This window comes from Panthera pardus, unplaced genomic scaffold (assembly GCF_024362965.1).
Source record: "Panthera pardus isolate Hobbes unplaced genomic scaffold, ASM2436296v1 HiC_scaffold_17, whole genome shotgun sequence".
NCBI classification, from domain to species: domain Eukaryota; kingdom Metazoa; phylum Chordata; class Mammalia; order Carnivora; family Felidae; genus Panthera; species Panthera pardus.
Window position 1 is genome coordinate 102,704,193 of NW_026526732.1, and position 66,689 is coordinate 102,770,881.

Consider the following 66,689-nt stretch of genomic DNA (forward strand, 5'->3'; position numbering starts at 1 on the left):
CTGAAGCTTGTTCCATTTCCCACCCCTCAAAACCTCTTCCTTGCTATTACAAAGGTTAGATATTTTTGCCCAGGAAGCTATGAAATAACTAAACAAGTACCAAACCAGAAGATAATCACATTTCCAGCATTAACATGAATCCATATAGTAAGAGATAGGAAGTAATTAGCTAAAGTCATGAAAATCAGTACATAAGGAGTTTGCACTTCAAATACTAAAACAAATAGTAATAAAAAACTTTGTCGTGGCAGATTGAGAGACTAAGAATTTTCTATAATTTGTATATCAGCCCTGACACATATATATTGTGTCTATATTGGCAACTATAAAATGGAATACATCACTGATAATCAATGGCACAGCAGGTGATTAAAAAAATAAAACAAAACAAAACACAAAAACAAAAACAAAAACAAAATAATGGCTGGACCTAAACCAGGTCAGAGATGTTTTCCTAGCCATGTCTGCTGCTTCTCATTGATTTGGTGAGAAGAAATTGAGAGATAACACAAAAGTACAATATATTTCCAAATATAACAGAGTTTGTTTTTATCTACAGGTCATATTTATATTCATGACTTAGTAAACACATCTATTTCGTTCTATTATGAGCATTGAATTGCCTTAATTATTATAATACTTATAAACAATCTTTATAAATACTTTGAATAGGGGTGCCAGGATGGCTTAGTCCGTCAAGTGTCCAACCTTGGCTCAGGTCATGATCTCACTGTTCGTGAGTTCAAGCCCCGCATCATGCTCTGTGCTGACAGTTCAGAGCCTGGAGCCTGCTTCAGATTCTGTCTCTGCCTCTCTGCCCTTCCCTGCTCACTCTCTGTCTCTCTGTCTCTCTTTCTCTCTCAAATATAAAAAATAGGGGCGCCTGGGTGGCTCAGTCGGTTAAGCGTCCGACTTCAGCTCAGGTCACGATCTCACAGTCTGTGAGTTCGAGCCCCGCGTCGAGCTCTGGGCTGATGGCTCAGAGCCTGGAGCCTGCTTCCGATTCTGTGTCTCCCTCTCTCTCTGCCCCTCCCCCATTCATGCTCTGTCTCTCTCTGTTCCAAAAATAAATAAACATTAAAAAAATTAAAAAATATATATATATAAAATAAAACAAAATATTTTAAAATACTTTAACTCCATTTGATCATATTTAATTTTTTTTTAAATTTTATTTAAATCCAAGTTAGCTAACATATAGTGTAATAATGGTTTCAGGAGTAGAATCTAGTGATTCATCAGTTACATATGATACTCAGTGCTCATCCCAACCAGTGCCCTCCTTAATGTGCATCACCCATTTAGCCCATCCCCACACCCAACTCCCCTCCAGCAAACCTCAGTTTGTTCTCTGTATTTAAGAGTCTCTTATGGTTTGCCTCCCTCTCTGTGTTTATCTTTTTTTTTCTTCCCTTCTCCTATGTTCATCTGTTTTGTTTCTTAAATGCGACATATGAGTGAAATCATATGATATTTATCTTTATCTGACTTATTTTGCTTAGTATAATACACTCTAGTTCCATCCATGTTGTTGCAAATGGCAAGATTTCATGTTTTTTGATTGCTGAGTAATATTCCATTATATTACCACATCTTCTTTATTCATCTGTCAGTCAATGGACATTTGGGCTTTTTCCATAATTTGGCTATTGTAGATAGTGTTGCTATAAACATTGCATCATTTTAAAGAGAGTAAACTCTACTAAAATATCCCAAATTAGGTTTTCAATCAAGCTCTTTATATCCAGGTAACCATTTTAAACAAAATGATGTCTGATCCAGGTCTAGCTCTGTGTGAATATATCTTATAACTTTATGCAGAGGACATACTATTAGTTAACATATTACAAATGTGTGAGCTATGTTGTCTGACCAACCTGAATCTTCAAAATTGTCTATTTGAATTTAACATGAAGAAATATGACATTATCTGCAGTCAAATGCTGTACCACTGAGCTTTACCCCCAGAAATATGACAATATCTAAGTGTGTTGCTCTTATTCACCAGTGAGAGCTGCTAAGTTGTTAGTTGTAGAAACACAGCCCAAATGCAAAAGTTAATTTCCTCACCAACAGAAGGAGCCTTCTCTGAAAAGAAAATGCCTTCTCTACTTTAAAAATTTTTATGTAGAAATACTATCAAACTTACACTAATATTGCAAAAATAGAACAAAGAACTTCTGTATTCACCTAGATTCAGTTTTACTGCATTTGTCACCTTCCTCCCTCCCTCTCTCCTTCTCTCTTTCTCTCCTGAACTATTTGAGAATGAGTTGCATATACCACAACCCAATCTCATAGTACAATTACAAAGTCACAAAACTTAACATTGATGCAATACTATTTTCTAATACAGTAACCATGTTTATATTTCATCGGTTTCCTCAATAAATCCTTGTAGCAAATTTTTCTTTGATCCACATCCTAATATGGGATCATAATTTGCATTTGGTTGCATGTCTCTTTAGTCTTCTCCAATCTGAAAGAGGTCCTTGGCCATTCCTTATCTTTCATGACACTGATACTTTTGAAGAGCACATACCACTTCTTATATGCATGACCCCTACATTTGGATTTATATGATGTTTCCTTGTTATCAAATTCAGATTATGCACATTTTTTTTGCTGGATGTCAAAAGGCATAGTGACAATGTAAGTGACATTTCTAAGTGTATCACATTAGGAGGCACATAGCACTGGTTTAAAATGGTGCTAACCAGGTTTCTCCACTGATATGTGATGAGTCTCCACTGACTTTATCCATTTATTTTTCAGTTCAATGACAGCTCTATCTCATTGTCCAAGGCACAAAGAATATATTATTAAGAATACTTCTCCTAGGGGCATCTGGGTGGCTCAGTAGTTTAAGTGTCCGACTTCAGTTCGGGTCATGATCTCGTGGTTCCTGAATTAGAGGCCCACATCAGGCTCTTGGCTCTCAGCATAGAGCTGCTTCAAATCCTCTGTCCCTCTCTCTCTCTCTCTCTCTCTCTCTCTCTCTCTCTCCGACCCTCCCTCGCTCACACACTCTCTTTCTCCCCCAAAATAAATAAACATAAACAAAGAGAATACTCCTGTATCCAAACAGTAAAAAAGTTGAAATCATCCTTTATACTTTGATTAAAAACCATTCATGCTATGAACTGTTTTACTGGTGTATTTGTTTTAAAATCTTTAATTTATAATAGAGAATTGAAAAACTTTGTTAAGAAAATTTCTGGCAGGGGCGCCTGGGTGGCTCAGTCGGTTAAGTGGCAGACTTCAGCTCAGGTCATGATCTCGTGGTCCGTGAGTTCGAGCCCCGCGTCGGGCTCTGTGCTGACAGCTCAGAGCCTGGAGCCTGTTTCAGATTCTTTGTCTCTCTCTCTTTGACCCTCCCCCATTCATGCTCTGTCTCTCTCTGTCTCAAAAATAAATAAACGTTAAAAAAACTTAAAAAAAAAGAAAAAAAGAACATTTCTGGCATCAAAAATCAAGTAGAAGACGTAGGAAAAAGGAAGGAAGAAGGAAGGAGGAAGGAAGAAGGAAGACTTCTCTCATGTCAGTCGTAATAAATGTCTGACTAACTCTAATGTACACATAACATTTTAGGGTCTTAAACATCCAGACTTTTGGTAAGAAAGAACAATGGCATTAGTAGCCATTTCACTTGCCCGTTCCTTAATCCATTCTTTATTTCTTCTTTCTTTCTATCTTGCTTTCCTTTCTACCCATCATTCACTCCTTCCCTGGATAATCATTTAATCTACTCTTGTCTTCCTATGCTCCAAACTTGTAATGGTTACATGCCAAAAAGCAAATATTTCTCAAAAATCAGTGCCTCTCTTTCTCCTGTACTTCTACTCTTGACCCGACATACAATGCCCGCCTTAGGAACTAGATAAGTGCAAACACACACACACACACACACACACACACACACACACACACACACTTACAAGTCATCTAATTCATTATTTCACTATTCACCTAAATTATTATAGTCAAATTTGTGTGTGTATTTTCTGTTACAATTTAGAAGACTCTAGTGTAGCAGGATATCTGTTGCCAGTTAGAAGACTTCCAAAGAATCAGCTGAGAATCTCTTCATTGCTTGTTACTGGACAAACCTATTAACTTTCCAACCTCCCTTTATTCAACCAAGTCTATGAGTTCCATAATATTTCAGAGAAATTGGGTGAGATTGAGTAAAACAGAATAGGTGAAGGCCCACTATAAAGTGTAAAAAGCTAAACAAACATAAACTATTGTTTTCATTATTCTTTTCAACAGAAGATTTGTCTTTGAGTTTGTTTAAAGTCCCAATCTAATAGCCATGGTTATGCATTGGTTCTGAAGGTTAGAAGAAAAAGTGTCTCAACTGGAATAATAAAATTTCAAGATACTAGGAGTACATTGGGTTTCCTCTACATATATCTTGGGATCCCTACAACTGAAAATGAAGATTTAGTTAGCTCAGTGATTCTATTTAAAGGAGAAGAGGAAGAATGAAATGGAGAAGAGCATTTTATATACCTGTATCTATGTATCTATTTTCATGTATATTTATATCTATATATAAAGTTGGGGAAGAAGGAAAAGAAAGGGAGAGGGACAGCACATCTTGGCTTTATTTACTAAGTCTCTCTCAAAGAAGAAGGAGGAGCAGGAGAGGGAGAAAAGAGGAGGAAGAGAAGGAAAAGGAGGAAGAGGAAGAGGAAGAACTATAATATAGAATACCCCTTGGTCACACAGTTCTGACTAAAAACTCTGAGGACTTCTTATACAATGGACTCAACTGTCCTGCTACTTCAATAGTATACATGATGACCCAGTGTCTTTTAATGAATGTTAAGTGTTAAGTTGCTTGTTTTTCTTCCCAAAGGAAGAGCCAAATGCATTGCCTGTGCTTTGCTTTCCTTAATGCCACTATTGTGCAGGGATTCGCTCAGCAAGCTAGAGGAATAGCATGTGGATATTGAATACAAAGAGGCAGCAGGTTCCAAATGCAGCCTCTAAAAGATGAGGCTATCCCTGCACCCTGCATGGGACAGAATGAAACTGTGTTTTGTCCAAAATTAAAAAGCCTGACCTGCGGGTCCTTAGAGCAGAAAAAGATTTCCTATGAAGGTGACATCTGGATTCTCTCCCTGCTTCTGCTACTACTGCTGTTTTTACCACCATTTTCTATATTCTCATTTTTTTTTTTTGCTGCAAAATTTAAGTTTGAAGCTATTTTATCCAATCCTCTTGTACTACATAGTTTGGATGAGGGAGAAGCTTATGATTTCCCAAGCAGATATATTTTTAAAGAGTTAAAAGGCACCACCATTTCTTCCAGAAATTTTAATAAGCATATAGAAATAGCCAGCTGGCTAATCCTGGGAATATCCCTCCTCCCTGTTCATTTTATAGAAAGATCCTGTGGTCAGGAAATATAAAGCTTTCAACACATTGACCACAGCTAGGATTATAGCCTCATATGGTAGAGCTTTTTCCCACTGTCTTTTTCTGGGTGTTGGCAACATCCCGCCAACTTCTCACAGGGTGTTGAAGTCACCTTCACCCCTCACTCACCGGGGAGAAGTTCAAGATTGACTGCACTAATGAGGGCGTCTGGAATTGAGACATTACATGTAAATCCATCAGTATGATTAAACTTAGCATGCATACTGTGTGTGCTTGGTACTTTCAAAGAGGCTGGCTATTAAATGGCTTCATATTTTTATACCTTTTGGCACCCTCATAAAAGGACTTAAGGAAACAGAATTTTTCCTCCACTACTACAGATGGACTAAGGCAAATCTATACTAAGAAGCTATAAAATAATTTGAAACATCTCAGGTTCATTGATAAATCAAGGCATTAACTCTGAGAATATTTTTAAATGTATAAAAACATATTAATAAGGTTATACATGTATGTAAAGGCGGATACATGGTAGAAAACTTATTACATTGCAAATAAAGTAAAACTTATTAATTCAGACTCACTTAAATCAGAATTTCTGATCTAACAAAGATCTGGCTGAGCGAAGTTTGTCTTTATCATATCAATAGAGAAAAGACTTGCTGAACAAATTGCTAGTGTAAATAAAGATTACAGAGAGAGTATATAAACTGTTTAAGAGAATACACTGTTTTCAGTATCCTCAAGCACTCAGGGAGCACCCATTTACATACAAATAATTGAGAGTATAATTACAAAGCAATCTTATGTATTAATCAAAGTTAGCACTCTAAGGACTTCTAAAAGGAAGATTTAATTATTGCGGGTCCACTTCTATATACTTGAAAGAGGTAATGCTGCATCCTTTTAAAATATTCTGTAGTTCAAACTTCTTACAAATGTATGCACATTTTTGTCCAGTTGATGTAAATTAGTAACCTATTAAAATATATATCATGCTATTATACATATATGCTAGCTTTATTGTTTTTGCATTTTAAATACTATGAAAAAGTATTTGTGCACTTCTGTTGCATGTATGGATACATGCTTACATTAAGTATGGCAGTATGGAATGATAGAAAGAGCATGGAACTTACACTCTGCCACATTCCTGCAAGGTGAGCTTGGTTTCTCAACCTGAGCTTAAGTTTCCTACCTGTAAAACAAAGAGAGGTGTTTTAGTACCTATCTTACATCTCAGACTTGTTGCAAACCCAAATTAAATGTTGTTACTTAAATTAATGAAAATACCTCATAAATGAATCATTTGCATAAATGCAAATACAAATATTTTATCTACATAATTATACTTATCTTTGATTTAGAAGGAAATGTTGATGAGGCATACCATATTAAGATATCCAGATATAAAGTTCAAATTCATTATTATCTGAAAAATATACAATGTCCTTGCTTGGAGCAAAACTACAGTAAAGGAAATTGATGCAAACACCTACTCATTCTATTTACCACCTACAGTGCAGCATTAGGGATTGAAACCATAGGTATTTTAGCAATTTGTAGAATTCTTTTAGATTTAAAAAATCTGAGGTTCATTATATAGGTAAGTGAAAATCTTACAGGTATACAGAGTTTAGGACACACAAGATGGGCCAATATAAAGAGAATATACAACAGCGTGCCTAAACTAAGAGCCTCTGCAGCTCATCTACTGGCTCATCTACTGGCTCATCTACTGTAATGTAGCCAGGACCTAGCATAATGGCTAGCACATAGGAGGCACCCAACAATAACCTGCTGTACTAAGATGTCTCTTGGCCAGCTATCAGCTAATCCTAGAGAGATTCACAAATGTGGAATCAACATACTTGCCTTCAAGAACAAAAGACTGTAAATTTCACAAAGTAAAAGACCAGATCTATCTTGTTATTGATTTATCCTCAAATCCTACAACTTAATAACTGCCTAATAAAATCTATTGGATGATTTAGCAACTACTGTATACCATGTTTTATGTAAGTTGATTACATGGTCTTTACACTTAAAAACTATAATATAAGGTGGGCAGAGAGAAACTTTTATAATAAGATAATGTGGTAGGTGCCATATTTGGAGGAAAGTTCTCTGAGAACATAAAGCATTGATTTGTTATCCTAGTTGAACATTAGAATCACCTGGAGATCTTCTGAAGCAATGCCAGTATCTCAGATCAAATACATCAGGGGGTGGAGCTTGGACATCAGTATTTTTAAAAACTCTCTCTAGGTGACTTTAATGTGCAGCCAGGGTCAACAACCATGGGAAGAGAAGCTGAAGACTATAACAGGAGGTAAAGGAGTTAGGAAAGAAATTTTTCTTAGATAAGGTGATATTTATACCAGGCCTGTTTATCCCTATGATCCATTGAGCCCAGAAAAACGCTAAGATTTCTTCTGTTTCCAAATTTCAAACAGGGTCTCCTCTTCAGGGACTATGAAGACCAGCTCCTCCCATAGACTGCTTTTCCAGACCCTCTGAAGTTCTAAATGCCAAGGACCTAAAGGGGCATCAGTGAGTCTTAAGTGTCCTAAATACAATTCACTAGAGAGTAAGATTCAATATCTCAAGAAAGAAAAGGTAGAGGGGTGCCTGGGTGGCTTGGTCGGTTAAGTGTCAGACTTCGGCTCAGGTCATAATCTCACGGTCGTGAGTTTGAGCCCCACATCGGGCTCTGTGCTGACAGCTCAGAGCCTGGAGCCTGTTTCAGATTCTGTGTCTCCCTCTCTCTCTGCCCCTCCCCTGTTCATGCTCTGTCTCTCTCTGTCTCAAAAATAAGTAAACGTTAAAAAAAAAAAAAAGAAAACGGAGAACAGGAAACTTGTGATTCTCAAGTGGATGAATTGCCTGATATTGCCTAATTTCTTCACTTGGGGAGGCCTTTATATGTGGTCATACTCAAGGGTGTGTGGTTTTATGATTTAACAAGAGCTGGTATGATCTGAGAAGTCAAGGCATTAACTTTGTCATAAGTTTCAATCATGTTCACACTTACGTCACTTTCATTTAAAAGTGAACAACCGGTCCACCACATTAGGAAGGAAAACAATGTCGTTCTTTATCTTATTATCCTGACCCTCCAATCCCAACTAAGTTGGAAGAACAATTTTCACCCTCTTCTTATAAATAATGGCAAAAATTGCAATACCAAAAGAACATCCATTGTAAGAGATGTGTTCTTCAAAATACCATATCTCAGTTGTATGGGATCAGAATGTTTTTAAGGCCTCTTCTTCAAAAGTACTAGAATACATGTAGAAAAAATTCAACAATCTCATCTAGAAGAAAAAAAAAAAAAAAACCAAAGTCTTAAGACCTCCTATACCAGAAAAATACTTTGGAACTAATTGTGGTTCCACCAGGAGCTACATATATAAGATTGGATGAGTCATTCTCTAAACATCTGTAAAATGAATTGTTCAGGTTGATGATGTTAAAAGAACTTTTTCCATGTTAACATCCTGTCCTGCTTTAAATCCAACATATTAACAACAGTTCCCAAATGCATCCCAGGCAGGCAAGAGAATATCCTGAGGAAAGAAAAAGCCAAGCCTCCCCCTAGTGTTTTCAAACTTTGTTTACTGATTCTAATATTAAAGAAGAAAAAAAATCACTCAAAGTTTGACTCACCATCAACATCTCTGGATAGTCTTTTATGTGTCATCTTAGCACCATGGACTTTAGGTGTCTCAAGAAACTTTTTCCTACACAGCTATTGCTCATCTAAATGGAAGAGCCACACCCCCTGTGCTCTATTTCACTGCATAAGAATGGCTGTGTGTGGGTGAAGTGAAGGGGTTACTAGTCTACTATAACATACAAAAGTTACTATAATCATGACTGTTTTAGATCTCATCATGCTTTTCCAAAGACTATAAATCAATGAGTAAAAAGGATTACATGTATGACAGGACAGGTAGTGAGAAAGGCAGTCATACTTTTAAGCCACAACCAATGGATCCAACAAGTGCATTCAACTGTGCATTTACAGACCTAACAGAGCCTGAAAGAATTCTTGACCACTACTGCCTCTGTAAGCTCAAAAAGTGTGCTTCTGAGGGAGCATAAACTCTTCCTTTCATCCCTATATATTTCATAGGCCCTTCTCCCATATGAACAAGAATTTAGATATCACCTATAGGATCTCTAAAACCCTTGCTATGTGATCTTTGTGGCCAGGTACTCATGGAACCAAAGTCTTGTCAAGGAACCAGTTGGACAGAAAAGGAATTTAATATGTGTTTGATCAGCATCACGAATTATATTATTAAACTAACCAGGGTATGAATCATGGCAGGTCCAAAGGAGAATTAAAATCACCCAAATCTTCCCCATAGCTGGGAAAGGCCACAAAGGACTTAACTGATTATAAGGTTAGAAATTACATTTTCAAGTTCCCATCTGGAGGCATGTTTGTTTCTTGCTGTGTAAGTTTGCTCCTGAGTTCTTCAATGGTCTGTTTTGAAAGGGTGAGGCTGACTGAAACCAATGCCTCTGTCTTAAGGACTTAAAAAAAAAAAAAATCACTGAAAACAATGTAGGGATATAAATGTCTGTGCCCACAGCCAAGATAAAAAATGCAAAGTCTGGGCCACCTTGCCTTTAATTTTCTAACTGCTGTTTTGTAAGGCTGTGTCATGCTTCTCAGTTCAAACACGCTTTGGCTCTTTATTATTCATGGACCTTTTTCTCAGTCAGTGGTGTTGAATAATAAAACAGCCCAGGATCAAATGGGCCAATTCTCCACGCCTGACACCAACTGCTACTGTTCGCTGGGCTCTGCCAAGCGTTGCCTCTGATAATGAGTGGGATTTGGTTAAACAGTAAATTAATGAATAATGAAATATCCAGGTTGATCAGTTAGAGAGCACGCTTGCTTTGCCCTGGGCTAAATGCTTGGGGCAGAAATTACTCTCAAACGGCACTTGCCTGGCTGCTGGTCTGGATAACTATTTTACAGCCTATTGCTTGACAGAATGCTGGGGAGGGGTGAAACCAGTGGGGGAGAGAAAAGGAAGAAGGACGGAGTTATTAACGGCAAAAAAAAGAGAGAGAGGAAGAATAACCTAGTTATCACCTTGTAGGTTTCTAAACTGCATGTGTAAGAACAAAGTCACAAATACGATCTAGAGAAGCCAGAGTTCCAAAATTCCCAACACATGTTTAACATCAAGGAGAAATGGTGAATGAAAACAGTCTTCTGTGTGTGCCTATGCACATATGTGATTAAATGTAGAACAATTCAACCACAAACTCATGTTTCTGCGTACACATCAGAGTGATGATATGCAGAGAAGCCATGCAGGAAAACTCTACCCTCATTTTAAAGTTCCATGTTCCGGTTCTTAAATACACACCCTTTTACAAATTTTAGAACATTAAAAATGTTTCCAAATGATCTCCATTTTAAAAAAGCTTCACTGCAACTGAGCTTCCAGGAGACACGTATATGACATATAATATATAATAGTCTATATATAATATACTCTATAATATAGTCACTTTTGAACTTCAACTTCACCCAAGAGTTTTAAACTGTGATGTAGTTTCACGCATGGATGCTATAAAAGGTTTGCTCCTTCAAGATCAGATATATGTCTTTCATAGGAAGCAACCTTCAGATCATCAAAAACCCACAGCAGAATGCCAAGAGGACAGCTCATACAAAGAAAACCAACACCTGCTTTCACTGCTGACATCTGTTTGGAGATAAATTTCTCTGATTATCTCTAGAATACCTTATTCTTTGTTCTTAGGTAGAAGAGAGAGAAGAGTCTTCACAAAAGGGGTGGGAGAGGGAGCATGTATACATTCAAGAACCTAACTGAACTGTGCTCACAACTGGAAGTAAACTCAGAACAAGGCTAGAGACAGGTGGACATTATTTTCTTTTCATGCTAAGTTGACAAACGATAGGATTATCTTTAAAAATTGCCCACAGGGGGCACCTGGGTGGCTCAGTCAGTTAAGTGTCTAATTCTTGGTTTCGGCTCAGGTCATGGACCTCTTGGCTCGTGGGTTCGAGCCCCACATCGGGCCCTGCGCTGGCATTGTGGAGCCTGCTTGAGATTCTCTCTTTTCTCTCTCTCTGCCCCTCCCTGACTCACACTGTTTCTGTCTCTCTCAACATAAATCAATAAACTTTAAAAATTTTTACAAATAAAAAATAAATTGCCCACAAACTAAGAAACAAAGGAGAAATATGAATTACCTATAACTTCAGTTTCGGGTAATTACTATGCTCACTTCCTCAGGGCCTATCGAGCAGTAAGGCCTAGTGGCTGATATTTCCCCTTGTTTTATCCTGCAAAACAGTGTCATAGACAAGGTTTTTACCTCTTCACACTGACAACCAAACCCCCTCTCCCCCAAGAAAAAATAAAATGTTCTAATTGTCTTTATTACTTTCAGGACATTGGCTGCCAAACACAGATGTTCACTATTGAGGATTAGAAGAAGGGTAAAAGGTCACAGAGACCCAGATCAGCTTGATCCTTCTTTGTATTAATTGGCCCCATTGTCTTGAAGGGGCCTTATTTTTTCTATTTTTTTTTTATTTTTTGAGAGAGAGAGATCCCAAGTAGGGGAGGGGTAGAGAGACGGAGACAGAGGATCAGAAGCAGTCTCTGCTCTGACAGGAGAGAGTCCAATGCAAGGCTCAAACTGTAGGATCATGACCTGAGCTGAAGTCGGAGACTCAACTGACTGAGCCACCCAGGTGCCCCAAAGGCCCTTATTTTTTGAAAAAGAAAAGAATATTTAAATTGAACATAAAAGTGAACGAATCACTCAGTGGGCCCATTTTGTTGATGGGGCTTGGGCCTATGCCCCCTGCTTCTTAAAGACAACAAAAGGGTAAGTGTGTGAAGCAACACATTGAAAATAAATTGGCTTCTGCCTTAACTTTTGGAAGTGTCCTATCTTTAGGAATCTCTGACCAAAAAATTCTATCTTGAAAACAACATCCCTAAAACCTAAGACATGAGATTAAATCTTTCCAACACATGGGACTCTCATGGCAAAGAAAATTCACATTGGTAAATGTTGTTTTGTTTTAGGCTGTTTTCTTTAGTCCAGTTCTTGGGAAATTCCCATATTGTAATAGTGTGTGTGTCTATAAATAGTCTTAACTGTAACCCACCCTACCCCCCCCCCCCAAGAAAGGTCTCTCACCTAGTTTCCTTGCAGAATCATTTATAAAGTTAGCTAACATGTACACAAAATCCATCCTGGTCCAAGATTAATACTTTGATCTCAAAGCGCTGGCTGCTGCTGATTCTTCTTCTGTTTCTCCTTCTCCTTCATTTGGGGGGTGGGGGGTTGTGGTAGTGGTGCTGATAGAACACTGAGGTTTGGATGAGTTTTATGCTTGTTTTCTTTGTCTTGACTGTGATTTTCCCAGCCATTTTGTATAACCCCTCCTGGCCCCTCTCCAAACCTAGAATGGTCGACATTTCAGCAGTAAAAACCACCGCTGTGTAGAAACTCTAAAATCCTATCCTTGGAAACTCAGATTAGGGTCGCACTTGCTTTTCCCACTTAAACAGCCACCAGCCCTTCCGTAATCAGGTGTTCCCAAGCTGCCCAGGCTCTAACTGAGCAGCTGGATGCCAGGTTCTAGCGCTCAGGACTCGATGGTTCACATAGTGAGCACTAGAACTCATTAGGTTGACTAGATCCTCCTGCACTTCAGTCTACATAGTATACAGGTCTGACCTGGGTCAAGTTTCCACCCCAGAAAGATTCTCACGCCCAGTCTCCTTCCCAAAGAAGCTCCCCTTCCCATGTCTATATACCGCACTGTTTTTGTGCCAGCTTTTCTCTGGTCATTTGATAAATTTCCCTACAAGAAGCAACATTTGACTGTTACAGAGGGCATACTGATCTCCCAAAAGTTTTCCACACTTATAAGCCGTGGCCATGCACACACACACCGCCCCCCCCCCTCCAGCTAAGTGCATTGGCTAATGACATCCGACAGCCACATCCTAGAAATGTTGGCTAATATCTCCACTAACAGGCACGTCCAGGACGTTAGCTGGTGGGTGAGTCACAGATGACTGCTGGAGCTGCCCTCCATGCGGTCTGGGCAAGTCACGCTTTGCTAAGTCCATTGGCTATTGTACTGCTTTTTAAAATTTTTAAAGAGCATTTTTATGCAGAGGCCTCTCCCAGCAGCAGGTGTGACCCCTACTCGGGTCTGGACGCCTCTCGCCTGAATCAGTTCCAGAAGGATGCAGCAGAGAAAAAGCGAAAAGAAGCAGGGTGGTGAGAACCAATAAGTTTCGAACAGGTGGGCAAAAATCGCCGCCTGACCTTGATAGCTTGTGACCAACGTGGAACGTATTGAACTTCTGTGACAAAACTGCTCCCTCCATATGAACGTAACCACATACACACACAGACACACACACACCGTTGCCTACACTGCAGCCGATTTTGCAAACTCGCTGCCTCGGTTCCAAAGGCTCACAGCAAAAACCTTTTCAAGCTCGTGCCCTGTCCCGGGCAGAAGCTGGGGCTGGAGTCGCACCCTGGGGCGCCGCGGCGCGTGCGCGTGCAACCGCGCGTGCGCGCTTCTTGACGCGCTGCCCTGCCACCGGGAGAGCCTGCCTAGACTCGGCCAGCCGCTCTGTGTGCGTGGGCTCGGCGGAGGCAGGAGCGGCGCACGCGTGGTACAGGCTTACGCAGACACCTTGCTGGGGTGTCAGTGTCACCGCGCTGGTGGTGCCCAGCCTCCACGTTGCTGTGCGCGGCTGCGTTCTGCAAACGTGCCTGAAAGGCGGTGGGAGTGTGCCAACTAGAGTGAGCTGGGGGAGGGCACGGAGGGATCCAAGCAAGAAAGTGGACCGGAGGAGACGTTTGACTGACCTCATCCTAAAGAAGCGACGGGGTTATTTATGAGCCCTGATTTAAAAGTAGTGGCTGCTAGGGAAGTGAAAAAAGAGCTCACCCCAAGCTATAAAAGAAGCTATAGTCTCAAGAATGCTGTTTATGACGATATAAATCAACGTGGAGCTTGTGATGGGAAATATGGAGAGCGTGAATTTGGGATAGAAACAAGGAAACAAAGTCAAGAAGGAAAAATGAGTTTTCGCCGTCCTTTTTCCACCCCACCCCCTCCGTCTCTATGCATTTCCTTCCTTCCCCGAGAGCCCACAATTCCAGCGAGGAAGCTGGGGCGGGCGGAGAAGCACACCCCATCGCGGGTCAAGTCAGCCTGAATCTTCCCCCAGTTTAAACGAGGCTCGTTAGATGGCGAGGGAATACATGTAAATAAACAACTTGGAAGATTTATGGGAAGGAGTTCAATTTTATAGGACTGTATTTATAGAGCCAGCGCTGGCTCACTTATAAATAGATTAATGGGAAGCTAAAATTAATGGACTTGTGAGCTGCGCGTTTAATTTCTGAGGCTTCTACATGACAGACAACCGCCCTCAAAGTCCAAGCATGGAAGGCAGCTTGAGTCGGGAGTCGTGAACAGCCTCGGGAAGGGACACATCCCTTCGGGCCAGCATCTCTCTAGTGGCTCTAAGCTCTGGCTGCCCCCGGGTCCCAGGGCAGGGACCCCACGGGGCTGTTATTTGCAAACGAAGGAAAAGAATGTGGCCTCATAAAAAAGTAATCGTCTTCCTCCTAGCATTATTTTTAATCAGGGCCCTTAAGCCTCTAATACCGGCGGGCAGGTGGGCTTCTGGGGCACTCTAAGCCGCTCAAATGGGCTGGCTGCCTCCTGTCAGGCAGGGAGGGGTGGGGTGGACAGGGACACTTTCTCCAAGTTACCTAGGGTCCCTGTGCTGGGCTTGTGGTCAGGATCCAGGACCTAGCGGTTCCAGCTGCGGCTTGCCATACTCCCTCCGCAGCTTGGTAAAACAGTAACAAAGGGAGTGGGAAGCTGTGACAAGGCCATTTTGTTAGACAAGGCCGTCTCAGGCTTCCTACTCCTTTCCTTCTCTTTCCAGTTCTTCCTTCCATGCCTTCTAATTCTTTTTTCGCATTTCAGACATTCAAGATCCTGGGTTTTACCTAGCAAAGATGACTGTCTGGGATACATACTCGCCTTGTCAAATGGTGGTAGGAAGGGGGGGGCAGGGTTTTGAATTTACCTATAGGATAATAGATGGCAGGCAGGTCTGTTTCTCCAGAGTTGGAGGTAACACTTCTGTAGGAAAATTTGCTATAGGAAAGGGAAATTACTCACCACCCACTTTGTATAATCCCAGTGGTAACCAAGCTCTCACTCTCCAAAAAGCAAATGAAAAGGAAACTCTGTAATATAGTTGAGCCAGAGAAAAATACATACACCTATGTTTATTATAGATAAATGGATTGCATGCCCTCTTAATCACATTTCCCTTGCAATTCTTTCCATCCTTCTACTTCCCTTCCTTTTTTTTTGGGGGGGGGGGTCTTGATTTAGTCATTTATAGTTCTAGCCATGATACCCTCCCCACCTTTCTTTAGTTAATAAGGAAGGCAAGAAGTGGAAAATCTCACATAAAGCAGATCCATTGTCCCTTCTGTCTTTCCCTATCGGGAAGTCCAACTGGGAATGATTCACCTGAAAAACAGAAAATTGATATGGGAGGCATATTATTAATTAATTAACTGAGCACCAACTATATGCTAAGTACTCTTATAATCTGGAGTTACCAAGATTTGACTTTGCTGATTATCCTTAAATGTATATACACATTACTGTTTCTGCTTTTTGTAATTAAACTAGGCAATATTGATGTTGGAAAGGACCCTAGGAGACCCACATTTTTCAGATAAAGACCTTGAGGTCCAAAGAGAAACAGTGACTTGTCCAGACTGTGTAACATCTTGGATGACTTTACGTTCCTTGCCTTAGGGAAGACACCCTAGCCTTGGGATGAAATACAGATTGAGAAGATGTTTGATCACTGCAGCCCATTAGGGCTGGGCTGCAGCCCATTAACCCAAATGAGAAAAACTCTGGCTTCTCTAGGCAGCCTCTGAGCCCAAGGTAAGAACTAACTTCCTAAGACAACTATGCCTTTTTCCTCCTCTGGGTCAAAGGAGCTGTTCCTCATTTGTTTATGGAGGGCTTTGCACAGCTGGTGAGGTCAGGGTTGGGTTCAATCCTGAAATAAGACAGTTAACTCCTCCAAATCCCAAGGTGTCGGGTGCAGGAGCCCATACCTGGCCCTGTGGGCATCTCCTGTGCCATTTCCTCCAAGGAACACCATGCCAGAATGCTATCCCATTAGCAGCGGGAGGGGAGCATCATCTTTGACTTGTAACCAGAGCCCTTTAGTTACTGGGACACAGAGTGTTTTAGTTGCCTGGGAAGTAAATTTGACGCCTCATTTTTTTAAAGGGCAAAATAAACCAAGAGATGCAGTTAACATGAGCTTTTATTGAAAATCTAGTTCGAAATAAGAGAGAAGAGTGTCAACTTGGAATTAAGAAAATAAAAAACACCTCCTAGTGAAAACAAAGTGTCAGTTTTTCTAAGAAGCAAAATTTATTGTATTTATGCTGTAACGAAAACATTGCCTGTGTTTCAAGTGAGAGGGGACAAAAAGAAAAAAAAATTCTTGGCTATACTTTTTCTGTCTGTAGAATTAAACAATGTCCATATTCAAGAAACTGAAGATGAAAACACAACAAAAACACAACAGTCTTTTTATTTGTGTAAATCAGATCAACACTGGACAATAAACCAATTTCTACCCATTACCATAACAGCTCGTCTATAAAGAACAGAAAAATTCAGATAGGATTCTACCTAGGGGCAAGCTATTTTTTTGGGTTTTTTTTTTTACTTTTTTTTTAACCACCCATTCACAGAGGTATAGATTCACAGATAAATAATCCCAAACTACTTGCCATATTTACACATTCCCATTAAATTAAGCATAAATAAATATATACAAACTTAACATGGATACCCTCCAGAGCTCTTCTTCTGAAGAGCCAATAGATTGATATTTCTCGATTGTGTGGCAAAAACAATGTTAGTGAATTAGAGACCAACTCAACAGTGGAGTCAATTTTGGCATTTAAAGAATAGTGTTCATTCCACCTTTTGAAAGAAAACAAAAATGAATTTTGATATTTCTTCTTACTCTTCTTTCTTTCTTTCTTTCTCTTTTTTACCCCGATAATTTAACATATATTGGCACAGGAGGGGAAACACTGTTCGGGCTCTTGAGGCAACATCAGATGGTTTAAGGTTATTATTTCCTTTCCACATAATGTATTACGCATACAGGATATCAGATGTGATGACAAATTCTCTATAAACACTCTAAGTAAGAAGGAGTTGCCCTTTTAAGTAAGGCTTTGTACCAGAGGAACAGTGTGTAGATAAGTCCGAGGCTTCAGGTTTTCCATTCAACCAAAGTTTTCATAGGATATGAAATAATTGCTTGAGAGAAAGTGGTTTCCTTGGCCAAAGAAAATAAAACAGCCAGGTCTTTGAAAGCCTCTTCGGTTCTTTATGTGGGGGTGGAGAAAGCTAAGGATGTGGAGCCAGAGAGAAGGAAAGAAAATGGAAGATAATTTTGGGGGTGGGGGTGGTGAGAGAAAGTCACTTTCCCAGTTTAAGGGGAAAATTAAAGATCGTTTTGATGGTGGAATACTTTCCTGGACAGCTCCCCCGCCGTTTTTTTGTTCGTTTTGTTTTGTTTTTGTTTTTGTTTGTTTTGTTTTGTTTCTCCCCCTGAGACCCATAATACCTGTAAGGGGAGGCTGGGTCGGACAGAGAATGGTCAGGCGACCTCTGGAAACTCCAAAGGAACTTGCAGAGTGGAAAGTGTGAAGGCAACGCTGCCACATCCTGACTCCTTTTTTCTATCTTTAGCTATGTTGGTTTGGGACTGAGCGTTTGGGAGGGGGGCACGCGGCTGTCTAAAAAGTGCAGGGGTGGAGGAAGAGCTGCAACTCACCTGTTTGGTTTGAAAACAAAGCTCAGAAGAGCTTGTTTTAAACGTTTCCCTTGACTTAAAAGGCAAACTCTTGCGTTAATCCTACTGTTTATTGATTTATGGGCCCAAGGAAACCAAATCTTTTAATAACTCAATTATCAGATAAACGTAGCGGGCCTGGCTAACGAAAGCAAAGGGGTGGGGGTCGTACCTAAAAAGGAGAAGGGAGGGAGGGAGAGGGGGCAATGAGCTCTCTCCACGCGGGGAGGGGGGCAGGGGAGGCGCAAAGGGCTCTACTTAGCGGGGGCGCGGAGGAACACACAAATGAAGGTGGAGGGAGTTGAAGGGAGCCTGCATAGCCAAAGAGCACAATTCCTATCCCATCACCCGCCTTTAGAAGCGTGAGGAGGGGGAGAGTTTTCATCCTGGCAAAGGCGGGGGAAGCTTCCGATTCCCTGGACATTTCTAGGCCACTTGCCTCCGGGGAGCAAGTGCCCGGAGCGGCCGCTGGTAGCAAAGGGCATAGGCAGCGCTGAGACCCCTCCCCGCCTGCTGCCCCGTGGCGCCGCCCCATTACCTACTGGAGAATGGGGCTTTCTCGGTCGCCTTAGCCCTTAGGGTGAGACCGAGAGCGAAAAGGGCCCGCGCGGCCCGCGGCCCCTCCAGCGGCTGATTCTATGTCCTCAACACGACTGGGCGTCAGTGGCCCACACGCTCTCAGGACCTGCACAGTAAGAGCAAGGCGCGTCCATCGCGTCTCTCGAACGTCACACGCGTGGGGCGCGTTGCCCTGCAAGGAAAGGAGACGATGGTTTTCAGTGTGGTTTCTCCTGGCCTTTTGCAACCAGAATACATATAATGCAAGCGGCCAGGCCCTCGGACAAAGGCGCAGGCTTCTGAGCTGGGGAGAGATGGAGTGTCTACACTCTCCATAGGGGTTAGTTCCCGGCCTTTGTATTTAACCCGGTCTGGGGCTGAGCCCTGCACACCCAGAGGTCCCCAAAGGAGCTAGCGGTAGTTGGGCTGGGGAGTGACAGTAACCGTTGCTTGGACCTTCCAGGTGACCTAAAACCTGCTCCCTAACTCCCTTCCCTATGAAAGTGTCAGCGCAAAGCTCTCAGCAGGTGCCTAAAGCCCAATCCTCCAACCTACCCCCCCTCCCCCAAGGCCAAAGCCCTTTGGGGCGGCAGAACTGAGAGTCCCACTGGATTCTAACTGTGAATCCTGAAGAACAGACATCTGGATCTTTAACTTCCAGGGATGTTGCAAAGGTCCTAAGGTCTACTTTGTATAAAGAGGTGCGTGTATCAACACTAAATTTAGACTACTGGGGGTGGATTTCCCCACTGCTTTTGGGAGAGTGGGGACAATAGGTTCCAGATTTTATTTCACGATAATGCCCAGATGAAGCCCAAGAAAGGAGCTGGGCTGCCAGAATGAGACACAGTAAATGCATGAAACTTTATCCACTGGGAATAATAGTCCCAGTGTATACAGACGGTAAAATTCAAAGCTGAAATACATCTCCTTTCACTTTGCATTCATTATTTTGCCATCATATGCCAAAACGAGTGCATGTCTTGGGGGGGGGGGGGGGGGTGATGCCTCATTCAGAAAGCATCTTGTAGAAAACAATTGTTGCTGAAACACGGAAGCTTGCACCACCCTCTTGCCCAGGACCACTCGAAAAGCTGCTTCCTTACCCGCTAAAACAGCAATCACCAAAGAGCCCAAGGAAATGGAATCTATTTCAAAGGCAGGGCAATATTGCTTTTGGACTCCACGAACCCTTACTTTTCTCCCCTAAAATTCATTTTCAGCTCCCCCCTCCCCTGGAATTCCGTGTTGAGGTATCTGTTAGCAACTAGACTCAAAGCTGCTTCAATTTCTTATTGGCCACTTTCTAAATTATTCCCTTTGAGCTTCTTTAAAGAAGTGCACCTGCAGAATTCTGACACACAGGCTTTGATTAAAAAAGGATCGGATTTTTTTTTTCTCTGTACCTTATAGATTGTGTAGGAAGCCCAAGTCCTCTTTGAAGAAGCTCATAAACCATGCGGGCAAAGCTTTGGAAAACAGAAGAGAATGAAATGGTACATACCCCTCCGAAGGAATTACATACTAATCAACGTATTCATATTGTGTTTTTTTTTTTTTTTTTTACTATTGTTCTTAAAATTGGTAGATGACACAAACATAACAAATGCAAGGTTCTCTGTATGCAGGTGCTGGCAAGGCTGGGAATTAGTAACATTTCTGAAAGGAACTGATGATGAGTCTGAATCAACTTATTGATCCGGATTTTCCTCAGCCGCAGGAGCCTCTCTGCTCGGCGGGCCCACACAAACGGCAGCCACCGCCGGCACCACGGCGGGCCTCCCGCCCCGCCCGCCCTCGCCCTCCCCGAAGGGTGCCAACGGGAGCTGGGCACCGGTGAGTTAACAACGCAGGGCGCAGGGCGGGGCGGGGGTAACCGAGGGGCAAACGCAAAGGGGCTAACCACACTCATGTTCATCCCGGAAAATTCCCGTGACAGCTTGAGGGAGGGAGGGCAACATAGAAAAGGGTGGTTGGGAGAGGGGTGAGGTGAGGGGGAAGGGCGGGGACTGCGAGAGTTTCCTAAAAAAATATTAAAAATTAAAAAGTTCGTGCGTCTCAGTCAACCAACTCTCAAAGCACTGACACCAACGTTTCTCCGATTTTCTTCCAATAAGTTAGCGTTTTCTCATGTTTAGTCTTATGTTTATTTTTCCAAAGGGGGAAAATCATGGTTTTCTTTTATTATCAGTATTACTAAGCTCGAAAGAACCGAAGTGGAAAATCCGGACGTTTGTCTCCAAGTGTATCTTGAAATAGACACTGAGAACCGATATTGTTGCTCCGTTGTAAGCCTCAGTTTTTTTTTTAAAGTTATTTAGCTCTTTTTTTAAAATTTGATTGTATGTGTATTCTACCTAATATAATTAATTCTTCCAAAGCCAATCCAACATTTTAAAGCTAAAATTAAATTTTTTTCTGTTTTCCTTTTGTATTTAAAACATTTTTCTTTCTTTCTTTCTTTTTTTTTTTTTTTTTTTTTTTTTTTAATTTTTCATTTCCTGTGTTTCTCCTCCTTGTCGCCAGTTTTACTACCTGGGCCTTCCCCAGACGTGTGCCTGTTAGTGGTGGTGTTGTTCAAGAACATCTTGTCCATGCCTTTGAGCGCCTCGGTGAGATAGTTCTGCAGGGCCGTGAGTGCGGCGCAAATGGCCGGGGCTCCGAAGCCGTGCGTGATGAGGCTGAAGTGCGTGAGGCAGCTCTGGATCCCCGGCTCCAGGATAGGGCTAGGTCTGCTGTTCCCGATTGGCGTCCGGTCCTGCGCCAGCAGATCCGTAAATTCTTTACAAAGTTGCCTGCAAAGAGGTGGGAGAGGAAGAAAAAATCACTCTCGGTGTCGTTGTCATTGGCATTAGAAAGGAGACGCGCACACTAGCCCAGAGGCGCCGGGTCACCATAGAGCCGGAGAGCGAGGCTAATGCGGACGATTCCGCTCTGTTTCCCTTCACGGCACTCTCCCTTCTAGAGCAGCTGGGACGAGAAGGAAAGCGGGGGTGGGGAAGTTATGCACCCCTTACAGCCCAAAGCCTTGCCTTTCTCCCCACATCCAGTCTTTCCTCCTTCATTCCAGGACCGCCTAAACCCTGCTTGGGAAATCCGCTAGGCTTTAGCGTTTGATCTTTACTATTCAATCATTTTTGGCTCTTACCTGGCAGATTTTTTTTAAGCCCTTTCCCCCTCCTCTCCTCTGCCTCTCTAACCTCTTGATGATCAGACTCAAAAAGCCCTGAAAGATTTAGGCCCCTAAACCACAAGCCCGTCCCTGGCACAGAAGCAGATTGCCAGAGACTTGCATGGCCCAGGGCAAGCAACTGTTTATTCCAGGACAGAATGCTGATTCCATTCAAAGCAAAAATCTGTTTACCTGCAGTATTTGGGAAGGAAGGTATTTTCCCCCCTTCCCCTTTCTTTTAAGTACAGGCTACTGAAAATCTTTGTACAACAGGATTGTTGTCAATATAAAAGGATTCCTACATTGTTTAAATAAAACCTACAGGTAGATGGGTAAGACACTGGGGAGGGTAGACTTTTATTTGTTGAAGGTTTTTATTTCCTCAGGGCAACTACAATTTAGAGGAAACTCTCAGCCTTAGAAATCCTGTGTGCCTACGAATTGAGCTTATTTGAGAAATTTTTAATATAGGAGATGGACAAGAGGCTTAATATAGGATGGTTTTAGCCCAGAAGGTCCAATGGCATGGCTTCCCAAAGGCCACGACCTTTCACAGACTGGCAAACTTCTCCTGTCAACCTGCTTCCACCAGTCCATGGGTCTATACAACTCCAGTCCCAGTCCCTCCCCACCCCCCACCCTCACCTCCAGTGTGGCCTGACGCTTGGAAACACGTGGCCTGGCCAACAGGTAAACAAGGCAGTTACCCAGAGGCCCTTATCAGTGACCCTGGGGCATCCTTTGCCAGGGGGATTACTCTCAGGAAGAGTAATGACTAAACAAGACAGAGACTACGTCCCCCACCCCCACCTGCAGCAGGTGAAAAGGTTTTAGTTTTAAGGCTGGTGGTTAGATAATACTGACAGGCATCTCTCTACCCTCTCTCTACTGGTTACTCCATTCAAAATGCACATCTACATCCTCACAACCAGGAAGAAATAGGTTACGGTGCTGACGGTGCTGAAGTAAATAGGGCAGTTCTTAGGCACCTCAGAAGCACCTGTGGGGCTCAGATGCATGTATCCATGCCTCTACCCCATGATTCCAATTCAGAGGGCCTGGGGCTAGGTCCACAAATACCTTGGAAAAGCTCCCCAGATGATTCTGATACTCACCCCAGGTTAAGAAGTGCTGTCCTAAGTGAAGCCACAGGGCTTCAAGGAGTGATGGGGTGGAGGAAGTTACAAGGATTCCTTCGGGAAATAAGAGTTGGTGGGTGAAATCCTATTATCTAATTTATACACTTTAGTTTTATTTTCCCCCAAAGTACATTTACTCTTTTATAAAGCACCAACAGGTCCCCCACCACCAGACAGCAGGGCAAGGGGTAGGAGGGCAACAGATCCATTATACTGCTAGCTGGTACATCAGAAGAAAAACTTTCAAAAACAGGACGAGAGCCAAGTTTTGATCATAGAAGGAGATGGTTAAAGTCTGTCCTTAAGTTTGTACTCATTACCAAAGTGCCAAAAAAGAAATTCTGAACTGGGGGGAACAAATGCTCAGAGTCAAACATTCTAAATCTTCAAAGCCCAAAGCAGGGTCTGTAAGCAATTAAAGTTCTGGGACATTAATATTTTTTGACCCTGCGGAAAGGGGCAATCAAATTCCAATCACGTCTCAAAAACATCTGGACAAATTTGAGCAAATGATTTTTCAGCCTTCCATATATTTCTTTAAATTACGCTGTCAACGGAACAAACTGCGTCCTCCAGCACTAAATAAATGAGCGCCGCTGTTTGGGCCGAGCCTTGGAGAGAAACGTGCGGACGCGCACAGCGCCGCCCACTGCAGGCCTGAGTCGGCCATAAAACACCAACAATATGACACCGAAGCCAAAGACAGGAGTAAATCAAATAAATAGAAAACCCACTGTAAAAGTTCAAATGAGCTCTAGACCTAAATTTAGCCAGAGATTTACTATTTTCCCCTCTGGAATTGTAGTAAATTTTACGTCTGTGGAAGATGCCAAACAGCAACGTTGGAAAGAGAATAATTAGAGCTGCGGGTGGAGATGGGTACACGTGGGTGACATATAGACATCCTGAGTGTGCCTATGACGGGAGATGTGAAACCAGGAAGAAATGTGCACCTAGGGATCCAGGGAAGATCTGGATCCAGGAAAGACCCAGAAAACTCCTGCCTGGGATCCCCAGGGTTGGGGATAAGAACTGTAAAAAGCCTGGATTCATAATAATAAAGCCATTCTCCCCCCAGAAACTTGGTAATAGAGGAGATCAAGACAAACCCACAGCCCTTAATCAACTTGCGTGGGGGGAGAGAAGAGAGAGGGTGGAGCTGGGAGGGCATCCTAGCCAGCAATCCACAGGCTGCAAAAGCTACTTGGACCACTGAGTTGCTTCCCAGCCCCACAAATGAGGTCTGCATTGTCCTCCCAAGCGAGGGGAGGCAGCAAGGTGGGAGTCAGAGAGGAGGGCTGAGGGTCTGGGATACTCACTTTGTAGCGAGCAGCATATTCTTTCGGGAGTGCAGGTCACTGGGGTCCGTGTGCTGCCGATTCAAATACTCAGAAACAGCTTTAGCAGGAAACTCTGTTTCGCAAATATACCCAAAATCCCGAGCTAAGTGAACAGCTTCTCCTGAAAAGACGGGAGTAGAGGTAATAATCAGCACCTAGTCCCTGATCATCTAGGACAGGAGACGGTCCCTGGTCAACCGTTGTTATTTATAGAAGAGGCCAGCTGTTGGGGGCAAAACCAAAGGTGAGACTGATGCCCAGATAAAAAGGATTCTCAAGCCATAAAGTTGATGGAATAAACTTTGCTCCTGCTGCTCTTTCCAGCCTCTCTCTGATGATCCTTTTAGCCAAGTCCTAGCTAGACATCCCCTGAAAAGCTTTGGGTCTCCTACACACCATGCTTTCACTTAAGGGCAGATATATTCAGGAGCCACCTTACAATTGCACCTAGACAGTTGGCTAGACATTCAAGCCAGATTTCCCCCTTCCCTTTTTAAAAAGCACCTGTTATACCTGCTTTAAATAAAGTTTAAAAGTATTCCTATCTTTTGTGTTATCTTTTGTATTTCCTATGATTGCATTAGGAAAAAATATCTTATTAATAACAAATATATACAAACAATTCCACGTGTGAACATGTCCACATATATTAAAGAAACATATAAGGAATGAGTGTTTCTGTCCAACAATGAAATATGTATTCTTTGTCAGTTCCCTGATAGGTTTCAGGTCTCTCCTCAGAGGTTCCTGTCATCATTCTCCTACTCAAGAACTTTCTACTGCAGAAAGATGACACAGCAACTATAGAAAACCTGGACATCTGAGTCCTCAGCTTATGTGGAAGACCTTTCAAATAAAACACTAATAGCCCTTCATGCACAGCCTTAGGTGTTCCAGGGAAGATCCTGAACATGGTAAAGAGATATGGTGAATTATCCCATAGCTATGTGATTTTTAAGGAGCATGACTTACTTTTAATCATCATTATCATAGTAACAACAAAAGACTTCAGGCATGGTGCTTACAACGATCCAGATCCATAAAACTGAAAATTGCCAACTAACTATTGTAACTTCAGTAGTTTTACAGTTTCCTTCCTTCTACACCCAAATTCAAGTCTTAGGCAGAGATAACCTTGACTGCTTTTTAAAATGAGGATTGTGATACTAACAAATCCCTGAAGGGCAAAAACTAAACCCCCCAGGCTGAGAATCAACTGCTAATCAGTGTGATCTGGAAATTTGGTGACTGCTTCCCCAGAGGGTAAGTTTGGGCCAGGCAACTCTGCCTTAAAGATGGCAAAGTGCAATGCCTGTAAATGTGATGACTTTATGGTTGCTGCTTACATATTCTAAGATCTCCTCCAAAAACCAATTCCCCACAGGAGTGTCATAATATCACATCCATAAAAATAGAAGAAAAAACCAAGACCAACATGTTAGACTCTAGAGAAAATTCTATAACTTCCTTCATTAAGACCATCTGGCTGTATTTCCTATCCCTTCCCCGTCCCACAAATTAACTGCAGATCCTCTTGTTCTCAACTGTGTAGAAGTTCCTGTTTATTACATACCATAAATATCATCCCCAACCCCAAAATGATGAGCAAATTAGAATGTGCCTGTCATAATTGTGGCCCTTTAATTCACAATTGATGAATCTACACTGAAGATCATACGTGACTCCCCTCCATGTTTCCTCAGCACCTCCCTGCACCCTGTTTTCTCCTAGGCGTCATTGGCCTTATTAAGCCATATTTCAATAATAATAATAAGTCCCAGGTAATCAGCAGGAGATAGAACCCTGGGAGTGGCATGAGTTTTAAAATAACCATTAGGGGTCAGGAGTGCAATAATAGTTTCCTTATGAAAAAAGACAATGTGCTTTCTACTACTGACGATTCAGAGGTAGAACCTGGGAAGGAGAGGAATATAAAATGGATTGCTGCTTACAGAGTTACTCTTGTGAGAATTCATACAGAGGGAGTTTCACACACTGTCTCCTGCACATGGTGGTACAAGTGACCTCTGCACTGCCTTAGAGTCTGGACCTGAGCACTCTCCAGAGCTTAGGGACTCTTGCACATGTCCTTTGGCCTCTCTACAATTGCCAGTTCCCTCTAAGTAAAAGGACCTTTGAACTTCTCTCAGGCAGCCTCTTGACATTCGACTCATAAGGGCACAACAATTGCAGTGATTTCCAGTTAATCATGAAACGTGTAAAATGTCAGCCTTCAGCCAACAGTTAAACTCAGCCACTTCGTGAAATGGCCACACGTCTTGCTTACCTTCCACCAGGGAGGTGAGTAACGTGACATTTGCTGCTTTGCGCCTGCCCGCGGGTAAATTCAAACCGATTTTTTCTAGCCTTTCTCGCAAAGATCTCCCCCCATTTTTCGATTTGGCTCTGAAATTGCAAGAATTAACATTCTGATTAACCTCAGAGTATTCCTGAAACAAAGTTTAGACTTAGCAATCTAAAGCCCAGTGGAGCTTGAAGAGGTTTTAACTTGAGGTTAGCACATTTTCCCCCTTTCCTTGTGGTTATTTGCTGATAGTTTGCTGAGGTTTGCTTAATTTCTGCAATACAGAGCATAAAAAAATTGAGTCTTTTTTTTATCTCGTGAGAAAATAAAATGATACCAGATGGGAATAATTAGGATGTAGGTTGTGGGTCCAGAAAAGGTAGAAGTTGCACATGCAAACACACAAGCTCTTTCCTCGTAATGGAGCTAGTTGGTAAGTAGAAACTGGGCAAGCGCTACCTTGCCGAAAAGAAGGAAAGAACTGGGTGGTTCAGAGAGAAGGCACTAGCTGAAACAGGTGGGCCTTTCGAGGAAGGAAGGGGTCAAGAATTGCTGTAAGATGGAGTTGGGTTAAAAGGGGAAGGAAGACTGAAACATGAAACCAACATGATGATGGTAATCGCAATAACAGTTAAACTAACACTTTAGGGAGTTTAGTTATGCGATAAGCACTGTATATTGATTATCTCACTTAATCTCATAGCAAGTTTTATACACACTCAATGCCCAGGGGGTGAATGAAAGAAACTTCCACACTCCAGGACTCAAAGGACTCACTTGGAGAGCACGGCAAAAGGATTCAAAGTGAGAAAAATCCATGAGTCACCCCCTTACTTCCTCCCTCATCTCTCCCTGTATGTGCTAAAGTCTTGGCAAAAATACAAGAAAAAACCCAGTTACTCTGACCTCTCTGGTGGTACAGTTCACACAGCCACTTTTAGGAAAGAAAGGGACTTTCAACCCCCCAAATAGGCCAGCTTGAAAAGTTCGTCTCCTACAGCGTCACCTTCCTATCAGAGACACTACCAAAGTGTCCTTTGTCCAGGCACTGGCAGAGAATCTGGGGAGAGGCTTTAAAATCTTAAGATAAAAGCCACCTCTTCCTCCATTTTTCACAAGGTCCTCCAATATTGAGGACCATTTGAATGCCCCCACGGGATAACTGTTAATATTCCATTGTTATTATTGGCGGTGTTCTTACTGAAGACAAGAGGTCGCAAGTCTAGTGCAGAATTTTTCAAGCCGAGGGAACAATGCTTTGGTGGCTAGTGACCGATTTAGTCGGCCGCCAAACATACTTTAAAACAAACCAGAGAAGTATCACAGTACGTTACTGGTACAAAGTGGTTTATTCCATGAAACGTCTGTTTTAGATAAGTGTGTGTCGGTTCTGAGTTTCACTCAGGCTACAGAACGCCCTCGAAGTGTCCCGGGGATGGGAAGGAGTCCCGCGCCAGGCACAGGGCAGGGAAAGTAGGCGGCTCCAGCCACCGATCGCAGCGGGAGGGCGAGGCGGCGCGCGCTGACGGCGCGTGGGTCCCGGGGCGGCGGCGTTTGCGCGCGCTGCCCTCAGCACGTGGCGGCCTTAGCTCTCCGCACGCGCAGCTGGGGGGGAGGGGGGGAAGAGGGGGGCCGCGCGCTGGACGCCCGGTTGCTAGGCAACTGCGCCGGGCTATATGTTGGTTTCCGGGAGCGCCCTCTTCCTTCACCCCGTAATAACCGATTTGGGGGTTTTACCTTCTGAGGACGCCGCCGAGGAGAGACGCATTGAGGCATTCGGGGGGCGAAAGCCGTCTCTGAACTTCTCCCACAGTTACTTTGTACTTTGAAGTTGAACTGAGCAGAGACAAACGGCCCGGGACCGAGCAAAATACCTCGCCGGTGTTGACGGACATGCCTCCCAGGAAGCCATCTTTATTCATCATCAGAGAAGTCACAGATTTGGGAGGAACCGGAACTAGGGAGAAAAAAAATATGCCATAAAGGTGACCGGGTTTCGATCCTGGTGACCGGCTGATAGAATGTGTCGGTGCGTGCGCAGGGGCGAGGCCACAGGACAGGCGCCAAGTGGAAAGCTGGAGGAGGAAGTGTTTGTTCCAATGGGGCTGCGGTGCGTTCAGAGCACTGTGTACAAACAAATGGAAAAGCCATCACTCCTCTGGAAACTTACCCCATGTGTGTAGCTATGAGTGCCCCTTGCCACAGTCCCACTTACTATACAAAATCAAAACAGACAGCCCAGAGTTTGAATTATGCTGTGAAACCCGGCAAATCCTATTCCACCATGTGCTAGCTTGTGACCTTAGATATCTCAGTGAACCTCTCTAAATCCTAGATTCCTCATCCATCCCCTAAGGATAATAATCATATTTGGTGCTGAAGCCTGGGAGTGATTACATTATCAATGATATAAAATGGTAATACCAATGTTCTGTATGAGAACCCCTCCCCCCTTTCTTATTGGACTCAAATCTATGGTCATCACTGGAGAGCACTGGAGAGTGGGCTCTTTCAGACACTGCTCAAGAACAGCCAAGTAATACCATTAAGCTTGGGCTCGAAAGAGCTGCTCATTTCTGTAAAAGTGGATCTCATTCTTTCCTACATCATAACAACATATTCATTTAGAAATGAACCCAAATGCTCCTCTCCAGTGAAAGCAATTCCACAGTGACATGAATTTTGTTTACAAATTAACTAAAGCACCGGCTGGTGATTGTTTGGAGCAGTTATGATTTACAACAGGTGCCCTGATCAATCAACCAATCACTCTAATTCATGTGAGCGGAGGTCTTGCCTTGCCCCAGTTGTTTCATTTCGGCAAGTAATTGATAACAAACCGCACTCAAGGTATGTTTTATGCAGAAGTTAATAAGAGCTGACAGCTGGTTGCCACTGCTACCCAGGCGCATTCAGTCTCTCCAGCCTGTATTTCTGTTTAATTGTGTTTCAGTGTCATCTGCACCTCAGGAAGAGGCGGGGCTCAGTAGAACCAAAGGGCTGGGAATGAGGAACAATGAATGGCCAATCTCCCAATTCCCGGGCAGTCTTGCTCCTTTGGACTTCTACACTGCTGAAGCTCATTTTCTTTCTGCAGGCTCTAGAAGCCACAGGGCAGGTGACTTTTCCTGGCTTGCCTTACACCTTAGCTTCTTCCGATGGGATATGAAGCCCCCAAATCTTCAAACAATATTTGTTGATCACCAGTTCAGGGGATTTATTGAAACATGCATCTGGCATGAAAAAGAAGGCTCCCATTCCTTCTCTTTAATAAAGATTATGTCTTATCTTATCATCCTGGTAGGGGAAGACATGCTCTTTCCACCATCCAGAGCCTAAAACTCTACATGTCAAACAAGTTGTACAACTTCTCTTGTATAGAATAACCAACAGTGAGTATTTTTGTAACAGCTTATTCTCTCTACTACAGATTCCAGCATTCAGACTTCCATGATTGTTTGGAGACTCCTGAAAGCCAGGTTGGTCCCAAATCTCTTATTTATTAGGAATTGCAGTTTGGCCCTTTACAAACATCTCATGGAAAAGGATTTTCCTAGAAGAATGGATGGAGGTCCTGGAGCATTTCCTTTTGCTACTCCTTAGATGTTTTAGTATTTCTGGATCTGCAGAGTTCAAGGCCCTGTCTCAGAACAGGGAGTGATGTTAGGTAACAGAGTGGATCTTCTGCACTGTCCTGGTTGGGGGCGGGGGGGCTACAGAACATGTTTTCTTCTTTCTGATTCCCCTCATCACATTCTCATATTCCCTTTTGAGAGTGAACCAATGAAAAGTCACAGTGTGAGTGTTAATTACATTTGAGTAAAATACGGAGTTAAAGTCATTTAAAAGACAGTGATTTTGGTGGAAACACCCTGTCATTTAATTCTCTTACACAACATCCACATCTAATTTGATCTGTCTTATTCTTCACAGCACTCTTGATTTCCATATTTCAGATTTGTATTCAAGATCTATAAACAAATAATTTACGATCATGGGAATTAGCTTCAAGTAACCTTGGAGAAACTTTTCTCCAAAATATAGATATAATTTTGTAATTTTAACATGGTATGAACTATAGAAATAAGTTGTAAAAAAAATCTCATCTTTGACATCAGCAATATTTTCATATTTAAATACTATTTGGAAAGAATATTTTAACAGAAAATAAACCTCACTATAGAATATTTTAACAGAAGAAAAAAACCTTACTAAGTTGAAAATACTAAGTTCATTTCCTGTTTCCCATACTGAACAACCAATATCCCTTAGGATTGGAATTTTACCTGCTTCTCAGAGTCCCAGATGCCAAATCTCTTGAAAAGCCAAGCCTTTAGAGACACTTTATAACCTGCCCTCTAATTTCACTATTGTTAATTGCCTGATTTACCTAACAGCCATTTCCTTTGGGGAATGTATAGTGTTCTCTTCCGTTCCATGGACTGTACCTTTCCTCAAATGCATTATCACCTAAATATCACCAATCCAGTCAGCTTCTGTCAACACATTGTTGTCCTCTTTTGTTGTTGTTCCCCCAGCCCCCCAAAGATGCAAGCCATTTGAGCAGATATGCTTCAGGTTATATTTCCATTTTCTAATTTATTTTTTTATGTTTATTTATTTTTGAGAGAGAGACAGACAGAGTGGGAGTGGGAGAAGGGCAGAGAGAGAGGGAGACACAGAATCTGAAGTAGGCTCCAGGCTCTGAGCTGTCAGCACAGAGCCCAACACAGGGCTTGAACTCAGGAACCTTGAGATCATAACTTGAGCTGAAGTCGGACACTTAACCAACTGAACCACCCAGGTGCCCTTCCATTTTCTAATTTAAGTATAAATCATGTTCCTACACTCTACTCCCTCATCTTCAGGTTCTAACCCTCTCCCACTCTGACCTTAATCTTGGTATCTTAGACTAGACCCTACACATTTCTTGTCCTAACTTTCCTTTAAATCCCTAGCAGTGTTATCTACCTTCCCCTCCACTTTCACACCTGCTTAGCTCAGCTGATTAACCCCATATTTTATTCTCTTTGTCTTTTCCCTTCTGCTTTCCTCCAGCTTATCAATAAACCCAGAGAGCAACAGGACCCGGTTGATTTGTTAGTAATTATGAGCACACTGTTCCTGCTCATGGAACCCAGAGATGACTAAGATAGGTTTAAAGCGACAGCAGGAAATGGTAAGGAAATGGAGCATAGCAAAACTCAGCGTGAAGCTTTCAGTTCTTTACATGTTTACAACTTTCTGTGCATACATTAAAACTGGTTGGGTTTTTTTTTTTCCTATTCAGTTCTCAGTTGCATATCATGGCCAACTTCTGCACGTAACATCCACAAAACTTGCTCCATTCCTTTTTTCCTGGCATTATATTAGGGAGAAGAAAAAAGGTTTAAACCCAATCAGTATTTCATTAGAGTGACTGGAGTTTTATTTAAGGAGAGAGGAAGGAAAACTGATTACAGAAAATATTATTCATTAGTGGACTATAGAGAACCAAAGTGTTAATAGACTAGCTCTTAATGTGTATTTTTTAAACTTAACTATGAAACCGTAGCCTTGAGATCTCTGTGTTTGACTGCAAACAGACCCTTTGTGGGTCTGATCCGCTGGTGGAGAAGAAAGGAAGAAATGAACCCATCTAATGGATTCAAAGGTGAGTCCCTCTGAAAGGTACTCAGACTTAAATATGTAAGCTACACCAGGAAGCCAACAAGAGGTTGAATACTGCTTGAAATAAGTACTTCTTACCAGCAGAGCACCCTTTTCTTTATACTTGCATTGTCTCTCATCTACCTGAGGGCTAAATATTATTTCACATGGATATACAACACATCTATAAATGTGAGCACTGAAATCCTGGAAAGAAAAATAAAAGGATTCTCACAAAGAAAGCTGGCATATAAAGAACTACGAACATCCAGTGTTAGCATCCTTTAGGGGCAAAGTCTAAGAGGCTATAAACTGAATGGGTCCCATCACTTACTTGGTGTTTGGGAACTTGGGGAAGTCATTTATCTTCTCTCCATCTCAGTTCCGCCCTCCTCCCCACTGGGGGTGGAGGGTGGGAGTTGGAGAAGAGTGTCTGAGCTTTCCAACTTTGAAATTCTGTGAACTCTTGGGGCACCTGGATGGTTCAGTCAGTTAAGCATCTGACTTTGGCTCAGGTCGTGATCTCACGGGTTTGTGAGTTCAAGCCCCGCGTCAGGCTCTGTGGTAATAACTCAGAGCCTGGAGCTTGCTTCGGATTCTGTACCTCCTTCTCTCTCTGCCCTTCCCCTACTCACTCTCTCTCTCTCTCTCAAAAATAAATAAAAATTTTTAAAAATTCTGTAAACTCTGATTACTCCCTGGGTGGCTGGAATGTATCTCAGAGTCTTGAGTTGAATAAATACCTATTGGGATCCAAGTCAGCTCTGGAAATGTGAACCTCTTCCTTTGAGGGGAAACTCAAACCCTTTCAGAGGCTCTGACATAACTCTCGGTGCTTTTTTACCTTCTAGGTCAGAAGGAAGAATCCCAACATTGTAATTGAAATTGGCAATTTCTTCCTACCTCCCCCCCCCAAAGAAAATCCACACCAAATCAAAGTGTTTATATGGGGAAGGGGCCAGAACTAATGGGGAAAAAAGTGGGAAAGAACTGAGGTTGAACTGAAACTAACCAAACAGGATATCCCCAAGACCAATGAAAATGCCCCACAGTCACATTTGAACCTTGGACTCCAGCCACACTAGCCTTTCCAAGAAATCCCAGCATATTTTCTGCTCTCTAAGGTGTCAAACCTATTGCATTTTGGCCTCTGAATGCACCAAACACTTCTTCTTAAAGCCTAGGTGAGCCTTTTTTAGTTAGGCTATAGGATGGTGGCAGTGATCATTTATATTAGCTGGGCACCAACGCAGCCCCTCCCCGGCCCAGAATCCTAATCTTAATGGAACTGAGAGTTAAGAATGATTTTTTAATGTCTCGTTGGATTTTTAGACTGTTAATGTACCGAATCCTTCTCATTATTACTTTATTGATTGCTCATTGACCAGCCCCCTTCAAATCGTATTAACCACCCTCTGCCGGTTTAGATTAGGAGAGTTTAAAAAGCACCTTTCATTACTCCCTCCACTCCTGCCACGGAGTTGAGACTCGGCAGCTTAATGGGAGCTCTAATGGGGCAGCTAAGAGGAGAGGGGCCACGGTCCCTGCCGATTGCATTAATAGCTCAAAGGGGGCCAATACAGAAAATTAGCCGTAAACGAGCTCTGGAGATCTTCAAATGAAAGAGCCATTTATCACGCTGGCTACCTTCACTCCACTCGTTTGCTCTCTCTACTGGGAACAACTCATTTCCTCTTAACTAAATTACTTCAGAAATGTCAGCTAAGCCCAGATAGCAAACATAACAAGAGAGCTAGCCTATAATCTATGAGGTGATATCAACACGGGTGAAAAATTGGTTAAATTTTAGGAGAGAGTCCATAATTAGAGACAGTGACAGACATAGAGACCTTTATCTTTTATGCCTAGGTCTTCTGGCTTCAGTATATATAATAGCAGAGACAGCGAAACCTGGGCCAGTGGCTGCACTTTTATTAGTGAGGTAGACTTTTAAAAATCCCTCTACAAAAAATAAAAATTAAAGATCTCTCTAAAAACCCATTAGAAAATAAATTAAGCAACCGAGTCCCTTGCCCATTGTTGAGATGTATAAAACTTAGTTCTGAAAACTGTCTCACCTCCTCTTTTATGAAATTAATCTCTGGGAGATATCCTTCATAAGGGTTGGGGAGGGGACAAAAACGAGAGACCAGAGGGCCAGGAAGAAGCAAGTAAATCCATACCCTGATTTTAAATGATTCACAGTTATCTAGAAAAGTAAATCAACCACTTATTTCTATTTTACCCATGACTCTAAAGATAAATATATGATACTCAGATCTTTTCTTCATCTAATAAAGGAAATACCTGAAGTATTAAATAATGGAGTTGACCTAACACTTCATATTCATACCATGCCCCCTAAATCAATAAAGTGACTGGAGTGCCACTTAGATGTTTTAAGCTATACATTAAAAAAAAATTAAAAAGGCTTTAGAGGCCATAAAAAGTATTGCATGTTTTCGAACAGAACCAGCCACTTTAGTCAATATTCTCCTTATTCCTGGAGATACCCTTATACATAAATATTCATATTTTGCTGACAAACATATACTAGCCCTGAAACCAAAGCAGCATACATCTAAGAATATTTTCAGGTCCATTTTGTTAAGCAAGCTAAATTCCAAATATTTTTATTGGCCTGCCTATTAATAACATTTCTGATTGGTCATCTGTCGGGCATGACCCACTGACAGCCCAAATGTTGTTTCTAGGATACAGAACCCTGAGATAAGGGGTTCTAGCCTCTGGTGAAAAGGGAGGGAGGGCTAAAACAAAAAAGAAACAGAAAAGCCAATGGGGAAGTACCTCCCCACTCTCCCCGCCTTGCCCCCATCAACTAGCAGTTAACCAAAAGAGAAGACCCTAGAGGAAATGGTGAAAGTGAGCTGTCAGCACAGTTGCAAATCTAAGCACCAAGCCTGGGTGTCCGAGCAAACCGAAAAGCTGGCATTAAAAACTGAAATGACACTATCTAAAGAAGATAGGGAGAGATGTTTGGAGCAACACTCAAAATAAATAGTTTTGCCCCAAATCTCACCATTCTTCTTCAGGATATTACATTCCAAAGCCAAATGGCATTATTCAAGTACAGCTCCCCCCACCCCTGCCCCAACTCCCATCCTTCTTTTTCTGTCTTTGTAAAGGAAGATAATTTAGAATACCCCACCCTGTTTGGAATCCTTACTTCACAACCCTTCTACTGTACCAGGCTTGACTTTGCATTCCTTTCCAAAGCACCTTTTCTTTAATTATTTTTGTGACTGTCATGTGGTTCAAATTAATCATAACTGACGGAAGCTAGGGATTGTTGACATCAAATATAAGGACGGGCCTTCTCCAGAATTGATAAGAAAGGGTTACAGTAGTTAAAACTGTATCTCCAAATACCAGCTCTAGCGATAATTAAAGATTGCACTGTTTACACATTCAAGCTCCTAAATTGGTGGCATGTGAGTGACATTCGGGCCTTTCGGCAGCCACACTAATCGCCAGGCATTCTCTCAGTGACTGTCAGAAGAGAGGGGGAAAAATTAAGCAGCTGCAATACGCCCGAAATGAGTTATTGTAATTACATTTAATTAGTTTAATTAGTTAATTATTTTGCTTACAGCTGTACAAGAGACTGCAAACATTTGTTAATATCACATGCCCTTTAACAGTATGGGGTGATTCCACAGTCACACTAAATCATGAATGCATATGTAGGAAGATTTAGAAATGTGCATAGGCTGTCTCAACTTCTCGGGATGTGCATATTTAGCAACACATTTCGCAGGATTTTTTTAAAAAAATAATAAAGAACTCATAAAAGAGAACTGGGAACAGAATTACCACACACAAAAATCAAATACAAAAACAAGAGAAGGACCTGTCTCAATGACCTAGGTTAGGGTTTAGCTCAGCAAACTCCAGTCATAAATGAAATAATTATAGCACAGTTTTGAAAGCAGTGTTTCCTAACCAGTTCCACACACGATGGTAGTTCGATTATTTAAGATGTGTCTACAATTGCTGCCAAATGTACCATGAGAAAGTGGCAACAGTCTCTGTCCCTCTGTCTCTCTCATCTGGGTTTCTGTCTTTGCCCCTCCCCGTTTCCTTCTTCCCAACATGCCTTTTACACCCAGGCCTTTTACACCTTTGTCCTGTGATTGTGCACAAACATTTCTCTCTTATAACATAACGAATTCCCCCAAAGCGAAAACTCATAAAGACATGACTGCACAGGAAAACTTTGCTTACTTTTGGGAGGAATAATCCATACCTTTTTTTATGACAGACTGGTCCAATAGATTCATGCCGCTGTTATTGGCATCTTCAACTGACTGTGAATATAAAAACATCACTATTCAAATTGACTGGATATTAAAGAATTGCACACATAAATCATGTCATTCCAAACTGGAGTTTCTGTTATTTCCATTTATATTAATTCACAAAGGGAGGTTTTATTATTATCATTATTACCTCCAAATCAACATAGAAATGAAAGTCACCCAAATTATAAATTCTTCCAATGGAAGAGGAGGAAAAAGGAAACTGCGAGAGACATCTGGGATGCAGTATTGGTTTAGTTATTATATTAAACATAGATGTTACACAGACATATAAACTTTCATATTACTTGCTCTTATGAATTGTGAAAATTTGGCAACAGCTGAAAGATTTTCACCAATATAAGTACGGATAATTCCTGTTTTCAGTTCTATCCCAGCACATCTTAACCCCAGAGTCACTTTACAAATACATAATAGTTTACATTATGGGATTTTAATTAAAGTCTGAGCAATTTGGAATGGAATGCAAACAGCAACACATAGGAACACGTTTGCAAGCTGGCAGGACCGCACACACTCTTCAGTCCGTACACGTCCTTGTGTGCTATGAATTTCTTGCTGCCTGATAATCCCTCAGAAGAACCTGCACAATTTGCTTCCCCTCCCAATCCTGCTGCTGCTACTTCCCAGCAAGAAGCACACCTGTTAGGGCCACAGTAACCACAGACACACAGACAGCCCCCGATCTTCCCAGTGATCACCTAGGTTCTGGCAAAGAGCATTCATCTTCTGTGCCACAGTCTTATCCTAAAGGGGAGTTTCAACCCTGGGTGTTGGCAGCACTTCTGAGGGGAAATGGCTGTTGGGATGAGTTTCTTACTGTCAGGATGTACAAATACAGAAGTTCTGGCTGTGCGTCCCAGGGCATCCAAAAGCACTGTATTCCCTCCTCTCCCCACCCCACCCCACAAATGAAAAATAAATGCTAGGTCTTTCTGAAATGTACCGCTGCTTTCTTTCCTTGATTCTTAGAAACCTACGTTCGGACCAATCTGTCCCCCACTCTACAGAGAAGGAAAAGCAAACGGCTTGGGAGTGAGGTTGTGTTTTCACAGCACCTCCCACCCACTCACACCTCATCCCCAGACAGGGTGTGTGTTCATCACAAGGAAGAGACTGTCTACCCCAAACAAGCAGCACATTAGACACGAGATGATCTAATCACGAGGAGCGGGGGAGGAGCATGTTAATTTGTTTCTTTACGTTTTTAAGAGTCACTCTTCAGTTGTCGGAAAGGTGAGGAAAATTGTTATTCCCCGTAAGACCCGTTTTCCATGTTGCAACATGCCATGTCCATATTAAGAAACAGTAAAACGCTTTAGCAAATACTTCATACAACTTGCTCGGAACTCCTCAGGACACCCCCACCTTGCACACCCGCGTGCGCGCGCGCGCACACACACACGATTCACGCCTTGCCATGCTCACGTGTCTACAGTGCGAGGCGTCCACTCAAGACCAAAATAGTCGTCGGTGACTGTGGGCGGGCAGGCCCCGGATCTCGGGGGCCGGGACCCAGGGCGCCCCCACACCTCACCCTCACGCCGATACGTAAATATGTATATACGCCTCATCAGCGACGTGGGGTAGTTGTGGTAGTTAATGAGAAGGCTCTTGTCTGATTTTCTATCTAATTACGGCCGCCTGCTGGGTTTTTGTACAGGATATTCACGCAGCATGCTGGCGCTTAATCGTCACAGGGAGGATCGTAAAGATTTAATTAGGACTGCATGCGGAAGCGCAGAAAAACAACTCAGACTCGTAATTACTAGACTTCTTTAGTTAAAAGTGATACCAGGGGTTGCTTTAAGACACTGGTGTGTGTGTGTGTGTGTGTGTGTGTGTGTGTGTGTGTGTGTGTGGTGGGGTTTGACAACGTCCTTATATGCTTATACTCAGGGGTAGTAGAGGTGACGCGAGGTTAGGGAGCAAAGACTGGAAGAAGAAAAGAGGCGTTCCACGACAACTAAACTCCAAAGTAGGTGTCATCTCACTCCATCTTTCTCTCTGATGCTGTTTTTCCGGAGTTTTTTTTTTTTTTTTTAACAGTGCACACCCCCCAACACACATACACGCAAATGGGTGAAATGTAGCATACCCAGAGCCCAAACTGCGATTTGCTAGTTTAATAGCCCCTGTGAGTAAATTGAAATAGAAATTGACAGGGTTTTATAGTTTCATTTAAAAAAATATTAGAAGCATTTGGTTAATTAGCTCCCCTCCTCTTCTCTCACGGTCGGTCGGGGCGGTGGCCCTCCGCGTGTGTCTGGGTCACACGACATACCCACAAACCAACCCTCGGCCAGGTGAGTACCCCTCGCGGTGAGGCCCTCTGGCCCAGCGGCGCCCTGGGGACCTGTCAGGTCCGCGGCTGGGAGGGGGCAGGGAGAGGGATCCGGAACACACACTAGGTCTTCGAGTTCGTACAAGTGACTGAGGTCCAGGCCGAGGCACCCTCTGGTCCCTTTTTAAAGACTGGTCAGGCGCAGCCAACCCAATCCGTAGCTGCAGGAAACGGTGAAATCCCCACCGGCTCGGGTAACTTCACCTCCCCCCTCTCCCCACCCCTACCCGCACCCCCCCCCCCCCCCCCCCCAGCAACTCGGAGTGGATCCTTCGGGATGGAGCAGCTCAGGCGAAGCCCCTGCATTCGGGGCCCGGTCCTAGGTACATCTCTCCCCCGTCTTTCTTTGTCACCTGCCCCCTGTCGTGTCAAACGCATCCCTGCCTCAGAAGGTCTGTCATCGCCGCCGCGGAGACAGAGATCCTCCCTGCAGCCTGGGACAAGCGCAGGATGTATCCCCCGTGACCCCGTGCACTGAAGGTCGTCCAGAAAAAGTCCTGCGAGCCACCCCACCCCGCCAGATGACGGGTTTGGAAGCCTCTGGGGGAGGAACTCGGTAGAGGTGGGGAGCATGCGTGGGCCGGGGCCTGCACCTTCTCTCCTCTGGGCTCTCTGCACCTCCGCAGTCCTTGTTTCGACGCAACAACTCAGCCTGCCGCGCGACGCTTTGATGCGGGTGTTCTCCCCAATACACCCTGAACTGGTCCTGTGCTTCTCTCGTCCTTTGCATTTGACCAAACACCCAAAACCCCTCACAATTCTATCTTAAAAAAAAAACAAAAAAACTAAAAAACTAAAAAACTAAACTAAACTAAAACCAAACTAAACTGAGACCAAAGAAATCTATTCCCTCTTTTGAGAGAATTCCTGGGTTAGAATGACTGAGTCACTGGGCCTGCAGGGTGGTGGTGACACGGCCAGTGCGTTAGCATTGCCAACAGCAGTGGTGATGAGTTGGTCCACTTTCATTATCTAGCACTTTGAGCCATACTCAGAAAGGTTAATTTAAAAACTTGCCCCCTCCCAGACACATATTACCTCAATACATTTTTTAAAAAGCTATTACATATTTCCTTCTTGTATGGTATTCTGAAATGAGCAGTATCTCCAGACAGGGATCATCAAGCTTGATTAAACCAACAAAACTATCGTTCATGTTACTATGGGTAAATCCAGCCACAAATCATGTGATCCCATTATTTTGGGAAATAATAAATAACTGAATTTCTTCTAAAACAATAAACCATTACAGGCTACACACAGGCAGCATTTGACGCTGTCACCACACTTTAACTGTCCGAAATAAATGTATATTTTCCCCAGTAAGGTAAAACAGAAGGACTTTTCCCTTTCCCATTTCATTTTCCTTTGCTTTAGAGGTACGTCTAAAACGATGCATAATATATACAACTATGACAATGAGACCAAAGTGTCAAATACCTTTCAACCGTATTTATCCTTTCTGCAGACTATTTAAATTAGGGAGCAAAAGGAGACCTGCTCAGAATCACCCAGACAGTTTTTCAAAATCATTTCTTTGATGTTTCTTTGTTTAGTTTAACCAAGTATTCTCAACCAAATCAGGCTCCATTGTGTAGGTTGCAGATGGGTTAGGGAGTGGGTGGGGGGAGTGTTTTGAGCCTTTTGTTTTAAGAAACAAACACGTGATGCCTGTCTAACTGGGATGGTGGCTTTGGGGAGAGGAGAGTATTAATGGAGGGGAGAACTGAGGAGGGATGTGGAGAATACTGCTCCACAGTCATCTGATGCACCAAGAGGTGAAAGCAATTCTCCAAAATGGTATGTGTCCTCTTGGACTCCCAGGCAGAATTATGGCTTTCTGGGTCACCCCCACCCCTACAATTATTCCATTTCTCCGGAGATGACTTTGGAACTCATTTATCTTCAAAAAGGGCTCAGCAGCTTATGGGACATTCAAAGTAGGACCTGGTTTGGATGATCATAGCACATGTTTTTCTGCCCCATGTGCATTGTCATGCTTAACATCCAGCAGGAACCTCTGGAGCCCAAGAGGCCCTTGCACCTCTATGCTGAAGCCCCAGACTCTAAGCAGCCCAAGCTTTCACCTGCCTTGTCAGGGGCCAGGCCCACTATGGAACGTGCATGGCGGGGGGCAGTGGTGGTTGGGAGGGTACCTAGCTTGCTAGCACAAAGTACAAGAGAAAAAGGAAGTAGCTAAGGCAACAGGAAAAACAACTAGCCTTGATTGTGATGACCCTAAACTATCAGCCCGTACATGCATCTCTTTCTCCTTCAAGATTTCATTTCTAGTGGTTCCAGCTTTCATAACTGGACCTCCAGAAATCGCCACTACATGCATAACACATAAACAGTTATATAAGTCGTGTCCAGCTAGTCCTGTTTTAAAGATGGAAACTCCCCCCACCAGGATGCAGAGTGCCCCTCCCCCACCCCTCCCATCTCCCGGGGCACTCACTATTTATTTATTGTCCTTCTCATTTGTTTGTTTGTGGTTACCTGGACGTCTTCCATTCCGGGATGGCCGAGGCCGTGCAGCGAGAGGCTGTCACCCATGCCCGCGTCCAGGCCGTGGTGCGCCGAATGCAGCAGCACGTCTGGCCGGCGGACCGAGTGGTAGTCCCTCCGGGGGTCGAGGCCCGAGAGCTGGGGCAAGGCGGCCCGAGGCTGGGGCAGGAGAGAGCCGGCTTCTGAACCCACTTCTTGCCGCTGCCGTTGCCCCCAGGGATGCTGCTGGGGCTGGTGCAGTGGGTTCAGGGAGTAGGGGTCGTTGACGTGGGAGTAGGGGTCCTGGCTCTGGTGGTAGGGGAGCGGCTGGTAGGGAGGCGGGAAGTAGGGCGGCTGGAAGTCTGACGACGGGGTGTGGGACAGCGGCGGGGCGCTGGAGTAAGGTCCTTGAGACACCGAGCCCAGCTGTGAGAGCCTGGAACTGTGGCTCGGGACGCCATCGTGCCGGTCCTGGGAGCGGAGAGAAGGAGAGAGAGACAGAAGCAGAGAGAGAGAGAGAGAGAGAGAGAGAGAGAGAGAGAGAGAAAGAAAAAAAAAATACAAGCGACTAATGGAGAAGCCCCGCTTCTGTACATTCTTCCCAGGACAGGGGAAGCAAGAGTCTGAAACTTATACTCCCAGGTTGACTCAGAGGGCACATGATTTCAGCAATTCCAAACGCGAGGCTTTGAGGGGAAAAGTGGGTAGAATCACCACCCACTTAACCAACATCTGAGCCTTCTGTTGGGAGTGCAAAGCAGGCAAAAGGGGTAAGGGTCAAGTAACTGAATGTATGGGGGGAATTCTAAATTCCTTGATTAAAAATATAGGAGCCTCCCGTACAGTGTTTCCTCTTCTGGGTGTTTTAAACTATCTTTTCTAACTCTTCCAGAGGTGCAAAGCATAACAAATAAAACTTCATACTGTTTGCTCTGCTGCTGCTCCTGTTCCAAACCAACTTCTGCCTTCACTGGCAACCCAGCCAGCTGACCAAATGCTCCCCACACAACCTGATAATTCCAGGAGCTCTGAGAAATCTGCCTACTCTGAGTTCCCAGTCACCCCTCCCTCCCCAAGAGGAATTAAATCATTTAAATACTGTTTGATTGAAATGGATCTCATTTGAAATTACATCCTGAACCCACGTTCCTTTAAGTTGAGTCGTGGTTCGAAGGAGTTATTTCTATGGTTGCTTTTCTGTATCTAATGCTATGATACTCCAGGGTGTGAAAATTAAGGACCTGGGGAGGGAAAAACAAGAAAAAGCCCAGACAACTTACTGTTGGTTCTGTCTGGAGTGGCAAACTGAGTGGAAGGAGAAGGGGGAGGTGTGTGTGAGAGAGGGGTGTTTAAGTTTCTCCCTGTCCTTTGTGGAAGTGCCTTGGTAAAGTCCCCGTGATTCTTTTTTGGAGAAATTGTCACCTAAATTTCCAAACTGCAGTGGCAAATAAAAAGTTTTTCTCTACGGCCTCCCCCCTCCCCAGCTGACTCATGGAGCTCAGACGGAGAACACACAATGCAGAGAGAAGCAGCTGCAGCCTCCTCCAATTATGGTGCTAAATTACCAAGCCAAAGGCGCTCAAAGGAAGACAGAGACAGAGAGAGTGAGACGCACGCACAGAGACGGAGAGACAGAGAGACAGTAAGAGGGGGGAGCATGCAATTCTGGTACAACGTGAATCCAAACTCACCATGGATGAATAGGTGTGGACTAACATCTGGAAAAAAAAGCCTGGTTACTGCTCAAAATCAAACAGTGATTTAAAAAAAAAAAAAAAATCAAGGAGTCCAGCAGAGAAACGAGCTGGACACAGGAGCCGAGCTTGAGGGGTTTCCAGGACAAGCCATCAAAAAAAAAAAAAAAAATCCCCCCCCACCCCCAAACAAGATTGGCGATGCCTGTCACACACAGACAGAGCTGTTCATCGGGTCTCTTGCTGTCTTTTTGGCCTCTTTTCTTCTGCCGCTCTTCGGGGCTCCAGATACAGTCCTCTTCCACCCGAAGCTGGGCTCAGACTGCTCCAGCGCCCCTTCCTCCCTCCGCTTGCCTACACCGCCTCATAATAATTGATATTCATGACTATTAATATTACACGAGTACTTTAAAGGGAGAATGGAGGACAAATGGAGCGTGAAGCAGCAGCGAGCGCAGAGCTCCCCTACTATTGTAAATGACGTTCATTCAGTGGAGAATTACTAGATGTAATCAGACGAGGGGGCTGGCAAAGGCAGACTGGGGAAAAAGTTTAGCAGGAAAGAGGCAGAACTTCAATTAACTGAGCCGGGGACACGCGTAAGGCAGCCCCTGCTACTTTGGACAAGGCAGTGAGGGAGAGCATCGCTGGGGGCTTGTACAGAATGTAGGTGTCCTTGTTCCTGGAGAGGGACTTTCCTAATGGGAAGAACTGATCGCCCTAGGTGCTTTGTGTGCAGATTAGAAAAACAAAATAGAAAGGCGTTGCCTCATCATTTGGAGGGGAGAGAAAAGTAAACCGGTGGGCCTGGTTGTTTACAAGTGACGTTTGCAGATTTGCACTGAATATTGGAGATTATGCTGATTTATTAAAGGACTGGAGAGAGATGGGGCTTTTTTTTTCATCCCTTGTGTGACCAGTCCCTTTTCACTGCTCAGTCTGTGATTTTTACCTCAATTTAAAATATATGCAATCAATCTCCAAGTACACTAAATGTATCCTTTCCAGGCAAAGCCAGGGGCAACAGAAAACCTTCTGGGATGTTTCAGGAACCCGTTCAACTGGCCTGACTGCCATTTCTGTTAAAGTTCAACCTTCCTCCGGACTTAAAAAGGTTCCTTCCACAGGGCTCCTGGTTCTCCTATAGTTTTGATCAGAAAATTTAGCCAGATAAGGGTACCTGCAATATTCTCTCTCCTCCCTCTCTTTCCCTCGCTCTCAGTTCCCCTCTCTTCTCTCCCCTCCTCCTTCCCATTTTGGTCTCCTCTCTCTACCCTTCTTGCACTCCACTCCTCCCTCTTCCTCTTTCCCTCTATTCTTTCTGTTGTCCCTCCCTCCTATCTCATTTAGCCAGTTTACTTTTCGTAAGCAGAGACCAAGTTTTATCCTGCTTACTTTTGGGAACCCACTGAAATCCCTCTATGTATATTCCCAGCTGTTCACACACACCATGACCCCATCTCCGTGAGTGTCATGCCCACTTCGGGCGCTCACATTCTTTAAGATAATTCTAGCGCCTTCGACTTTACCATTATCCCGCCTGTTAAAGAAAGAAAAGGAGGCCGAACCGAAACAAGCCCCACCAGGCGGAGGCGCGGCTCTTCGTTACAGTCGATACACCGCCACAAAGAGGAAAGGAAAACCCTCATCATCTCTGTGTCTGTCTCTGTCTCTGTCTCTCTCTCTCTCTGTCTCTGTCTCTCTGTCTCTCTCTCTCTCTCTCTCTCTCTCTCACACACACACACACACACACACACACACACACACACACACACACACACACACTCTCTTAGGGTTCCGGCCCGGCCGGAGCTGGGGGCACTGGCTGCCTGCCGGACGGGACGCGGCGGCCGGGCGGCGGTGGGGCCGCGGAGCCCCAGTCCGCGGGGGTGAGGCTGGGCCCGCGGCGTCAGTCGGGGCTTAGCGGCCGCCTCTGTGCGCGGCCGGTTCCCTGTATCCGCCAGGCGCCTCCCGGCCGGGCTTTCCAGAATCTTCCCGGAGTGCCGGGGTGGCATTTTCTCCCCCACCGGCTCGGGGCACCTCTGTGCGTCCCACCGCGACCTTTCCGTACGACCGAGCGAGCGCCACTTGGCGCCGGTCGCCCAGGACTTGGCTTCCCGTCCTCCTCCTCTCTCCAACTTTTCCGCTTTACGGTCTCGGTCGCCCGGCTCGCCAGCTTCCCCCTGCCCCCTTCCCTAACTGTGCGGCGCCCTCCCTCCGAGCGCTTCTTTCCGTCCTCCCTCCCTCGACGTCTCCTCGAGTCTGCGCTGCCCTCTTCCCCACGGCACCCAAGTCGGGGTCTGCGAGGCCATTCCGCTCGGAGCGGAGCTCCGCGGGCCTCCGCCGCCGTCCCCTCCCCGTCCCGCCGCGCGCCCCGCCCGGCCGCTCGCCTCGCCCGCCAGCCCCGGAGCCGCCCCGCCGCCGCGTCAGCCGGCGCCGGAGGCCGACCAGGGCAGCGGCGAGCGCGGCCCCGGCCCCGGCCCCGCCGGGCTCCGGGCAACTTCCCCCGCCCCAGAAGAGTTGCGCCAACCCCAGCGCTGGAGAGCCGTGCGCGCTCAACAAGGGCAGAACACTGCGTTAAAAATACCCCCAAACGGGGTGTTGGACGCACTGACTCTCAAAAAAGCAAAACACAAGGAAAAAGATTTTTAAAAAAAGAAAAAAAGGTCTGCTAGGACTCCTTAGCTTCTGCTCTATCGACACCCATCTAGCTATCTACCTCCCTCCTTCTAATTTTCCGTCCTCTACTTGGATCCGTTTGTTACCGATTTCAGAAGTATTACTGAAAATAAAAATTAAAAGCCCGAGTCTGTTACGAATGAGGCTTGAACATCTAATTCTCTCCTACACTCAAACCCAGGAGAGCCTCTGCCTTGATCAGTCTCTATTTTCTCTGCCCACATTGAGTAGCACCACATTCCCCATCAAAACCTAAGGGGGGGGGGGGCGAAGAAGAAGGAAAGAAAAATAAAAGAAAAAAAAAAAAAGAACGAAAAGAGAGAAATTTCCTAACTTTAAAGTAGCCAGATTTCAACCTTAAAGTCCCTTTTTCCGAATACTGAAGTCTCTCCCCCAGCCAGCTTTTCTAAAAGTTAGGGAAAGCTGAGAAAACCGACCGGAAATCTACGACTAAATAGCTGAAAAATATATATCAGTTGGGGTGTCAAGAAGCTCAAATTCTGTATCTGCAAAGCTCTAAGATGCATCTGGGGGTGTCGGCTCACCTCATAGATATCCTCGTACTTGACATTCTCCACGAGCTTCCAGAGCATGATGGCAGCCTGGTCTCTAGGAGGTGAGTGCATTCATGTGAGGAGCAGATGTCTGGCTTCTCAGGACTCCGCTGTCTGTAATGATCCATCTATAATTGGAAATGGGGGATACACACCAAATCCGACGCTCCTCTCCCATCGCAACTTATATCTGTTGTCTCAAACAATAGGCTGGAGAAGTAAGCCTCAGCAGAGGGAAAAACATTATTACACACACAGGAGTTAGATGCAACCCACAGACATATATATTATAAAAATCATAAACACGTATTTACACCCAGACACCCACATTGAGTTATATAAGCACCCCTGGGTCACTCAGTCTACAGACTCTAAACATGCATTTAAAGGAGAGATAGGCATGCAGTGTGATTAATAGAAACATACACATTTAAAAACCTCTATATGGAAAATGATGAATCATTGTAGCCACTGACTAAAGTCTTTACAATTCATAATGAGAAACCAGGGGACCAGCAGTCCCCCATTTTCTATGTAGATTTTAAAAGGGGGACCATTACTGAGATTTTTAAACACAAAAGCTCCTATTCATGTGTGTTCAGCAGGAGGGTATTTTGAAAGCTGGATTTGGGGATTTTTTAGGGCAATTTCTCTGTATTGATGTCTACAAACTTTTTTTTTTTTTTAACTGTATCTCTGTCGGAATAGAACCAAAAAAGCCAGCTCACCACAGTGACCATTTCTAATATTTTTTGGTCATTTTGTCCTACATGTTTGGAAACTTAAATACTGTATGAACACCTCAATCTGTCTTGTTTGTCATTTTAAGGGTTATTTGTGTGCATTTTCAACGAATTCCATGTGCCATTCTTTTCTTGGCTATAGTCTCCACATTATGAAGTTTTGTTTTGTTTTGTTTTGTTTTCAGATGTTGGGAACAACACATGCAGACATTCACACAATCTTAATTTCGAGCCTTCTTTGTAGAGACAGGACATTATATCTGCATCTGTTGTCTGTAACTTTTAAGTGGTTTTAATCATGGACAGTCAACAAATGGTCACCTGAACCTTTGGAAGATTTAAGCAGGATGTTCTTAAAAGAAATAGTGAAAAATATTTTAGCATGTATGGATTTTGTTTGTTTTTGTTCTGAGTGTTTTTTTTTTTCCTTAGTGAGGTGAATTGTCTAGTTTTGTTTTTTTTCCAGAAGGAAAACATAAACAACAACAATAACAAAGTTAACCAAACCTTGAAAACGGGAGCCCTAAAAAGGCACAAGGTTTACGAATTTCATCCCGAAGCGAATACTCACCTCATTCCTTTTTCCCACCCCCTCTATTTTTCTACTCCCTCTCAGGGTACGGAAGGATTCCCACAGCCAGAAGGGAAATCCAGTGGAGGATCCCTGCCCCCGGGCAGAAAATAAATGACAGGAGGGAATGAGGAGGGACGGGGCAATTTGGGGTGGAAGTTATTAAACCTGGTAAGAGTGAATCTGCAAAGGGCGATTGTCTGTAAATCTCACGACTGCTGAGCGCTACCGTGTGCGCGCGGGGAAGGACGCTCTTCCAGGAGAGGGCTCCGGACAACCGCGGTGGATTCGATAAAAACCAAGGACAAGCTCCATACAATCCAGACCCAACAATTCTGCAGGTTTTAAATTTAATTTCTTAACGATAAGTCAAATGAAAGGAACACCAAAAAAAGGTGCTTCAGAAAGAACTTCAGGAAATAAACCCTTTCTTCATTTCCAGTTGTAATTTTCATGTTTGGTCTTTCCTTTTCTCCCTCCTTCCTTTCCTCCCTCCCTCCCTCCCTCCTCTTTTCCTTCCACCCTGTTACTCTTCCTTCCGTCCCTCCTTACTTCTTCTTTTCCTCTACTTTAAATATTAACACCTTAAACCATACAAAATCTATACCGATTTCCCGCTGGGAGCATAAGCCAAGATTTTCTTCTTTGCCCCCAGAGCTGGTTTGGACATGGGAAGGCATTCTTTCTAATTTTATTGTGTGGTAGGACTTGAAACAGGTTTGACCATTCCTTCCCACCCTTTCCATAACTAAAATCAGTCCCAGATCAATATTTTGCAAGACAAATATTATAGACTTGGAAATTCAGGTGCTTTAGACACAAATTTATTAATGAGAATAATTGTCTTCTTCCTTCAAGTCAATAACTCCATTATCTATTTAAGTCTAAAGATCATTTCAACCCAAATAGAAAGCATTTGAAAAAAAATCTTAATTTTTTCCTCTGAAACCTTTTAAATATTTTTTTTGGTATGTCATTGATTAGTCTAAAGTAAATAAACTCTATAGCTTAAAACAAAACAAAACAAGAACCCAAGAAAGATACTTTATATGCAAAACTACTAAAAATATATGTTAGTGTATTTCATAGCCTTATATATGTCTAATTTCAACATTTGCATATGTAATTTTATTTTATGCTAATATTAGATATTTTTAAGATTAGGAACATCTTTAAATATTTGGTTAAAATTTATATAAATTCTTTAGGAAAACTGAAAAAACCCAAATCTGGTTTATTAAGAATGAAGCATAAATTTAATAAATAATAAAGAATGAAGCATAAATATAAAGGGATACGCAAAGAAGTACATAACGATAATTAAAACCCGAGTCAATTTTTCAACATGGGCATTATTCAAAAAATCCTAGAAATTGCAAGGGAAATTTTTCCTTCGGAGTCTTCCGTAGGTCATCGAACGGGCAACAGCGCCCTCTGTCGGGATTTTATACAAGCAAATCCTGCGCGGCCGCTCGATTTCTTTTTTAGCGATTTCTTTCCATTCTTGAAAACCTGTTATCGCTTAAAGCATTTTTAAAGTTCAACTCTTAATATATCTACTAATTTTTGAAACCACTGTTTCAGGATCTAAAAAGTTCAAACGTCTCAAAAAATGTACAACTGAAAGCGCGATCACTGCTGAGACAATTTTCCTTACTTGAGCCTGCTTTTCTTGCTCCTGTCTGTTGCATTTCGCTTTAACTTCCAGTCACATGGTGTAGGAAAAGATCTCCTTTTAATAAATGCAAAACAAAGCAAACGTAAAAGCAAAACACTCTGGTTTGGAATGGGAGATAAACGAGTAAAATATGCATTTTCATCATTTCACTTTTCATTTCGTCTTGCCTTATGCCTATATTTCTTTTTCAGGGCGCGTACACGCTCGCCTAGGTAAAAAGCTTGCTGGAGACATCCAAAATAGCTATATTCGTATTTTACCCTTTCACTTATATTTATTTCCGTTTATAACAGCGGAGAGGACAGTTAATAACGCCCTCCTCTTAGCCTCAAACGGAGGGAGTATTATCCATAAATGTAGGAGGCGCTAAGGGAAAGCTAATGCACCTAGGATAGAGCCCTCTGCTGGCGGTTTTCGGAGTAGGTTTAAAACTTTTTTTTTTAAATGTTACCGAAAAACGTCATTATATTAAATCAAGATCAACTATTAATACTCTCATATTTTATTTTTTCTAAAAACATAATTATGGATTATCTAATTTTCATAGACTTCCTTCGTTCCCTTATTCCTTACCTTGACACCTATGATTTAAGGTTCATAAACTATCTCCCTTTGCAGCTGCCTGATGGACTACTTTTTCTTTTACACATTACATGGGCTGCCTGGGTTTCCTTTATTTTTATCTTCCACAAACACAAAAAATAATAAAATGGAAAAAGCAAAGACGTAGAATTAGGATTATTGTTTCAAGTCAAGACGCTGACCCTTCTCATTCTAGGTGGTGGGGCCTTGCATAAGCTCCCTGTTGGAAAGCGGAGGTGGGAATCCCAATTCAGGTCTTCAACTATGTCCTCAGCACTTTCCTAACAGCACCATGATGCTGTCTTCCTTCCTTCCAACATTCCTTCTGAAATTAAGAAGACTTTATTTTTGGATTAAGTTTTTGCAGTTATTCTTGTCCTGGATTTACAAACAAGCAAAGGAAGAGAAAAGGGAGCATTGACTTACTCTGACATACCAGATTCTACCCCCACTTATTACCCATCAGAACCATTATTGTCCACCGAGTGGATTAATAAGACATGACAGTTGCACTGTTCACTGGTGACAGTCTGACTCTATTTTTCTAACATGTTTCTAGAAGTTTTTTCATGATCATATTCTTTCAAGAATCTTGCTTTTGTGTGTGTGTGTGTATATATATATATATATATATATATATATATATATATAATATTTTTTTTTTTTTTTTTTGAGAGGAAGAGAATCAGAAGGTGAGTGAAGAAGGGGCAGAGAGATAGGGAGACACAGAATCTGGAGCAGGCTCCAGGCTCTGAGCTGTCAGCACAGAGCCCGACTCGGGACTCAAACTCACAAACCATGAGATCATGACCTGAGCTGAAGTCAAATGCTTAACCAACTGAGCCACCCAGGTGACCTTGATAATATATTTTAACATCGATTTGGAAAAATTACTGTCAAATGTGTGAAAACACAATTCAAGCACCTGCCTTTGGTTTATAGGACTTGGATACCACATAGGTTTCCATGATCTGAGTATGAGGAAACGAAATCGGAGGAGCTAATTCTTCCATAAGTGTTTTAAAAAATTAAATGAGGATGAACTTATCTGTAGATTGACTTTTCATGATCATACAGACTGAGGTAAGTGTTGGAAAGGAAATAGCATTTCTTATTTTAATCATAATAGCGGTGCTCTTATGAATTTCTAAAGCGATATTTAGTTGAAATCACTTGTAAGGATGGAAATAACTGTGGCTGTGGAAACTCCTACTTTCTCGTGGACTTTTGAGGAGTAGTAGTAAATTCATCACATATTTTTTTTTTTAATTTTTTTTATTTTTTTAAATTTTTTTTTTCAACGTTTTTAATTTATTTTTGGGACAGAGAGAGACAGAGCATGAACGGGGGAGGGGCAGAGAGAGAGGGAGACACAGAATCGGAAACAGGCTCCAGGCTCCAAGCCATCAGCCCAGAGCCTGACGCGGGGCTCGAACTCACGGACCGCGAGATCGTGACCTGGCTGAAGTCGGACGCTTAACCGACTGCGCCACCCAGGCGCCCCATTCATCACATATTTTAGATGTTCTGAGTTTCTTTGGTTTTTCTGTATAATTGTGGGGGTATGAAGTTGCTGAAGGGACAGTTTTCAAATTTCTATCTCCTGGAGATAAAGAGGTTAAGAAATGGAAGGTGGGGAGTGGGGCCGGGGGAGGGGGTGTTGGGGGTTGGAGTAAATGATGCAAATAGACACAGCACAGTTGTTCCCAATATCAATGGATATTTCATATACAAAATGTGAGAGGTGCGCGCTTTCGCTGGCGTGACTAATGCAGGAGGACAGGTATTTCCATCATTGTGGACATTTTCCATATTATTGCTTTAAGAAGGAGCAATCTCAAAGGGTGAGAACACTAAACAATTTGGTTTCAAAATGCAACCAATAGACCAATACATATCTGTGAGTAAAAATTTGCAAATAAAGACGTGGAAAGATGTAGAGCAGAAATATAACCTTTAAAGCATGAATAAACACATACAATGTATAACATCAGGGTTGAAATGTCTCTTAAGTACAAGGGACACTTGGGAGAAATTAACATTACCGTGGAACTATTTCCTAAAATTCACATTTATGCATTTTGATAAAAATAGAAAATGATATTCATTTTATGACTTTTTATTTCCTTAACATAAGATGCTTCTTCCACTTACCATGTCACCTTGGGCATGTCCTTTGACCTTTTCAGATCTCAGTTTTCTTATCTATAAAATGAGACAAATTTATAGGGTGATATTCAAATTTCTTCTTTAGAAATGGACTTTATGAGATTTATGAAAGCATCTAATAGTAATTAATGAAAAGTTTAAAATGAAAGTGATCCTTTTCTTTAAGTTTATTTATTTATTTATTTTGAGAGATAGAGTGTGAGTGGGGGGAAAGGGAGAGAGAGGATCCCAGGCAGCCTCTGTGATGTCAGCGAAGAGCCCAATGCGGGGCTCAAATTCATGAACTGTGAGATCATGACCTGAATTGAAATCAAGAGTGGGGCGCTTAACCAATTAAACCACCCATGTGCCCCGAAAGTGTTCCTTTTTTAACACATTACAGCAAAATCTCAATTCTCTGGAACTATCTGTGGAGATAGAGAGTTAAGAGTTAGAGAGTTAAGAGAATTGACCCAGATCTTTTGATAAATACTAATTACACACACACATATACACTCACACACAGTTTTTAGGAATATCATCTGAGAAGACAGAAAGCAAAGAAAGGATAAGAATACAGCTCTAGGGAAGAGGATATAATTTTAATAGTACCTAACAGGCACTTTGAAAGAGGTCAAGCATCTAAGTCTAGAGGAATTACATCCTAATGTACAAAAAGAGTTTGTGGTTTTGATCTTGAAATTATGGTCACTAACCTTTGATAAAATATGCAAAAGGGAAGCAATGCCTAATAGCAGAGGCTGGAAAGCACTTAATTTTTCAGGAAGAGGGGAAAGGGTGGGTACCAGAAACCACAGGTGGAGACTCATACTATGTGTGCCCAGAGAAATGACAGTTTGTGTTGTCAGAGTGGTTAGTCATGTACTCTGGAAGGGAAAAAGGAAATCCCTAGGAACCAAGATAGATTCAGGAAGAACAGATCAATCCATGTGTTCCCATTTCCTTTGGTTATAGGTTTACTAGAGTATCAGGGACATAAGGTATCTGGAGCTCACATAGACATTTCAAAAATTTCTCATTAGCTCCTGAGTTGAGCGATGCCATGGTATTTGAAAGCAGGTTGTCTTTTGACTAAGGACATGAGGTTCGGAGTGGGACAGATGTGTGTGAATTCCAGACCTGCCCCTTACTCTCTTGGGTAGTAGGAAAATTACTTAACCTCCCTCAGTCTCAATTTCCTTATATGAAACATTTGAAACATACTTCCATATGTGAGACTTATTAATTATATGAAACATGTACATAGCAATAACCATTTCCTGGAGGTAGTCATGATGATTAAATGAGATAATACATATAAAATATTTATCACAGCTTCCAGAATAAGGAAACCACTTGGTATGTTCTATCTACTGTTACCATCACAGATTTATAGCTGTTTGAATAGTTCTTTCCAAAGTGGTTGATTGATTAATTGAAATCATTTGAGGCAGCTGTTTCAATGAGACTTTGTCCTTAATCTTATTCTAATATTAAAAAAATATATATTGGTGCATTAGAAGAAGAAATAGAAGACATGTTTGTTATTTTTCAGGTGCTAAACATGGTGGAGAATAGTCAATACATTTGACTACAGGATAAGGAATAAAAAATATTTTGACAGGCCAATAATATGGAGCTAATCCCCAAATCTATAATTTTAACGAACGTAAAAGTGGCAAAAATGTAAGTGTAAAGTGGAAAATCAGAAACTGACAGAGGAAGGTAAGAAAATTGCCATAGTTATCCACTGCTCAGGGTCCTTATGGTTTCCAGAGCACAATAAGCACATCAAATTCTATCCAACAACTTATTGAGACTGATAAACACAGATAGTGAGTGCTCCCAGGTTGCATTAGTAAAGTTCACGTGTTCAGTTCTGGAGAAGTTGCAATCCCACAGCCCTATATCCTGGTCAAACTGCATTTCAGGCATTGGATTCAACTCAAGTGCCTGGCTTTGAGATTGTCACTGATAAATCAAAAGGTCTCTAAAAGAAAGCAATCAGATTCTAAAAAGTCCTGGAAGCTAGGTCATAGGACAAGGAGTTGAGCAAACTGGGGCAGTCCTCTTAGAACAGAGAAAACATAAGGATGCAAACTTTATATTCCAGTATTTGGGATTGGTCTTGAGGAAGAGGGGGTAGACAGAGGGGAAAGGAGAAAGTTGGTATTTGTCTTGTTCACTGCTATACAGCCAGCATATAGCAAAGTGGCTGGCCCAAATGTGCTCAGAGCATTTTCGGTGAAATAATTCTCTTCCTCTAATGATACAGGACAAAGATCAGCAGAGAGATGTTACTCCAGGAGGCTGATTTAACTCAGCGTGAGTAAAAAAAAAAAAATTTCTAAAAATTGGAAGTACTTGACAAAGCAGCTTTGATTGTGTTGAACTGACAGTCCCTGCAGGGATTTGGACAGAGCCTGGATGACCTCTGTCAGGGATGGGGTAGTGCTGGGCAGGAGGTCTGCCTGTATAGCGCTGGGCGGGAGGTCCATTACAAGGCCACAATCTTGTGATTCTACTCCATGTGCTCAGCTTGATACTGTGTTTCAAGTTTAGCAGATTAATAATTGTAAAGGACTGTCATTGAGAAATATATGTGGAAGATCCCATTATTTCTGCATCCGTATAAGTATTATCTGATTGGGGAATTGTACACATTTACTGAGCCCATGTTTCCATGTACTGCATATGTTATCTGATTTCTATTAGTAGAAATAACATCACAGTAATGATACTCAATCGCCTCATTGGTCTGTCATTCTCTGTTTTGCTTCTGTCATTATCACTTTTTCCTCATATTTAATAGAGTTTCTGTGGGTGGCTTGATAGAATGAAAAAAAAGAAATTTATTTATTTAGAGTATGGATGAAGGGCCTTTTAGGCTTTCATTTGCAATCACTTTTTAGAAACATTTGTTTGATCCCTAAAAGAAATAAACCCTTTGTGGAAGATTTATCCAATGATCACACTCCAAGCCAGACTCCCTTTGAGCAATTTTCAAAAATCTTTAAACTATTATAGGTTTGTTGCTCTAAACAATGTACAGTAACTTTTACTTCTGGGTTCGTTTGTATAAACAAATCATTTGCTCTCCATATTATAGTTACACTGAGTCATCTTAACTCATGGAAATGTATATTAAAAGAATAAATAATTTAAAAACAGCAATAACAACAAAAAAAATCTTTAGGTGATTTAATAAACACGTGATACATAGAAAAATAATCCTTTCCAAAATTTCTCCTAACTGTAGGGAAATGTGAAGATTCTTCATAAAACTTTCACTATTATCTACAAAGAAATTATGAAGTATGTTCTTTTCCTGCTGTATGGTTAATTATTTTTATTAACTCCACTGTTACGACCAGAACAAAATGCAAAAAAATATTTTAAGGCCTAACTAAGAATGGGCAGTTTTTAATCCCTTTTCTCTCACTGATTTCCTTTAGAATTTTGGTCAGTACATGAAAGATGGACTTTTCAGTGTGAAAACTACCGGAAAGCTTCCAGGGAATTGAAATGGGGACTAGAGTTAGATCATAATTGCAGTTTCTGGAGTCATATGATGCTTTTCTGGGGCTCATTCTTTCAATAAATATGTCTTAAGTACCTATTTTCTTTGTAATGCATTACGTAGATCTAAAGATAAATCAGAGAAGGAACTTGCTTAGAATTAGTAAAGAAAATGAAATGGGATGGATGAGGATTTTTGATCGCAACTATGAAACTATATACATTAATTGGTATTTTGTTTCTAAGTTAAAGTTTCTAAGCAACTTATCACATTCTACCTAGTATTTACATGTCCTATTTTTGACAAATTTTACTTTTTTTTCTTTTGTTTAGGAGTCTTGTTTTATTTTATTTATTTACATTTTTTTTAACATTTATTTATTTTTGAGAGAGAGACAGAGCATGATTTGGGGGTGGGCAGAGAGAGGGAGACACAGAATTGGAAGCAGGCTCCAGACTCTGAGCTGTCAGCACAGAGCCCAATATGGAGCTCAAACTCAAGAACCATGAGATAATGATCTGAGCCAAAGTCAGATGCTCAACCGACTGAGCCACCCAGGCACCCCAGACTTTTGTTTTGTTTTATTTTATTTTATTTTATTTTATTTTTAATTTTTTAATGTTAATTCTTTTTTTAAAAATATTTTTAAGATTTATTCATTTTTCAGAGACAGAGCGTGAGCAGGGGAGCGGCAGAGAGAGAGGGAGACACAGAATCCAAAGCAGGCTCCAGACTCTGAGCTGTCAGCATAGAGCCCAACGCAGGGCTTGAACCCACAAACTTCAAGATCATGACCTGAACCGAAGTTGGACGCCTAACCGATTGAGTCACCCAGGCACCCCTTGTTTTATTTTCACTAAAAATCACAATTAGTGATTAATAAGTGAAATGTGTGTGTGTGTGTGTGTGTGTGTGTGTGTGTGTGTGTCTGTGTGAGTGAGGGAGGCGGGGAGGGAGGGTCTATTTGTTCCCTATCAGGTGCTAAGACCCAGACTCTTCCATTTTTTAATAGGAGAAACTTCCATATTCTGCCAGTGGTGACTTTGGCCTATAAAGTTTCATCCTGAGTGTTCCCAGGTCTTGATTTATGCACTTACCAGTGGAAGCCTATCTTTAGGACCACATCTCTATCACCCTCATAGCTTTTGGCCCTTGGCCCTTAGAAAACAAAGAGCATTAGAATGTGTACCCATAAGGAGGCAAGTCTTGGTCTGCACACCAATATGTTATTTGGCTTTGGCTGGTCTTTTTATCTCTTTGGGTCTCAGAATCCAGGAGTGAGATTCTGAGACTGAGTGTGCTGGCATGTTGAATGACAGCTCATGGAGAGATCTGGATTAGGCAGTGGTTGATCAGATACTTGGAGATGCTAAAAAAAAAAAAAATGTTTTAGGACTTACGGCTTTATCTGGCAGGGTTTCTGGCAGAAACCCTTCTGATTTCCACAAATCTGTAATGCAAGTCTGACCACTGTTTATTCTTAACCTGGTATCTTGGGGGAAATGGCTTTTTTTTTTTTCTTTTTGAATCAGTGAGCTTGATGGTATTTTTGCAAATACTTTTCATTTCAGATCTAGTCATGAGAACAGTCCCAGAAACTGGGAAACACAATTTTAGAGAACATGATGATAATGAAAAGTAGCCTTTTTTACCCAAGTGATTCCAATTAAAAACTGACTTTGGCTATAGAGACCAGAGGTCTAAGGCCTTCCAAGCCATATTAGATCTGAAGGGTAGGAGCATAGCAGCTCTAGCATTTTGAAACCAGGGTGTTTCAAAAATTTTCTCTGAACATCATTTGGTGACTTCAGTTATTGTTTCCAGCCAGTGTTTAATTTTTTTTTTCTTCAACAGAAGAAGGGAGCCATTGCTTTTGGAATGATTATTATATTAATAAATTCTAGTAACACCAGCTTACATTTGAGAATAAATGCAGGTTTTCCTATGTGAAATGGTCACATTACAGACAAATTAAATTAGCAATTTGTGGATTTAACTGGGCAGAAAGATTCAAAGGAGCACCATTATTAACTTTGCCCTTTTATGTTTATTTTCTTCAGACTGATTAGATACTACATACTTGAAGACTGACAATAATGTTTTAGTTTCTCTTATGAGCCATTCTACTCTTAAAATCTCTTCACTGTGATCAAAGTACAGCTCCCTTCTTTTTGGTAACCTAATATTACTAAATAATAGCTGCTATCTATTGAAACCTCACACTGTCCCATGCCTTAAGCTAAGCACATTTAAGTATTTGAGCTAACTTAATCTTCCCAAGGCCCATGAGAAAGGCATTATTTCTCTAGTTTTTCAGATGAGGAAACTAAAGCCCAAAGAGATTAAGCAACTTTCCCAAATTGTCATAAAACGGGTAAATGACAGAAACAGGATTTGAGTCTAACTTTGACTTCAGGACTGTCCCTTTAGCCTGACAGCTAAAGGGTGCTCATCAAGGCCCAGAGTCAGTTTTCTCTGACTTGCCCGGGGCCAGTGGTTTAGATAATTGCAAAACTAAATCACACATATTGGAGACAGAAAAGAGAAAGGAGAAGAAAAAAAAGAGGAGAAAAAATAAATCAAATAGAGAAAATGAAAGAAAGATGAATGGAGAAAGAAAGTAAGAAAATGGACAGAAAGGAAAGAAAACAGATACAGCATGTGGTAGGCTGTTGGCTTCCTGTCTGTGCCATGATCCTCAATGTGGGGGTGGGCTTCATCCCCAGGAGACATTGGGAAACCTAGGGAGATCTTATTTACTTACTTATTCATTTATTTATTTAACTTAAATTCAAGTTAGTTAACATACAGTGTAGAACTGGTTTCCAGAGTAGAACCAAGTGACTCATTACTTACATATAACACATAGTGCTCATCCCAGGAAGTGCCGTCCTTAATGCCTTTCAGCCATTTAACCTGTCCCTCCAACCACCCCCTCCTCCAGCAACCCTCAGTTTGTTCTCAGTGTTTAAGAGTCTCTTATGGTTTGCCTCCCTCTCTTTTCTTTTTTTCTTATTTTTCCTCCTCTTCCCCTATGTTCATCTGTTTCTTAAATTCCACATATGAGTCAAATCATGTGATATTTGTCTTTCTCTGATGGACTTATTCACTTAACATAATACTCTAGTTCCAGGGGCGCCTGGGTGGCTCACTCGGCTGGGCGTCCAACTTCGGCTCAGGTCACGATCTCGCAGTTTGTGGGTTCGAGGCCCGCCTTGGGCTCTGTGCTGACAGCTCAGGGCCTGGAGCCTGTTTCAAATTCTGTGTCTCCCTTTCTCTCTGACCCACCCCGTTCATGCTCTATCTCTCTCTCTCAAAAATAAATAAACATTAAAAAAAAAAAAAAAGACTGGGATCATAATACTCTAGTTCCATCTGTGTTGTTGCAAATGACAAGATTTCATTCTTTTTAATCACTGACTACTATTCCATTGTATACGTATACCACATCTTCTTCATGCATTCATCAGTCGATGGACATTTGGGTTCTTTCCATAATTTGGCTATTGTTGACAGAGCTGCTATAAACATTGGGGTGTAGGTGCCCTTTGAATCAGCATTTTTGTATCCTTTGGATAAATACCTAGTAGTGCAATTGCTGAGTCATAAGGCAGTTCTATTTTTAATTTTTGAGGAACCTCCGTACTGTTTTAGAGACATTTTTTAATTGTCACAATGCAGGGTATGGGGTGCCGGTGCTCTAGTGGGTAGAGACCAGGAATGCTGCTAAACATTAAACAATGCATAGGACAGCTTCCAGAACAAAGACCTAGCAAAATGCCAATAGTGCTGAGGTTGAGAAACCCTGCCCTAGAGTTTCACGGTCCAATCATTAAGATGGGACATTTTAATTCTCTAAATGATCTTTAATCATAATCTTCAAACAATCCTGGGGTACACAAAAACATGAGAGAAGCCTTAGTATTGTTAATCTTATTTCCCTGGAGGTCCAAGAAAGAAAATTCTATAATGTAGTTTTAGAGCAATATATTTTATATCTTTATAATGTTATGTAATATAAATTGCAATTCAGCTAAATTCACTCAACTCTAAGGAAGCAGAACTGGATTGAACAGTGTTCTACGTGTTCTTTGTGAGGACTTTAGAAGCCTAGCATTAGAACTGGGAGGAACATAGGAGCATTATGCCTGGCCCATCATTTTACAGAGGAGGAAGTTAGGGCTCAGAAAGGTGAATCACTTGCCTAAGGTCATAAGTGGCTGGGCTGGGACAAAACTCTAGTCCTTCTACCTTCCAATTCTTAGTTCTTCCCCTCCACCAAATTTGCTCCTGCAATTCATTAACACTCACTGTGGAAATGGCTGAAGCATCTTTCCCTTTAGTTCCCCAGGTCTGTTAGTTAGGAGAATGCAAGGACACGAACACATCCCTAACACACACACATTAACATTTACAGACTCTCATGAAATTTTTGTGATGATTGATAAAACATTTGCTCTTTCTTCTGAGGAATATAATAATAATAATAAAGTCCTGTACTGTTTTTGATTGAACCAGATTACAGTTTTGCAGTGATGGTAGTTTGTTAAGTTTTATAACTCACACTAATTGACAAAAACACTACTAATTCACTGCTGTTCTTCATTTAATGCAGTCTTTAAATGCATGTAACTTCCTTACAGTGTAACTTAACAATGGGAGAATGGAGCTCAAAAATTAAAATCTCGGGGTGCCTGGGTGGCTCAGTCAGTTAAGCGTGTGACTTCAGCTCAGGTCATGATCTTGTAGTTCGTGAGCTTGAGCCCTGCATCAGATTCTGTGCTAAAAGCTCGGAGCCTGGAGCCTGCTTCAGATTCTGTGTCTCCCTGTCTCTCTGCCCCTCCCCAACTTGCGCTCTATCCCTCTCTCTCTCTCAAAAATAAACACACACACACAAATTAGATTTAATACATGAATGAACTGTGCACTGATATACAGATATTTGTTTGTTGCCTGTTACTTGCCTTCACACTTAGGTAGTGATGATGGCTAATACTTATCAGGTGCTTCTCTGTGCCAGGCAAAGTTCTAAGTGTATGTATTATATGTGTTGTCTCACATCTTGCACTAGCCACTATACAATCTGGAGATGAGAAGACATTGCAGTAGGATTCCCCTGTCCTTTGGGAATATGTATTTAATTAGGGAAGCAATACATATGAGGATGAAACCCACTTATATATGCAAGCACTTGACCCAGTCTAAAAGGAAAATTGATAGGAGAGAAGGCAAATACTAGTCACAATATGATCTTAATCAGAGAGGATTGCTGGGAAAAGGTGGATGCAAAGCTAAAACCTAAGGGAGGCAGCGGAGAAGAAAAAACAAAAATAGGGACACAGGAGGAATGTGTGAAAGCATAAACCCCCTCCAAACTGCAAGCCCAAGAAACCAAGCTAATGATATTAGAATGTGCATTTGATAGATTGATTTTTTTTGTGGTTATATTTGAAGGTGGAGTTCTAAAGCTAATGAAATGACTCAAGGTGACTTGGATTCAAGCTGACCTCCCTGAACGTAAGACCTGAAGCTTTTGTGTGCAAGGCCAGAGGGAAGCTGGCCAGAGCTAGGAGAGGTTCTGAATAGAGAGGTTCCAGATCTTTGGGGATGCAGACATAAATGGAGTTTTCTTAACAGGATTATGCTATGGAGTCATTCCACACCTCCAAAGTGCATCTAATAATTTGTTTCTTCATCTAGCCAACAATCTCACTCAATGGGAATAAAAAAAAAAAAGCCACTATTCAATTATCTAGGGCACCAGAAATGTGCATAGGATGATGGTGTAATTGGCTCAGGGATGTAGTTGAATATTTTTGTTCTGCAGAGTAACCCACTCAAATATTATATACAGTGAATTGATTTTAAAAAAGAGCAGTAATAACACTACCTTTGTTTTAATAACACTACTTAATTAGTTTAAAACAACATTCCAGGGAAATTGTAGCAAAATACTAAAGCCTAGGTATGAAATTTCACTATGTGGTTCATTAAAAATATGTTTAAAACACAATAATGGGAGGGAAGGAGACTACCTGAAGTTGACCTAATATGAGAGGGGTCTGGTTATCATCTCGTTCTGTAGGGAAAACAGCAGGAGTGGCAAAGTTAAGGGACAATCCTGAGCCCATGCTGTGAGTGAGAAGCATCATTTGGGTCATTAGGGAGGAGACCATTCTGTTTTGAAAGTAAATCTGGCTCTATTTTTACTTACTGATTTATGTTTGCTTTTACCTCTTTGATTTTTTTTTCCCAGTGGTTCTCATTTGCCCCATTCCCTAGATCATTACTCATGTAATCTTTAAAAGGAAGTTATTAGAAGCTGTTGACATTCTCTGTCCACAGGATTTGAAGTCAGGAAAAAATTATATTAAAAATCATATTTAAAAAGTTCTGTATAAAAGGACTTTATAATTAAAATCAGACATTGCAGATTAACTCCTGATATAAAATGAAAGAAACAAAATGAATGAAATATGGTGAAGGAAGATAAATAACAAATGCTGATAAAGAAAACATGTTTCTTTTCATTTCCATGTAGCTTGGGTTTCAAGAGGCATGAAACTTCATATGTCTCTGAAAATTTGAATTTTGGCACACTTTGCTATTAGACAATGGGAAAAAGATAGCTTTCCTTCTCTATGCAAATAATAGCAATATTATACTTGGGCACTCGTGGGAAAAAGAGACAGAAACTTCATTTTAACAAATACTTTAAGATCTTTTTAAAATATTTTGATCTGAGTAAGAAGCCTAAACCAACTTCAGGAGTTGGTTCAAAAATAACACACTGAGCAATATTCTGTCTTTCTAATTCTGAAACATTGGACGGGAACTAAATTTTCCCTTCAACTTCCCAGATTCTGAATCTACATATTTATATACAAAGAAATAGTGAGGACGTAATTGGTTGGATACAAAGGGTGGAGGACATTTTGGAAGCTCTGAAACCCATATGTGAACATGAGTGAAAAGACATACTTGGCATTCTTTTTGTAGCACTCACCCTTCTTTTGCAAGTGATCTAGATCTTAAAGCAAAGAAGGTAGTTCAACTCAGTATTTGTGACATAATTTCACATGGTTCATCATGCAATTACAACAGAGACAAGGGAAGCATGGAAAAGAAGTCATTTTGCTTCAATGGTTTTGGCATATTACAAGAAATAAAAGAATGACATTAGATTCAGTTAATGCATTTTTCGAAGGAATAGCACAGAAATTATGTGTTCTCATTGCATCATATCAGAAAGCAAATGATGTCAATCTGTGCTATGACTGGTGATATTAATGTTGATTGTTTGGCTCAAACGGTGTCTGCTGGGTATCTCTGCTGTAAGTCATTCTTTTTCACTTATGAGGGGGGAACACTGGACAAAACTTAGAGCCATACTACAAAACAATTGCTAATATCATAAAAGAAAGACTGAGGACCTATTCCATAGTAAAAGAGATTAAAGAGATATGACCACTGAATGCAATGTGAGATCTGATACTTTTCTTTTAGTATAAAAGACGTTGTCAGTGTAATTGCCAAAATCTAAATAAGGTGTAGAATTTAAATAGTATTCTATCAGCACTAAGTTCCTGATTTTGAGAACTGTGTTGTGGCTATATAAAACAATGTCTTTGAATTTAGGTAATACACACTAGGACAAAGCATTATGTATGCAATTTATTATCAAATGGATATATATAATACATGGATATCTATCTATCTATCTATCTATCTCTCTAGCACATGAAGTACAGTGTTAATATTTGAAAAATATGAGTAAAGTATACACATTAACACACACTTTATCAATCTATAAGGCGGAAGAAAAGGCCCAGTTTTGGTAGGTGGTCCTTGTTTTGAATTCTTATCTAATCATAGGAAAAATACATAGACATCTTGTTCTTTACTTCAATGATCACTCTCACTATTTTTCACTGTGTTCTATTCCCATTGGTAAAGACTTTTTCAGACTTTCAGATGCAGCTACTTTATAGTCTTGGTGAGCTCAGCTTTTCTAGGAATACACCTAACTGAAAGGCTATCTTTCGCAGGCTCAACTGATCATAGAGTCCTATGATTAGTGAACCATTAGCACAGTGTGCTGTGACACCTCAGGAAGGGTGCTCAAAGATAGTCGACTTTCAGCCAAGGAGGGCACATTTAGTCTTTTCGCTCTCCCCCATCCCTCTTGCCTGCAGGGTGGGTAGGATGGCAGTCATCTTGGACCATGAATTGAATTGGGGCTCAGATGGTGGAGGAGAAGGATGGGAGGAGCCTGGTCATTGATGATCAGAATTACCACACCAACTCTGAACTGCTTACCTCTGAATTTCTTTTATATGAGAGAAACAAAATTTTATCTAACATAAGCCATTGATATTTTGGGTTTTCTATCAAATCCTTTACCAACTGATGGACCACATTACTCTGAGATTCTCAAGAAGATAATTTCTTCAGGCACGTACTATATTAAGATATCAAACCTATGTTAATAATATTTTCTGTAGGCTTTCAAATTTGGAATGCCTTATAGAAAGAGTGTATGCTGAAGACTAAGTTATTGTTCTTTAACTTTAGTGGAGGAAGATTGAGTTAAAACTTTTGCTTCACCTTTTGGATCTGCCCATGTAGGCACAGGTAGAGGACCCAGAGGTGTAGTGATGATGGCTTTCTTCTGGTATGTAGGTGGTACATATGTTTCTCCTCTTATCCCAAGGCTTTAGAACCTCATTAGATCTGGAAAATGAAGACTTCTGATCAATGGGAGAGGCCGACAATGTCAGGACAGGCCTGTTCTTTTTTTTTTTTTTTTTCCCAATGTTTATTTATTTTTGAGACATGGAGACAGAGTGCGAGTGGGGGTGGGCAGAGAGAGAGGGAGACACAGAATCTGAAGCAGGCTCCAGGCTCCAAGCTGTCAACACAGAGCCTGATGTGGGGCTCAAACTCATGAACGGTGAGATCATGACCTGAGCTGAAGTTGGACGTTTAACCTTCTGAGCCACCCAGGCACCCCAAAGGTATTAAAAAAAAAGCAATCACTTAGTAGGAAGGAAAGCTGGGAGGCTAAAAGAAGTGAAATAATTAATAGAAAATAAATTGGAAAATAGTTATTAGTACTTGTTTTCTGGATCTTCCTCTTCCATTAGGTAACACATGTTCGAATGCTAGCTCCATGAGTGCAGGGAGATTAGTTTGTTTCATTTGCTGATAGATCCCCAGTGCCTACAAGAGTCTCTGGAACACAGTAGGTCCTCAATAAACATTTATTGATTAACTGAGTGGGGGCCTTTGAGCCTAGACAAAAATTTGGCTCATTATTAAAAAGGACCATGGACATATCTACAAGGAGGTGCTAGAAGAAGTTTAGTCTATTTGACAGTGAGAAGCAAATAGAAAAGGAAGGTGTAATTTATAATAAAGAAAACTAGGCATAAGTATCTATTAAGCACCTATGTCTTTCGTGTTCTTAGCTGATTTAATGAGGCCTCAATAAATAGGTTAGCAAAATTGTTATATTTTTGTATTTGTGAAACAAAGCATATTTTTGAAACTCTAAAATAAATCATTTTATAAAAAGGGAAACTAATAATTTATTTTAAGAAGTGAAGAATTCTATATAAATGTGACTTTATCTCTCTATAAATTTGTATAATCACATGACAGGTTTGCTTGAAGTGCTGTGAACTGATAATGCAGGAATGGGGACCAGATGATTTTACTTATTAACCATCCACAAACATCACACCTATATTAATAACATCCTTATTGATAGATGATGGGAATCTTGGAATTATTTACAAGGGTAGGAATTTAGAGTATTTTTACAAATAGAGATATTGGGGTGCTTGGGAGGCTCAGTCAAACGTCTGGTTCTTGATTTTGGCTCAGGTCATGATCTCATGGTTCCTGAAGACGGAGGCCTGCATGGGGCTCTGTGTTCAGTATGGAGCCTGCTTGGGATTCTTCTCTCCTTCTCTCTCTGCCCCTCCCCACTCATGCTGCTCTCTCTCTCTCTCTCTCTCTCTCTCTCCCTGTCTCTCTCTCTCTCCATCTCTGTCTCTGTCTGTCTCTCTCCCTCTCAAAATAAATGGATAAATTTTTAAAAAATAAAAAAAAATAGAGATATCACATGCAGCTGGAATGTCTTGATTAGTATCATGGAAATTAACCTGAAGTTAAATGGAAACCCCTCAAATTTTCCCAACTTAGAGTCGTAAAAGCCTATTTCACCAGAGGGTTTATAAATGAACCATATAATATGTGGCTCACAACTAAGGTATTAGTAACGACACCTTCCTGAGCAGCAGACACATGAGGAAAGATCTGAAGATTAACGTTTTGATCCTTTGGAGGAACCACATCAAATAGCGGAGGCAACCAAGGAGTGCAAATATTCTGTATCGGAGGAGACATTATGGAATGGTTACTGGAGTAACCAGGGCTGGAGACTTGAGGCCAGGAAACAACAGACATGTCTCCTAATACCACAGAAACTGCAGGGAGCACACCTGTGTTGCCCAAGAGTGCTCTGTGAGTCAGGAATGGCAACTAATATATCTGTACTGTGGGCTCTGGATCTTACATGACTTCTAAATAACCACTTGTGAGAATAAATGGATTCTCACTTGTTCAATGCATTTGGGACATGTAGGGTTTTTTTTGTTTTTTTTGTTTGTTTGTTTTGAGAGAGAGAGGGCACAAGTGAGCAAAGGGGCAGAGAGAGAGAGAAGTGGAGCCCACCCAGGGCTTGTGTTTTACCTGAAACAGGACTTGTGCTCACCCGATGCAGGGTTTGGGTTCACCCAAGGTGGGGCTTGAGCT

The 66,689-nt window shown here is 41.9% G+C and overlaps 1 protein-coding gene across 8 annotated transcripts; it reads right to left on the bottom strand.

Moving 5' to 3' along the window:
• Nucleotides 1-16,793: 16,793 nt before the first annotated feature.
• TFAP2B (transcription factor AP-2 beta) lies at nucleotides 16,794-46,953 on the bottom strand. Of its 8 annotated transcripts, XM_019457387.2 has the most exons (10): nucleotides 46,618-46,953; nucleotides 43,391-43,417; nucleotides 41,712-42,170; nucleotides 36,796-36,856; nucleotides 28,617-28,836; nucleotides 26,862-26,980; nucleotides 24,554-24,695; nucleotides 21,459-21,718; nucleotides 20,330-20,392; nucleotides 16,794-19,116 (listed from the first exon to the last, which is right to left on the bottom strand). In XM_019457387.2, exons 1-9 carry the CDS (start codon nucleotides 46,696-46,698, stop codon nucleotides 20,331-20,333), a joined length of 1,431 nt encoding a protein of 476 aa, XP_019312932.1. In that variant the 5' UTR covers nucleotides 46,699-46,953; the 3' UTR covers nucleotides 16,794-19,116; nucleotide 20,330. The 8 variants fall into 8 exon arrangements, 7 of the variants coding, with proteins under 7 accessions (XP_019312932.1, XP_019312935.1, XP_019312938.1 ...); XR_002082090.2 differs by having other exon boundaries at nucleotides 20,330-21,718; nucleotides 46,618-46,949; XM_019457390.2 differs by lacking the exon at nucleotides 20,330-20,392 and having other exon boundaries at nucleotides 46,618-46,952.
• Nucleotides 46,954-66,689: the final 19,736 nt, after the last annotated feature.

Bases quoted from the DNA above. Each gene is read 5' to 3' on its own strand.
- TFAP2B (XM_019457387.2), bottom strand. From the start codon at position 46,698: ATGCACTCACCTCCTAGAGACCAGGCTGCCATCATGCTCTGGAAGCTC. The intron at 36,857-41,711 runs GTAACCACAAAC...TTATATTCACAG, and splicing joins CCGGAATGGAAGACGTCCAG to TCAGTTGAAGATGCCAATAA. The intron at 20,393-21,458 runs GTAGTAAAACTG...TGTTTTCCAAAG, and splicing joins CACGTCTGGGGAAGGCCCAG to CTTTGCCCGCATGGTTTATG.